Raw genomic sequence first — 57,749 nt, 5'->3', positions numbered from 1 at the left:
GGTCCCTGTGTGAGGAGCAGTCCCTGTACAGAGCTAGTCCCTGTGTTTGGCTGGTCCCTGTGTGTGGAGCAGTCCCTGTACAGAGCTAGTGCCTGTGTGGAGCAGTCCCTGTGTTTGGCTGGTCCCTGTGTGAGGAGCAATCCCTGTACAGAGCTTGTGCCTGTGTGGTCAGTCCCCGGCAGCAGTGTAATGTATATAGGACCCCTGTATGTAAGGCTCGGGGGCAGTATCGGCGCTCAGCTGACAGATCTGCCCCTCCTTAGTAACGCCCTCTCCACCCTAGCAACAGCTTCAGCAGCTGCCCGGAAGCGGCGCCGGATGTGCGCTCCCTCCTCCAGCAGGTAGAGGATCGCAGAGCCCGGTGTGACATCAGCACGGAGCGGCGGAGGAGAGGATGCGGCATTGTGCGGCCCGGGGAGCAGGTGCAGGTAGGAGGCCCGGCACGTCCTCCATGTTACTGCACAGCGCTATGGGGCGATGTGCGGCCTGGGACATGTAGCGGGCAGTGTGAGGACTTGCGGAGATGCCCCTAATACTAATGTATGAGGCGTAGTGTCACATAACATGACAGGTCGCACAGGCGGCTTGTGCAATGCCGGTCACATGATGCGACTTTCTAGCGATACCCGTTGGACAACTTTCTTTCCCACATGAAGTCATGTGACAGTAATAGGAGCAACCTCCGTCTATGTGCACAACTCTCTGGTCCTACGTGTCCCCATGGCCATAGTACTACAAGGATGTGTAGATGCCCATAGGTCTGGTCTACTCTACATAGTGTACTCCTACCTGTCACAATACCATAGTACTACAAGGCTATGTACATATCTCCAGCTCTGGTCTACTCTACATAGTGTACTCCTACCTGTCACCATGGCCATAGTACTACAAGGCTGTGTACATATCCATAGGTCTGGTCAACTCTACATTGTGTACTCCCATGTATGACCATGGGCATAGTACTACAAGGCTACACATATTACCTAAGGCTATGGTCTACACTGACATGATGCTACATTTACACACTACATAGTGTACTCCTAGGTGTGACCATGACTACTACTACAAGCTGTGCGGGACTCCACAGCTCTGGTTTACTCTACGTTGTATAGTCATAGGTGTCACCATGGCCATAGTACTACAAGGCTACACATCTCTCCAGCTGTGGTCTACACCTCCATGATGCTACATTTACACACTACATAGTGTACTCCTAGGTGTGACCACGGCTGTAGTACTAGAGGTCTGTGTACATCTCCCCAGCTCTGGTCTATTCTACTAAGTGTACTCCTAGTTGTCACCATGGACATAGTACTAGAGGTCTGTGTATATCTCAACATCTGCAAAGAGTTTGTATGTTCTCTCCGTGTTTGCCTGGGTTTCTTTTGGGTTCTCTGGTTTCCTCCCACACTCCAAAACATACTTGTAGGTTGATTAGTTTGTGAGCCCTACAGGGATAGGGACTGTTTTGGCAAGCTCAGTGCAGCACTATCAATCTGCAGCACAGAGCAATCTATGTGCGCATTATAAATAAAGACTTATCATTATTATAGTGTAGACCCATGTGTGACCATGGCCATACTACTCGAAGGGTACACATATCTCTCCAGCTCTGGTCTACACCTCCATGATACTACATTTAGGCCTCTTCCACACTTGCGAGTGTTATGTGCTGAACTCGCATCACACTCGCAGCGAGTGCTTCCTGGATCTTCCTGTCTGAACACTGCATACCGGAACTGAACCGACATGCTGAGTTCAGTTCCGGTTTGCAGCGTTCGGGCCGGGCAATCCGGGCAGCACTGGCTGCGAGTGTGATGCGAGTTCAGCACATAACACTCGCAAGTGTGGAAGGGGCCTTACACACTACATAGTGTATGTAGTGTTACGATGCTTGACACATAGGGGCAGATTTACTCACCCGGTCCATACGCGATCCAGTGGCGCGTTCTCTGCGGTGGATTCGGGTCTTCCAGTGATTCACTAAGGCAGTTCCTCCGACGTCCACCAGGTGTCGCTGCTGCGTTGAAGTCTGACGAGGTCCGCTGGAGTTCACGATCCATTGCCGGGTGAAGGTAAGCGAGTGTCCAGCGACACTTTTTTTAAAAAATCCGGCGGTTTCTCCGAATTCATTTGGCCACGCCCCCGATTTCCGTCGCGTGCAAGTCGATTGACTTTTTTATTTGTTTTCTTTAGCTTAGCTTTTTGTCGTTTTGTACTCGTTTCCTCCTTTATGTAAAGTACAGCATTTTGTTCCTTAGGTGTCACTCCTCACTACTATTGTTTCATATGACCATGTTTTTTTTTTAAACCAGAAAACATTTATTTGCACACAAAATCACAGATCAAAACAATTCCTGTGATACATATGCAATATATACAGTATAAGGGTACATTCACACGCGGTACATCCGCCGAAAGATAGAGTTTATAGTATATAGAGTATATATTTTATTGATTTTTGCATTTTGATGTTATTTTTGTATTTTATCACAGTTTGCTGCAAAGTTGCATAAAGGTGGTTGTCTATTGATTTAAGTTATTTTTTTGGTATGCTCTGTTTTCTGGGGGAAAAAACATATTTTGACAGGATAGGCACTTTTTATTTTGTGTGTTTATATATTTTTTAACACATCTTTGGATTACAACCAAATATTGCATGGTTTTTGTTTTGGTGTTTTTGGTAGTGAATTCTTATTGATGTTATGTATTGTTTTATGCAAATTCATGTGCGGAACAGCATCCGATCAGCCAACAAATTATTGGTAACTCATTTTTTGCCATTTTTTATGCATAAAATTGTACCCTTTGAATCAAAATTGCATGAAGGAGCCTAAATCTATAACCTCAGTAACACAATTTTGAAAATGCACAATGCTTTCAGAAAATATATGGTATTTGTAAAAGTCAAAAATGTAAAAATTGCTTTATCCTTTGATGCAACAAAATTTTCAGAAAACGCCTGGCAGCAGAGGTAACCAACCAATTTTTGCAGATAATTGAAATGAGCTTCACAGATATATTATTGTGTTGTCCCTTAAACAACGGTAAAATAAAAAATACCATATATACCTTTTACCATATATACTTGTGTATAAGTGCTTATTAAAAAAAAAAACTTTCATACTCTCCTTCCAGCGACCTGTAATGGAGTTATCATCTCAGAATTTGGACTTCTATTAGTGTAGTAATCACAATTCTTTAATCGAAAACAATATGTAGCCACAAAAAAAACAAAAAAAAAAACAATGTGCATTTATCTCTTGAAAAGTTGAATACAATTTCTCTACTAAGCTGTAGAAGCTGCCATCCCACATGCTACAGACTTAGTGCTGACCGCACCCTAGTACTAAAATTTGTAATTGCTTGGATTAAATTGTTCAATGCTGTCAATTTGATACACTTTGGGGTTACAAAATGCATCTAGTTGGAAACCCCTTAGCCTTTTAATGATGCAGGACTATTTTCAGTATGTCCAGAGCTGCCCGTTCTTTTACTGACTACAAGATGCATTTTATTATATGTTATAGTCCGTATATAAAATGAAGAATCCTGGTGGTGGTGGGTGGGTGCAGCTGTGGGAATGTTGAGGGTATTGCTGCAGAAGCCATTCCCCTATATTATCCTTCAGGATCCTAGCACTTATCCTATGAATGATGTAGTTGATGTCTGCAGATCAGAGAGCGCTCATATGATCTGAAGCATGTGCCCAGATCATGAGGCTGGATTACAGCTTTCATTCACTTGAAAGAAATGATCAAATTTCTCATACAGCAGAGAGGAGCCCACTACTAGCTACCTGCATGGTATGTACGGTGCTACACATTTGTGTTGTAACCTGTAAGTGATGGGATAAATAGTGTTAGGAAGTTGTGTATACCCCCTATACTGATCTCCCCTGTCGGGATAATTTGTCTACTGCTCCAGCTGGATTGGACAGATAATTCCTCCACATGACTCTACAGACAGTTTTATTTTGCACATTTTCTATTTAGTAGTGTGTTTTATTTAGGCATCTGTTAATTTTATACATCTCTTTTGCCAATCTGCCTAGAGACTTGACTAACATTTCCCCCCTTCCCCATTGACTGCAATGTGAAGCTGCTGTTTCTTGTTTTCTGCATGTGGGTTTGTTTATCCCAAGTAGAATCAGTTTGGATTCTGCTAAAATGTCAGTCAAAATTTGTGTTGGAGAACCTTAGAGATTTTGTCACCATATTTTACTAAACTAACAATACCTCAGGTAGGGGATGAGATATCATTTTTGGCAATCCCTGTTTTATAGTAAAAATCGCCTGTTTTAAAACCTTCCATGAGCTCTGTAGTACCGTATATACCAAAGTATAAACCGAGCTACCTAATTTTATCACCAAAAATTGGGAAAACATATTGACTGGAGTATAAGCCTAGGGTGGGAAAAGAAGCTGCTATTCTCTAACAAAATGTTTACAGCAGCCCCTCCAATTAATAAAATGTCCAGCAGGGTACCCCCCCTTAAAAGAAAAATGTCCAGTGGAGTGCCCACCCTAAAAAGATAGGTAGTACTTCCCACAGAACATCTTCGGGTTCCCGGCACATCTATGCGTTCTGCCCTCACAAACAAACTATACGTCATCAGCTGGTGACTGTGCCTCATCATGGTTTCTGTGCCGGCAGATCGCATAGACGTGTATCTGCCGGCCCGGCCGGGAACCTGCAGAGGTGCTGCGGGAAGCAGAGGACACCAGGGACGTCAGTGCCAGTGGGTGAATACTAACTTTATTTCCTGGTGAAGATCGTCGTTCCCCGTGACACCATCGGGGGCCGCAATCGGTCGCCATGACAGACTCGGGTCTTCCAAAGACCCAGGGCTGTCTCGCTTTAACCCATTGATTACAATGTGCAATTAGCACATTGCAATGAATGAGAAGGAAAATACCCATATACTGCCATACTGTACAAAAGGCAGTATATGGTAGGATCGATCAGACAACCTAGGGTTAATGTACCCTAAGGGGTCTGAAAAATAGTAAAAATTTTAAAAAAAATAAAAAAAATGATATTAACCCCTTACCGACATGTGACGTAATAGTACGTCACATGTCGGCTCCCGGTACATGGAGAGGGCTCGCGGGCCGAGCCCTCTCCATAGCCGGTAAGTCTTTGCTGCATATTGCAGCAAAGGCTTACCGGTAACACCCGCGATCGGTGCTGGCACCGATCGCGGGTGTATTACCGCTAATCACCGCCGGCAAAGGTGCCGGCGGCTTCAAAAAGACGGCGGCGCGCATGCGCCGCCATCTTTCCGTGGATCGTCGCTCCCCGTGACGTCATCGGGGAGCGGCGATCCGTCGCCATGGTAACTTCGGGTCTCACGAAGACCCGAAGCTACTTCGGGTTAACCCATTCATTACCATGTGCTGTCAGCACATGGTAATGTATGAGTAGTAAAATCCCCATATATTGCCATACTGTAGTATGGCGGTATATGATAGGATCGATCAGACAACCTAGGGTTAAAGTACCCTAGGGAGTCTGAAAAATAGTAAAAATTAAAATTAAAAAAAAGTTAAAATAAAAAAATTATAAATTTATAATTTAAAATTTTTTTTTAAATTCTATAAAAAGTGATCAAAAGGTCGTACAGTCCTAAAAATGATAACATTGTAAACGTCATCAAAATCCGCAAAAAAATGACACCACCCACAGCTCCATACACCAAAGTATGAAAAAGTTATTAGCCCCAGAAGATGGCAAAATTCCCCAAAAAAATTTTGTACAGGAGGTTTTAATTTTTTTAAATGTATGAAAACATTATAAAACCTATACAAATTTGGTATCCCCGTAATCGTACCGACCCAAAGAATAAAGTAGACATGTCATTTGGGGTGCACAGTGAAATCCGTAAAATCCAAGCCCACAAGAATACGGCACAAATGCGTTTTTTTATCAATTTCACTGCATTTGGAATTTTTTTCCTGGTACATGGCATGAAATATTAAATACCACCATTTTGAAGTGTAATTTGTTACGCAGAAAATAAGCCATCACACAGCTCTGTACATGGAAAAATAAAAAAGTTTCAGATTTTTGAATGTGGGGAGTGAAAAATGAAAACGCAAAATCGAAAAAGGGCCGCGGCGGGAAGGAGTTAAAAAAAAAATTCTAATTATCCGCCTTTCAAAGAGCTGATATAAATATAAATAAACAGTAAAAATCATAAAGATATTGGGTATAGCCGCCTCTGGAAATGCCCAATCTATCAAAATATAATAACGTTTTTTCACTGCATTTAACCCCTTAATGGAAATTAGCGCCCAAAATTGAAAATGGCACTTTCTTGCCATTTTGAAAAATATAAAAAGTGATCAAAAATCTTAAAAATGGTAGCATTGAAAACGTCATCAAAAGTCGCAAAAAAATGACACCACACACAGCTCTGTACACCGATGTATGAAAAAGTTATTAGCGCCAGAAGAAAAATTTTGTATAGGGGGTTTTAATTCTTGTAAATGTCTGAAAACATTATAAAACCTATACAAATTTGGTATCCCCTTAATCGTACTGACCCAAAGAATAAAGTAGACGTCGCATTTAGGGGGCACAATGAAATCCGTAAAATCCAACCCCAAAAGAAAAGGGAACACGTGTTTTTTCACCAATTTTGCTGCATTTGGAATTTTTTTCCCTCACTATATTTTTCCCTCAAATACCATCACTATGAAGTGCAATTTGTTACACAGAAAACAAGCCATCACACAGCTCTGTACATGGTAAAAAGAAAAAAGTTATGGATTTTTGAAGGCGGGGAATGAAAAATGAAAATGCAAAAATGAAAAAGGGCCTCCGGTTAAACAGCTGATGGAGAGGTAAAATTGATGGCCTTTTTTATTGTGAAAGGGGAAAACTCCTTTCAATTCTATACAACACACACACATCTCACTTGGTTACAGTAGCTCTAAAATCTAAGTTATGTACAGGTGGTCCCCTACTTAAGAACACCTGACTTACATACGACCCCTAGTTACAAACGGACCTCTGGATATTGGTAATTTATTTTACTTTAGCCCTAGGCTACAATAAACAACTATAACAGTTATCAAAGGTGTCTGTAATTAAGATTTATTGTTAATCCTGGTTCTTATGACAACCCAACATTTTTAAAATCCAATTGTCACAGAGACCAAAAAAAAATTTGACTGTAACTGTAATTTGACAATAATAAAGTATACAGTTCCGACTTAAGAACAAACCTACAGAACCTATCTTGTATGTAACCCAGGGACTGCCTGTACTTCTTTAGGCTTTACCATTCCAATATATTACGGTAATTCTTATTTTCCTAAAAATATTTGTTCAACAAATAATCGGAATACACTTATGAATTGTAGTGGTTGGCTAGGAACCAGAAGAAATGGCTAAATTGGACTTCTTACATTGAATATATGTTTTCTCCTACCCCCTTGACCTGGTAAAAGGATCTAATACTGAGCAGTATATATTTTCCAGCGTTAAGTCTTGTAGCTTACACCATTAATGCTGCTAATATTTCAAGGAGGAAAGGACACCAGCGTGTACTGCCCAGAACATTGGTGACAGCAAGTTGGCTCTGTGTACTAGAACAAAGCTTGCTATTGAATTCTATGTAGCCATCGCTCTTTGAGGTGTGTATCATGGAGGTGGCTCCTGACTTTCTTTCAGGACAAAATATGGATACATTGGGAATGATCTGATATAAGCGCTTGTTGATTTTCAGATTAAAAACTATTCTCCAACTTTATAGGGCTGTAAATTTATTGGAAATTTTTATGGGGAATTTATGTATAACAAATGGTAAAATCTTTGGTTAAAATTATGACTCGATGCCACTGTTCCATTTACACTACAAACTTTTTTTCTATGGCACATAGATGAGTTTCCCTAATTTTTCTGGGTCTGTAATATAATGCACGTTTTTTATCCACAGTTCTACAATGTGTAAAAACAATAATTGATTGCCTGCTCACATGTGCAGTAAGCTAATAATTCTTTTTGCCTCCACGCAGGTTGTAAGGGGCTAAATGGAGTCTGAACAGTTGTTTCAGAGAAGTTACTACCGCAACAGCTACAACAGTATTACCAGTGCAAGCAGCGACGAGGAGCTCCTTGATGGAGCTGGGGGGATGATGGACTTCCATACCCTGGAAGATGACCATTTACTGGATGGTGATGGCTCTTTGGGTGAGTGTGTTCAAAGAGAAGACCATAATATTGGCCATATACTTGTTGTATATGCTGTTTGCAGTGGAGAGGGAATGCCCATTAAAGGACTTGTTTAAAGAACGCCTGTCATCAGGTCTGTGTCACTTATCCTGTCACCTCTACCTGTTGGAGCAGCTCACAAGGATCCCATCCCAGCCTTTATCTAGTTATTTCATACATTAATCATTATAAAATCATCTATTCTTTATTATGTAAATTTTTTCAAAAGTCATCAATGGAAATCAAATTTATTAATCAATGGAGGCCTGGATTTGGAGTCACGCACAAAATTAAAGAAGCAAAACACACTACAGGCTGATCCAACTTTTATGTAATGTCCATAAAACAGGACAAAATGATACTCTGTATTGTGTGTAGCCTCCACATGCCTGTATGATCTCCCTATAATACCTTAGTATGCTCCTGATGAGGTTGAAAACCTGGACTAAAGCATCTGTCAACTCCTGGACAGTCTGTGGTGCAACATGACGTCAGTGGATGGAGCGAGACTTGATGTCCCAGATGTGCTCAATCAGATTCAAGTTTTGGGAACCAGCGGGCCAGTCCATGGCTTCAAAGCCTTCATCTTTAAGGAACTGCTGACACACTCCAGCTACATAAGATCTAGCTTTGTACTACATTAGGAGGAACCCAAGGACATCCGCACCAGCATATGGTCTCACAAGGGGTCTGAGGATCTCTTCTCGGTACATAATAGCAGTTGGAATTCCTCTGGTGAGCACATGGAGGGTTGTGCGGCCCTCTAGAGAAATGCCACCCCACACCATTACTAACTGAGGGTTGTTGACCTCCAATGGTCTCCTCAATGTCTCCAGGTGTACTGGCCTGTCTCCTGGTAGCGCCTCCAGCCTCTGGACACTACGCTGACAGACACTGCAAACTTTCTGGCCACAGCTCACATTGGAGTGCCATCCTGGATGAGTTGCACTACCCGAGCCACTTGTGTGGGTTGCGGAGGCATCTTAGGGAGGTCATACAGGCTCGTGGAGGCCACATACAATACACGGCCTCATTTTGTCTTGTTTTACTGACATTACATCAAAGTTGGATCAGTCTGTCGTGTTTTTTTCCACATTATTTTTGTGTGACTTCAAAATCCATTGGTTAATACATTTGATTTCCACTGCTTTTTTGTGATTTTTGTTATCAGCTCATTCAACTTTGTACAGAACAATACAGAGCAAATATTTCATTCATTCTGATCTAGGATGTGTCATGTGAATGTTCCTTTTATTTTTTTGAGCAGTGTATTATATACTATAACTCTATTCTTCTAGAGTGTTAACCTAAAGGTAGGCAGAAAACCCCCATCAGAATAACTTCTAAAATCAACATCTCAATCTTAGAATCTAGTCCGCATAACGATAATATTGTATAATATGTTTACACCCCTTGTATGCCAGCGGACATGCATTTTAGGTGCACTGGTCAAAAAAACTGTCTGAAACCTTTTGATAAATATGGTACAATTGAATTCTGTTGTAAACAGATTGATAAAGAATCTAATCTTTCAGGCTGCATCAGACTAGTGGTTCTGTGAGCTACAGAACCAGAGCTACGGGCTGCAAATAAAAATCCAGTTGCTGTCTGTTTGTTTAACTGCCTATATCAACAGTTCTCTAGCTCAGTGATTTTCAACCTTTTTTGAGCCGCGGCACACTTTTTAAACTTAGAAAATCCTGAGGCACACCACCAACCAAAATAGCACAAAATGACACTAAAACAGTCATAAAAGGCCTCCCTTTACTAATAAAAAGGCCCTAGCGGCCTCCCTTTACTAATAAAAAGCCCCTGGCGGCCTCCCTTTACTAATAAAAAGCCCCTAGCTGCCTCCCTTTACTAATAAAAAGCCCCTAGATGCCTCCCTTTACTAATAAAAAGGCCCTAGCTGCCTCCCTTTACTAATAAAATGCCCCTAGATGCCTCCCTTTACTAATAAAAAGCCCCTAGCTGCCTCCCTTTACTAATAAAAAGGCCCTAGCTGCCCCCCTTTACTAATAAAAAGGCCCTAGCTGCCCCCCTTTACTAATAAAAAGGCCCTAGCTGCCTCCCTTTACTAATAAAAAGCCCCTAGCTGCCTCCCTTTACTAATAAAAAGCCCCTAGATGCCTCCCTTTACTAATAAAAAGGCCCTAGCTGCCTCCCTTTACTAATAAAAAGCCCCTGGCGGCCTCCCTTTACTAATAAAAAGCCCCTAGCTGCCTCCCTTTACTAATAAAAAGCCCCTAGATTCCTCCCTTTACTAATAAAAAGCCCTTAGATGCCTCCCTTACTAATAAAAAGCCCCTAGCTGCCTCCCTTTACTAATAAAAAGCCACTAGCTGCCTCCCTTTACTAATAAAAAGCCCCTAGCTGCCTCCCTTTACTAATAAAAAGCCCCTAGCTGCCTCCCTTTACTAATAAAAAGGCCCTAGCAGCCTCCCTTTACTAATAAAAAGCCCCTAGCTGCCCCCCTTTACTAATAAAAAGGCCCTAGCGGTCTCCCTTTACTAATAAAAAGCCCCTAGCTGCCCCCCTTTACTAATAAAAAGGCCCTAGCTGCCTCCCTTTACTAATAAAAAGGCCCTAGCTGCCTCCCTTTACTAATAAAAAGGCCCTAGCTGCCTCCCTTTACTAATAAAAAGGCCCTAGCTGCCTCCCTTTACTAATAAAAAGCCCCTAGCAGCCTCCCTTTACTAATAAAAAGCCCCTAGCAGCCTCCCTTTACTAATAAAAAGGCCCTAGCTGCCTCCCTTTACTAATAAAAAGGCCCTAGCTGCCTCCCTTTACTAATAAAAAGGCCCTAGCTGCCTCCCTTTACTAATAAAAAGGCCCTAGCTGCCTCCCTTTACTAATAAAAAGCCCCTAGCTGCCTCCCTTTCGTAATAAAAAGGCCCTAGCAGCCTCCCTTTACTAATAAAAAGCCCCTAGCTGCCTCCCTTTACTAATAAAAAGCCCCTAGCAGCCTCCCTTTACTAATAAAAAGCCCCTAGCTGCCCCCCTTTACTAATTAAAAGACCCTAGCGGTCTCCCTTTACAAATTAAGAGCCCGTGGCGGCCTCCCTTTACAAATTAAGAGCCCGTAGCGGCCTCTCTTTACTAGTTAAAAGGCCCTAGAGGCCCCCCTTTACTAATTAAAAGGCCCTAGAGCCCCCCCTTTACTAATTAAAAGGCCCTAGAGCCCCCCCTTTACTAATTAAAAGGCCCTAGAGACCCCCCTTTGCTAATAAAAAGGCCCTAGCGGCCCCCCTTTACTAATTAAAAGGCCCTAGAGCCCCCCCTTTACTAATTAAAAGGCCCTAGAGACCCCCCTTTGCTAATAAAAAGGCCCTAGCGGCCCCCCTTTACTAATTAAAAGGCCCTAGAGGCCTCCCTTAAAGGGAACCTACCACCACAAATCTACCTATAAAGGTAGATTGGGTGGTAGGTGGATCATTGGGACGTGAGGATAGCCCTTTTAAGGGCTAATCCTCACGTCCCTGCACTTTTTTGAGAACTTTAATTTGATATTTATTCAAATGTACTTATGTGGCTACCGGGGCGTGGAGTAGCCGCTTATGAGATTACACGAGGCGGCTACTCCACGCCCCGGTAGCCACTTTACTCCTCCTACTCACCCATCTTCGGCGCGCAGCTCCGCGTAGCTGCGCGCCCTCGTCCGGCGAGCCTGCCGTCTGCGCATGCGCAGAAGAGCAGGCCCGCGCCTGTTTCGGAGTTGTGACCGCGCAGGCGCGGGCCTGCTCTTCTGCGCATGCGCAGACGGCAGGCTCGCCGGACGAGGGCGCGCAGCTACGCGGAGCTGCGCGCCGAAGATGGGTGAGTAGGAGGAGTAAAGTGGCTACCGGGGCGTGGAGTAGCCGCCTCGTGTAATCTCATAAGCGGCTACTCCACGCCCCGGTAGCCACATAAGTACATTTGAATAAATATCAAATTAAAGTTCTCAAAAAAGTGCAGGGACGTGAGGATTAGCCCTTAAAAGGGCTATCCTCACGTCCCAATGATCCACCTACCACCCAATCTACCTTTATAGGTAGATTTGTGGTGGTAGGTGCCCTTTAACAAATAAAAAGCCCCAGCCTACCTTTACTAATAAAAACAAAGACCCTAGCTGCCTTCCCTATACAAATAATAACCCTATATACTTACCCTTGATGTCTTCTTCCGCGTACCTTCACTCCTAATGGCGATCCGCTCACCTTCTGTAGCTCCTGCACCGCGCGCCTCTGGTCACGTGACTTACGCGACCTGATGTCAGGTCGCGTCAGTCACGTGACATGGGCCGCGCGGTGCAGGAGCTACAGAAGATGGGCGGATCGCCGACGCGGGGCTTGGAGGTAAGTATGGGGCATAAATAAGGGGGCGCGGCGGCAGCTCGATATCGGGGCAGCTTAGTTCGGGGAACTTTCCCCCGCGGCACACTCAACCTTGTGTCGCGGCACACTAGTGTGCCGCGGCACACAGGTTGAAAATCACTGCTCTAGCTCACTGAACCTCAAGCCTGAGAGCTGCTATAGAATCCAAGATACTTGTGCTTGATGTGACTCCCCCTGCAGCCTCTAAACTTGACTCATCTCTGGCAAATGTCCTTTACTTTGTCAGACAATGTTCTTCTATACTCATTTTCACATGACTTAGGAGTGTGAATTCACATGAAAGAGAGAATTATACAAAGGACAAAACTGTTCTTACTCATGGCAACCAATCAGAGCTCAGCTTTCATTTTCTTACAGCAGTTTATTAAATGAATGCTGAGCTCGGATTGGTTGCCATAAGCAATTAGAACTGTTTTGCTGTTAGACACTTTTGACAGATCAGGTATTTTCTTGTGGCAACATATGATAATCTGTGCCATATACTGAGAATCTGGAAAAAAAATTCTGATGTGGTGGAATTGGCAAATAAAAAAACTAATTTGCACCATATTCTGATGGGCTTTATTTTTATAGCTATTTGTATGGGTTTATTCTTTGGATCTATATGATCGCAGAGATACCAAATTTATATACAGGCGGTCCCCTACTTAAGGACACCCGACTTACAGACAGACCCCTCTGACCTCTGGTGAAGCTCTCTGGATGCTTTACTATAGTCCCAGATTTCAATAATCAGCTGGAAGGTGTCTGTAATGAAGCTTTATTGGTAATCCGTGGTCCCATTACAGCAACAAATGTTTAAACTCCAATTGTCACTGGGGCAAAAACATTTTTTGTCTGGATCTACAATTATAAAATATACAGTTTCGACTTACATATAAATTCAACTTAAGAACAAACCTCCGGACCCTATCTTGTACGTAACCCAGGGACTGCCTGTAGTTTGGTTGTCTTAATACCTTTAAAAAAAATTGATCTGTAAAGCTACTGACAAAAAATAGTTTTAGCACGGCAGGAGAGAGCCTTTGACAACAATTCCAATGATACCTCTATAATGCTGCTGGCTCCTTCCTAGCCTTAGATACTGCCTGGTATATCAATCAGCCGTTCTTATAAAATCATTTTCAGCTATTTCTGAAGTGGCAGCTAATGGCATTCATATGAATCAGGACGGCATGTTTATAATTGGCTGACCTGAAGCATTAAGTTCCTGTTTTCTTGCACTCCTGTCCTACTGCTCCTCCCAATGTCCCTCCTGTAATCTCTAGCTTTTCTATATGGTTTCCCATGGTTACCAGCAAGCATGGCAAAAGGAGATCAACCTGGTGGGACAAGGTAGAACCTCTGCTAGCAGCTAAACAGCAGATAGCTAATTAGAATAAATTAGAGAATTGCTTATTTTTTGCTTACTGCAGAGTTTATAGTTGTTATATCTTGCATCACCATATTCTGACACCCGTAATTTTTCATAATCAGGTGCTGTGTGAGGTGTCATTGATTTTGGGATGGGGTGAATTTTAAAAACTGTAACACCTTTTAATCACTTTTTATTAAAAGTTGGATTGGAGGCTGAAGTGGCAATTTGGACATTTAGGTGCTATTTTCATTTTACATGGTTCATCACTGGAAATAATTGTTTTTATATTTTAATTGAACATTTTTTGATGCGCCAATCTATGATATGTTTATGATCTTGTTTATATGTTGAAGGGACAGGCGATTTGAATATTTATTTATTGTTTAAAAACCTTTTATTTTTTCATTTTTTTTTTTACTGTTATTTTAGCCACTGAGGGTACTTTACCCCTAGGGGGTCTGGTCACTTCTGCAATGTACTGCAATACAACTCTTTTGACTTACACTGTAGATGTACTTCCTCTATATTACAGTCCGTCACAGACAGATATCCTAAAGAAGCTATAGGAGCCTTTAACCAGTTCCCAGCTGTCATTGCACTGATTGGTCCTCTTCGATAATGTCATCGGAGGGGGGTCAACGATCGATGGTGCCCAGGATTAAAGCTGTTTGGTGCCACAGACGAGTTCAACTGCAGCACCGACGAGTACCAACAACAATTGGTGCCAGTACCAACTGTGGCAGCCAGTGCTAGATGTCAGCATTTAATAGAGTTGACACCCGCAGTGTATGGAGAGGGCTGTGTCTGTGGGCCCTCTTTATACACCTCTTTACAACAAATGGACATACACTCACCGGCCACTTTATTAGGTACACCGGTCCAACTGCTCGTTAACACTTAATTTCTAATCAGCCAATCACATGGCGGCAACTCAGTGCATTTAGGCATGCAGACATGGTCAAGACAATCTCCTGCAGTTCAAACCGAGCATCAGTATGGGGAAGAAAGGTGATTTGAGTGCCTTTTGAACGTGGCATGGTTGTTGGTGCCAGAAGGGCTGGTCTGAGTATTTCAGAAACTGCTGATCTACTGGGATTTTCACGCACAACCATCTCTAGGGTTTACAGACAATGGTCCAAAAAATAAAAAACATCCAGTGAGCGGCAGTTCTGTGGGCGGAAATGCCTTGTTGATGCCAGAGGTCAGAGGAGAATGGGCAGACTGGTTCGAGCTGATAGAAAGGCAACAGTGACTCAAATCGCCACCCGTTACAACCAAGGTAGGCAGAAGAGCATCTCTGAACGCACAGTACGTCGAACTTTGAGGCAGATGGGCTACAGCAGCAGAAGATCACACCAGGTAAGAACAGGAAACTGAGGCTACAATTTGCACAAGCTCATCGAAATTGGACAGTAGAAGATTAGAAAAACGTTGCTTCGTCTGATGAGTCTCGATTTCTGCTGCGACATTCGGATGGTAGAGTCAGAATTTGGCGTCAACAACATGAAAGCATGGATCCATCCTGCCTTGTATCAACGGTTCAGGCTGGTGGTGTCATGGTGTAGGGAATATTTTCTTGGCACTCTTTGGTACCAATTGAGCATGGTTGCAACGCCACAGCCTACCTGAGTATTGTTGCTGACCATGTCCATCCCTTTATGACCACAATGTACCCAACATCTGATGGCTACTTTCAGCAGGATAATGCGCCATGTCATAAAGCTGGAATCATCTCAGACTGGTTTCTTGAACATGACAATGAGGTCACTGTACTCAAATGGCCTCCACAGTCACCAGATCTCAATCCAATAGAGCATCTTTGGGATGTGGTGGAACGGGAGATTCGCATCATGGATGTGCAGCCGACAAATCTGCGGCAACTGTGTGATGCCATCATGTCAATATGGACCAAAATCTCTGAGGAATGCTTCCAGCACCTTGTTGAATCTATGCCACGAAGAATTGAGGCAGTTCTGAAGGCAAAAGGGGGTCCAACCCGTTACTAGCATGGTGTACCAAATAAAGTGGCCGGTGAGTGTATATCATTAACCCCTTAAGGACGCAGGGTATTTTCGCTCATTTCTCGCTCTCCATCTTCAAAAATCCATACGTTTTTCACTTTTCCGTGTACAGAGCTGTGTGAGGGCTTATTTCGTGCGTAACAAATTTTATTATTCCCTGCCATGTAGTGGGAAGCCGGAAAAAAAAATCCAAATGTGGAAATTTTTTTTTAAAAAACGTGTGTGCGTCATGTTCTTGTGGGCTCAGTTTTTACGACTTTCACTCTGCGCTCCTTTACTCTTTGGTTGGTACGATCGCGGTGATACCAAATTTATACAGGTTTTATTGTGTTTTAATACATTTTTAAAAAATAAACGAATGTGTACGAAAGAGAAAAACATTTCTGACACTAATAACTTTTTCATACTTTGTTCGGAGCTGTGTGAGGTGTCAATTTTTGCAAAATGAGCCGACGTTTTCATTGCTACCATTTTGAGGACTGCTCGACATTTTGATCATTTTTTATTACATTTTTTATGTCATGTAAATAGGTGTAAAAGTCGCATTTCGGACATTTGGGCGCCATTTCCCATCTCAGAAGTCTCCTCCGGGCGTAACAGGTTTTATATTTTGATAGCTCGGGCATTTTGGGACGTGGCGATACCTAACGTGTCTGTGATGTTTACTGTTTATTATGTTTTATATCAGTTCTAGGGAAAGAGGGGTGATTTGAACTTTTAATATTTTATTAAAGGGGGAGCGACGATCCCATGTGCCGGTGGCAAACAACAGGTTGACACCCGTGGTCGGTGCATGCACCGACCGCGGGTTTTAGCGATGGGTCTTTGCTGCGATATGCAGTAAAGCCCATCTCTGTATGAAGAGGGCTCAGTCTGTGAGCCCTCTTCATACACCCTTCATAGCTCCGCTGCGGATATATCCGTCATGGAGCGTGAAGGGGTTAGTGTTAATTACAATACGAATGCCTGAGGGTGATGACACACGTGGCGTTTTGAACGCGTTTTTGGCCCGTTTTTAAGGAGTCCGTAAAAAATATGTTTTTGGAAAATGCATACGTTTGTGACAGGTTTGACCAATTATCTGTGTTAAAAACGCATGCGTTTTCAAAAACCCACTGCTTAAAAACGGCCCAAAACGCGTTCAAAACATTCAAAAATGTGGTTCTATGGAAACGATGCAAGACAGCGCCCCCGTACCCTACGTGTGACTCCACCCTGAAGAACCTAGCTCAGCATTAGTGTTGCATTTTGCAGCGCAACTGAATTGCTGTGGGGAAGAGCTTAGCCTGCTTGACGCGCGCTGTGTGAACGCAGCCTACAGCAGACTTCTAGCTAAAATTTATACTAGTAATGTTGTCTCCTCGGGCAGATTTGTTCTGGGCTGTAGTTTTAGAATGATCTTTTTGTCTTCTACCAGAAGAGGGCAGTTTTGACATTCACTTGTGTTGCCTTATCCTGGACTTTTCTTTAACCCCTTCAGGACGTAGCCGTTTATACCTCAAGGCTCAGCCACATTTTTTTTATTCTGACTTGTGTCGCTTTATATGGTTATAACTTTTAAACATTTTTCCTTATCAAAGCGATTTTAAGATAAATGAGTAAATTTTGGCTGATAAGTTTTTTGTGTTTATTTTAAAAAAATTGATGATAATTTTTTTTTTTTTTGGAAAAATTTAGGCATTTTAAAAATTTGCAATTAGCTTGTTTTCAGGCCTAGATCAACCCATTTTCGAATCTGCACCCCTTAAACTGTCAGAAACAGCTTTTAGGAAGATCATTAACCCCTTGACATTTTCAGATGTTTTCTTCTGGGTCCTTCAATTTCCTCCCACACTCCAAAAACATACTGGCAAGTTGATTAGATTGTGAGGGGACAGTGATTTAATTGGCAAGCTCTGTGCAGCGCTGCAGGTGAAATTTAGAATGGTCCGATTTTGTCGGTAATGTTCCCATTTAGCCCTAAAATTTACATTTTTATAAAAGATAAAAAGAGAAAACCCATCTTAAAATTTGTTATGCAATTTTTCCCCACATGTGGATGTTACTTGTAGGGGCACTCAGCAAGGCACAGAAGGGAAGGAGGGCCATGCATTAGCCATAGAATTAAGTGGTTTTTAGTTTGTTCATGGTGCACTTTTTTGCACTATAACATTGGGGTGGCTATGCCATATTGTTTAAAAAAAAATTAACTTTTTTGTGGGGGGTTGTAGAAAAAAAAAAGCTGTAATAGATTTTTTACATTTATTTTGGTGTTCACCATATACCCTAAGTAATATGTTAAATTTATTCAGCAGGTCACTTCGATTATCGTGAAACCAAATTTCTAGGTTTTTGCTTACATTTACCTATTTTGCTGGCTGTATACTACTGTAGGCTGGCTGGCTGTATACTACTGTAGGCTGGCTGGCTGTATACTACATAGGGGCTGGCTGGCTGTATTCTACATAGGGGCTGGCTGTATACTACATAGGGGCTGGCTGGCTGTATACTACATAGGGGCTGGCTGTATACTACATAGGGGCTGGCTGGCTGTATACTACTGGGGGCTTACTGGCTATATACTGGGGGGGCTGTGACCAATGCATTTCCCACCCTCGGCTTATACTCAAGTCATTCGTTTTTCCCAGTTTTTTGTGGTAAAATTGGGGGTCTCGGCTTATACACTGGTTGGCTTATACTTGAGTATATACAGTATTTAATTTTTTTGGGCTATATAGCTGAATGAGAGCTTGTTTTTTGCAGGACATGTTGTTCTTTATAACTGTACCATTTTTGTGTGGGACAATATTGGTAAAAGTCATAATTTTTGGTGGGTATTTCTTTTCCAGTGTTCATTGTGTGGGTATAATAATGATTTAGTTTTATTGTATGGGTCATTACGGAAGGGACGCCGTATATACTCGTGTATAAGCCGAGTTTTTCAGCACAAAAAATGTGCTTAAAAACATCCCCTCGGCTTATACACGAGTCATACAGTCATACACGAGTCATAAAAAATATTTTAAAAATAATAAACTTATATACTCACCCTCCGGTGACCCCGACCTGCAGCGCTGCTCCCCCAATGTCTGCGCGGGTCCTCTTCTGGCTTCGGCACCCGTCTTCTGTCTTTACTAACTTCGTGCCGGGCGCCGCCATGTTTTTCCTCCAGGTGGCGCCCAGGGGCGTCATACAAGGCGCCGTCCAGGGGAGAACAATGGCGGCGCCCGGCACGAAGTTAGTGAAGACAGAAGACGGGCGCCGAAGCCAGAAGAGGACCCGCGTGGACATCGGGGGAGGGGCGCTGCAGGTCGGGGAGTATATAAGTTTTATTATTTTCTTTTAATGCTGGGCTGGCTGTATATTACTGGGGGCTGTGCTGTATACTACTGGGGGCTGTGCTGTATACTACTGGGGGCTGTGCTGTATACTACTGGGGGCTGTGCTGTATACTACTGGGGGCAGGCTGTATACTACTGGGGGCTGTGCTGTATACTACTGGGGGCTGTGCTGTATACTACTGGGGGCTGTGCTGTATACTACTGGGGGCAGGCTGTATACATACTGGGGGGGTCTGTGACTAATGCATTTCCCACCCTTGGCTTATACTCGAGTCAATAGGTTTTCCCAGTTTTTGATGGTAAAATTAGGGGTCTTGGCTTATACTCGGGTTGGCTTATACTTGAGTATATTCTGTAAATATGTGGGATTTGTATTTTCACTGTTTTTTTTCACTGATTTGTTTCATCTAGGATGACTTGTTTCCCCCATATACTGAATTTCCCCATTTTTGGGATATATATGTGCATTAATTTGTATGGAATTTCAATAAAGGATATATATTTTTTCTAAGTATTTTGCAGCTCTTTTTTTCGGTATTGAAACTTTAAAGGGAACCTGTTGCCACCTTTTCTGACACCCTTCTTTTAGCTAAAATTGTTTCCCTTACATCCCCATAAATAAACTTTATCTTATAATCCCTGGCATTAGAGGGGGCATGTACTGCTCGGCCACCCCCGCCCATCTACACCTTGCCATTTCCTGTGTCTTTTTTCAGCATATCATGTGACCAGGGTGATGTAATCTAAGGTTCTTTACCCAGTTACATTTCCAACATCTACCCGATGTATGTATCTGATCACATGGAAGTATCAGATGATTGCTTGTTCATGTCCCATGGTGGAAACAGTAAAAAAGTGAAAAAAGGGGCCTGAAAAGGGGGCCAATGAGGAAACTAAAATCCTGGCAGCTGCAGGGCGCTCCTTCCCTTCTGTGCCTCACTGTGCGCCCCTAAAACAAGTAACAGCCACATGTGGGGGCCTCTGTACTCTGGAGAAATTGCATAATAAACTATAAGGTGGGTTTTCCTTTTTATCTTTTGTGAAAAATGATGACCGGTTCCCTTTTAGAGCAACTGTACATTTTATAACTAGAGATGAGCAGACCTGAAGTGTAGGTTTGGCGTTTTGGCATGTTTATCTCGACCAGGACATATTGCCAGATTATCTGCCTAACAACTATCCTTGGCTAGGGGCACAGTGACTAGGACTCCAAGTCATTATGAAAATAGGGTCCTGTATACTCCATTTTTTGGCAGGTCACTCATTCATCCCTGTTGGACTCCGTCTTGACCTGAAACTCCAATTCTAATGGAACATTTCCCAGTTTAAAGGACACCTGTCATCAGGTCTGTGTCACTAGTCCTGTCATCACTACCTGTTGGAGCAGCTCACAAGGATCCCATCCCAGCCTTTATCTAGTTATTTCATACATTAATTATTGTAAAATCATCTATTTTTTATCCTGTAAATGAGGCTGGTCACATGGTCAGGGGCAGTGATGTCACCCCTGTTCCCCCTCCCCTCTCCTCCCCCTGCTCATGTCTGTGTGTAATGTATAGTAAAGTATTGCTAGTGTGAGTGCTGCATCTGCTGACATGCTGCATCCTCCTAATATACAGGTGAGAGACACAGACATCAGCTACACATGAATCTGACATGTTCTGCTGTAACATGGCTGCCTGGAGCTGCTGTATCTCTCCTATACACACACACATGCACACACAGGCTGCAGGGGGCGTGGCCACCAGCACCAGGAAGTACATCATTATACAGCCTCACATCATTATACAGGCTGTCAGTCAAGCACTGGGGGTGTGGCTGTGCCTCCCACTCATGAATAGAGTGGACAGCTTGAATATGCTAATGCTTCATTGGACATTTCACAGGTCATTTGCATACAGCTTTAGGACCTCATTGCTTAGGTTTAGTTTAGGGGGGTTATTTTGCCTGACGGGTTCTCTTTAAAAGGAATCCACCACCTTCCCAAGCATTATAATCTGCTGCCAGCATGTTGTGGAGAAAATCACTATATATTTTTTTTTTGTGTATTATGTAATTTCTGAGAAATTGCCATGTCATAGTCATTATAGCCTATGAGTGATGGATGTATTTTCCAATGCTTTCCATTATACCTTATCTATGGGTAACCTTGACTCACTGATGAAAGACAGAAATATGATGTGGCTCTTAGGGCTAAAACATATGACCGTGGTCAGTCCTTCAATCATGAACCTTTAGTGGCCAGATTTGAAGGAAATCTACCATCAAAATGAAACATGAAAACCAGGGACACTTACTCGTTTATCCAGGCACTGTCACTGGTAATCTTCTTATATTTGTTATCCATGGTCTCCCTCTTTCTAAAATTAACTTTTTAAAATTCTGTTAATGAGCCAGAAGGACTCTGGGGGGGGGGGGGGGGGGGCATAACTCCCCTGAAAATAATAGTACTTGAGATCTGAAGTTGTCAGTCAATGACCTCTACATCTTTAAAGGGGTTTTCCTAAAGAAAATTTTCAAATTTCAACCCCTTTTTAACCCCTTAATTCACAATTTTACTTTTTTTTTTTTTTTTTGCTGTTTCATCTCCTATCACTCCCCAGGCTGGTCAGTGTAAAATCCCAGAGTGTGGGTGGGAACTCCCTAAGCAGGCACATTATGATCCATCTAGTTCTGTGAGATATAGTCTGGTTAGATTATCAGGGTACAGGTTTATATACACTTTCATTTACCTTCTGAACATTGTACTAGTATCTGATACATAGAGAGATGAGAGAGATCAGATATCATGAGCTGCCTATTACACAAAATGACAGTCGGCTCTCCTACATCTTTGCTATTGCACAACACACTAGATCTGCTGTGCCTCCCCAGATAAATAACTTGTCTGTAGCTTGTAGTTCTCCTCAGGCCCCTTCCACACTTGCGTTGCAGATCACGTCAGAGTTTGATCAGGGTGCGATCAGGGTTTGGTCAGTGAAAAACTGACATTTTTCATCAGAGTTAAATCAGTTTTCACTCAGAGTTTGTTCAGTGTCTCAGTTTTTCACGTGCATTTTCAATGCAATTTCAATGCGTTTTCATGCGCAGATAATGCGTGTGAAAGGACTCAGGACTGAGCTCTATCTTTTCTATGGCAATTGATGCATGAAAAACGCATTGCACTTGCATTGACCTTGCAAGTGTCTCAGAGTGCAATGCGTTTTTGATGCGTCTCCACCTTGTATGGTGCGTTTTTCACGCCCGTGACTTGCAAAAGTAGAGCATGCTGATATTTAAACTCGCGTTCAAAAATATGCGCGTGAAAAAAATGCACGTCTGAAAATACCCATTGATTACAATAGGCCAGAGTGCAATGCAAGTTCTGCACATCAAAATCATGCGCAGAAAACGTGCGTGAAAAATGCAAGTGTGAAAGGGGCCTCAGGGTGCTGCTGGCAGGAAGTCAGTGTATGTGTCAGTGTGAGCTCCGTCCTGGACTGCAGTGGACAAGGCTAAAGTCCAGGGAGCAGAGAGAGAGAAATTTGGCTCCACTGCCGTCACACAGAAATCCAAGATGGCTGCTCCAACCCCTTGTCAGAAGTTATAGGGTCGTTACTAGTTGCAACTGAAATTGTGTGCAGCAGGACTCAGAGACAGGTTGGACTTATATCTGTGAAATGCTGTATTTTTGTTAATAATGTTGAATCAGAGAACGTGAAATTTGTTATCCTGAGTAAATTTAAGAAACTTTGTGAGAATGTCCCTTTAAAGCCGCGTCTTTAAGAGTGCAATGCTGCCTGGAGACTCCTTGTGTCACACTCTGACCCAGGTAGGGTGAGTCATACTGCCACCACGTTTGTGATACGAAGGCGAAGTACTGTAGATGGTGAAGGAGTGAGGAACCTTAAATTTGATGCTAAATCTGCAGTGATGGTTTGTGGCTGGAAGAAGCTGACTTGCCAGCCAGTTTTGGTTATGGTAACATATGTATTTTGTAATCTCTGTAGCAGTACTGTATTTATGTAGCAAGTTTGGTTCTGGTGCTGTATCTATGTAGTAATATTGTTTTTTGTATTGTCCCCTTGTAATACTTTATGTTGTAGCTTCTTTGTAGCATGTTTTGTAATGTTAGATATTTTGCACTAAATATTAGATCAGACTATTTGGGAGGCCAAATTTCTTTACAGTCCAGGGTCCATGGTAATATTGAACTTATGTATGCGATGTGGTGTAGTAGAGGATGAGAAACAATTGTGTGTGTGTGGAGGAGGGGGAGGTTGCTTTGTGTGGTGGCACAGAAATTGCCCCCCTACAATTCCCCTAATTCCCAGTTTCTGGACTCCCGCAGTATAGGTAATATTTAGGGTGGTCCCAAGCAGCTTAGTGTGTACAGTATATGTGTAGGAGAGGCTGCAGTGTGCACTGGGTTAGCTTCACTTTCTGGATCATTATATGTACAGGTTGGGAGTAGTGTAAGAGCGGTTATATATCCTGTGTAGGGGGCAGTGTACATTACATGTATAGGGGCTGTGCTATATCCTGTGTACAGTGTAGAGGGCAGTGTACATTACATGTATAGGGGCTGTGCTGTATCCTGTGTACAGTGTAAGGGGCAGTGTACATTACATGTATAGGGGCTTTTCTTATATCCTGTACATTACATGTATAGGGGCTGTGCTATATCCTATGTAGGGGGCAGTGTACATGACATGTATAGGGGCAGTGTACATGACATGTATAGGGGCAGTGTACATGACATGTATAGGGGCTGTGCTATATCCTGTGTACATTACATGTATAGGGGCTGTGCTATATCCTGTGTAGGGGCAGTGTACATTACATGTATAGGGGCTGTGCTATATCCTGTGTATAGTGCAGGGGGCAGTGTACATGATATGTATAGGGGCTGTGCTATATCCTGTGTATAGTGCAGGGGCCAGTGTACATGACATGTATAGGGGCTGTGCAATATACTGTGTACATTACATGTATAGGGGCTGTGCTATATCCTGTGTAGGGGGCAGTGTACATGACATGTATAGGGGCTGTGCTATATCCTGTGTATAGTGCAGGGGGCAGTGTACATGACATGTATAGGGGCTGTGCAATATACTGTGTACATTACATGTATAGGGGCTGTGCTATATCCTGTGTATAGTGTAAGGGGCAGTGTACATTACATGTATAGGGGCTTTTCTTATATCCTGTACATTACATGTATAGGGGCTGGGCTATATCCTATGTAGGGGGCAGTGTACATGACATGTATAGGGGCAGTGTACATGACATGTATAGGGGCTGTGCTGTATCCTGTGTACAGTGTAAGGGGCAGTGTACATTACATGTATAGGGGCTTTTCTTATATCCTGTACATTACATGTATAGGGGCTGTGCTATATCCTATGTAGGGGGCAGTGTACATGACATGTATAGGGGCAGTGTACATGACATGTATAGGGGCAGTGTACATGACATGTATAGGGGCTGTGCTATATCCTGTGTACATTACATGTAAAGGGGCTGTGCTATATCCTGTGTAGGGGGCAGTGTACATGACATGTATAGGGGCTGTGCTATATCCTGTGTATAGTGCAGGGGGCAGTGTACATGATATGTATAGGGGCTGTGCTATATCCTGTGTATAGTGCAGGGGGCAGTGTACATGACATGTATAGGGGCTGTGCAATATACTGTGTACATTACATGTATAGGGGCTGTGCTATATCCTGTGTAGGGGGCAGTGTACATGACATGTATAGGGGCTGTGCTATATCCTGTGCAGGGGGCAGTGTACATGACATGTATAGGGGCTGTGCAATATACTGTGTACATTACATGTATAGGGGCTGTGCTATATCCTGTGTATAGTGCAGGGAGCAGTGTACATGACATGTATAGGGGCTGTGCAATATACTGTGTACATTACATGTATAGGGGCTGTGCTATATCCTGTGTAGGGGGCAGTGTACATGACATGTATAGGGGCTGTGCTATATCCTGTGTAGGGGGCAGTGTACATGACATGTATAGGGGCTGTGCTATATCCTGTGTATAGTGCAGGGGGCAGTGTACATGATATGTATAGGGGCTGTGCTATATCCTGTGTATAGTGCAGGGGGCAGTGTACATGACATGTATAGGGGCTGTGCAATATACTGTGTACATTACATGTATAGGGGCTGTGCTATATCCTGTGTATAGTGCAGGGGGCAGTGTACATGACATGTATAGGGGCTGTGCAATATACTGTGTACATTACATGTATAGGGGCTGTGCTATATCCTGTGTAGGGGGCAGTGTACATGACATGTATAGGGGCTGTGCTATATCCTGTGTATAGTGCAGGGGGCAGTGTACATGACATGTATAGGGGCTGTGCAATATACTGTGTACATTACATGTATAGGGGCTGTGCTATATCCTGTGTATAGTGCAGGGGGCAGTGTACATGACATGTATAGGGGCTGTGCAATATACTGTGTACATTACATGTATAGGGGCTGTGCTATATCCTGTGTAGGGGGCAGTGTACATGACATGTATAGGGGCTGTGCTACATCCTGTGTAGGGGGCAGTGTACATGACATGTATAAGGGCTGTGCTTTATCCTGTGTACATTACATGTATAGGGGCTGTGCTATATCCTGTGTAGGGGGCAGTGTACATGACATGTATAGGGGCTGTGCTATATCCTGTGTATAGTGCAGGGGGCAGTGTACATGACATGTATAGGGGCTGTGCAATATACTGTGTACATTACATGTATAGGGGCTGTGCTATATCCTGTGTATAGTGCAGGGGGCAGTGTACATGACATGTATAGGGGCTGTGCAATATACTGTGTACATTACATGTATAGGGGCTGTGCTATATCCTGTGTAGGGGGCAGTGTACATGACATGTATAGGGGCTGTGCTACATCCTGTGTAGGGGGCAGTGTACATGACATGTATAAGGGCTGTGCTTTATCCTGTGTACATTACATGTATAGGGGCTGTGCTATATCCTGTGCATAGTGCCGGGGGCAGTGTACATGACATGTATAAGGGCTGTGCTTTATCCTGTGTACATTACATGTATAGGGGCTGTGCTATATCCTGTGCATAGTGCAGGGGGCAGTGTACATGACATGTATAAGGGCTGTGCTTTATCCTGTGTACATTACATGTATAGGGGCTGTGCTATATCCTGTGCGCACTGATTCGCTTCTCCCTCAGCCATTCTGTAGCCGCCGGGAGCGGTGATCACGTGGTGACGTCACCGTCAGTCACTGCAAGGAGGCAGCACAGGAGAGAACATGGCAGCTTCCTCCTGATCCTGCCGCTGTGACAGGCTGAGCTCGGTGCCGCCGTGTCCTCCATGGAGACCCCTAGCGATCCCTACCTGCCCTATGATGGAGGAGGAGGAGACAGTATTCCTCTGCGGGAGCTACATAAACGAGGTAGGGCTGTGTGGAGTACGTGCGCCTCGTCATTGTGTAGGATCTGTGTGGTAGTAACGTAGGCGGCCGCTGTGTGTAATGTGTGCGCCCTGTGACTGCCGGCCTTGCAGGGAGGACTCCATTTTCCTCCCCTGTCATGTACTACTTGCACCATATGTCGTACGCAATGTGCTGAGGAAGGTCTCCTTATGGGAGCGGCCGCGCCATAGGACATAACGCAGGTGTACACTGCGCATTGGAAGCAATGCTAGTAGGTGACCGTGCTGTGTAGCTGGGCATTGATTGGTCGATCCCGGCTCAGTGTGGGGGGATCGGCCAATCATCTGCCGCGGTACGGTATCCGCACGCATTCCTTCAGTAACAGACGTACAGGTGTGTACTACACTACTGGGGGCAATGAGAGGCCGCTTCCTGCTACATAACACGCAGTTCAGTCTTCTTCTATGGACTATAGATAATCGGATAATGTAATGTACAAGCTGGAGTCCTCATGCGTTGCATTTACATTTAGCTGAAGGTCATTTCAATTTCATTTGTTCTTCATTACCTTGCAGGGGCCGAAGCTTTACTTTTCTATTCGTATAGTGGTATAAAAATAGATTTTTTTTTTTTTTTGGTGGAATTATTTTATTTTAAATGTGTCTTCCCATAAAGAGCTTGTCCTGTGAGCCATGCCAGAGGTCCCATAGATGTCTATGTGGCACGAGTGGAAGTAGAATGAAAAGAACCCACATTTATAGGGGCCACCTTGCTGATCAGTGGGAAACCCCCGATGGGATTCCCATGGTTGTACCCCAGATGAATAGAGCAACCTTTTGGGTATTGCCCCTGCTGCTTTATTTATCTCCTTGGCACTGCTGGATATGGCCAAGTGCCATACTCATCTGTTTCGTCAGTTCTGTAGATGGTGAATGGAGCAGCAGCATACATGGGTGACCCACTGCTCCATTCTTTGAGGGTGCAATTAGAAAGTTACAATCGCCATTGCAACATACAAGCACTAAATGACAGACTTATCAGTCTGTTGGCTGCTACAAGGGCAGATTTCTGTACCACAATTATTCAAAAAGATGCTGAGTCACTCCATTCCCCTCCTGGTGTAAGTCCATTTATTTTAGTTCTGTCTGTAGACGGATATCACATTCTGTACTTGTAAATCCTTCAAAATATCCCAACTAAAAGGCCTGCAGAAAATGGTAATGGCGGAGCTAATTATATATTCTAAGTTTGAGAATGTAATAAGAGCTGGAATGTGCTAATCTCTTCTTGCTGCCATAATCTGAATAATACATGTTATGTTAAATCTGACCCCTTAAAAGGGGTTTGCTTAGAAATCTTGAAATGCAATGTAAAGAGTTCTCAGTATTCATTCTGTATACTCCTTATCTTTGAGAAGAAGGCAAAGATTGGATGTAGTGAATTTAGCAGGTACAAGTGTGGTCAGGGTCCACCAGGTTAGACGCTGATAAATTGAGTCATGTTATACTATGATGTAATGAATTGTACCTCCTATTATTTGGTCAATGGACTCAGTCTCGTCAACTGCTTTACAAGTAGGGCTGAGTGGCTTTGGCTCATATAAAAATCTTTTTGCTTTTAAGGAAAAAAAAAAAGCCAGATTCTCAATATTATAGTACATTGTTTATTTTTTTTTATTCTGTCGTTGTAAATAAAGTTAGAAAAAGCCCAACTTATTAAATTATACCGCGCTGATCTAGAATAAGGCAAAAACTCTGTCGCCCCCAAACCCATTCATTCCTTGTTCCCAATGTAATAACAATTTATATAGCGCCTACAGATTACGCAGCGCTGCACAAAGCAAGACAAATTGCCCTTTTAGGCCCCTTTTTTAATCGTTTTTTAACCTTTTTTTAAAAGGTTTGTCCCTAGGTTTAAAGTTAACCCTTAGCACAATTATCTTTGGTATTCCCATAGGGGAGAGGGGAGTGGTAAGGCACTCATCTGATTTGTGGCTGTTCGGTGCTGAACTTATTGGTAGGAACAACCCAAAGCTGTAAAAATAACTCCACAAACTTCTGTGCTGTAAATTAAACCCAGTCAGTAATGAACTATTTTTTATTTTTTTTGTTATTTTTTTACTTAATTTTCTGTCATTTGTGATGTGTCTGACCTGAAGTACTGGTTCAGAAGGTTCTTCAGGCTCTACATGTCAAAATAAGCTGAATCCTGGAAATAATTTAAAGGGAACCTTTTATTAACTTTGGTACCACTAAACCACCAGTTATATGAGCCACGTCGCTGCCTGTCACATACTGTTTGTATATAGATGCTGCCAGTGCACTCCCGACCACAGCCGCACCGCCTGAAGCTAATGCTGTGGCAGGTGCGCCGCTGTGAGCCTGATGGCACTGCTAAGACATATCGGTAATTTGTTGGCCCCAAATCTGGTCACATGTTTTACTTTAAAACGAGAATGAGAATATTTATCCACCGAAATAATGCAGCATCGCTAAGGCCGGCTGCACACAAATGTTCTCAGTCTGTGGACCTGGTTGTTGTTCAGTCCGTGTGTAGTAAGAAGACTCACATGCTGAGGCCAGTCGTTAACCCATCAGATTCTTTGGTCGCATGTGATGGTACTGTGAGGCTCTCAAAGTTGGTCTTCCACTACACCCTGCCTGAAGCAGGGTGTAAAAGTAATGAAGTAAATTTGACTTTGTACAAGCAAATTTTGTACTTGGTGACAGGTCCCCTTTAGCTGTAAATATATTTGTGGTATTATTCTTTTAATATCCTAAACTGCTTTAGGAAAATGACAGTGCCTGTGTAAACAATTTCTTTGGGAACAAGGCCACATTTTCTTTGAAGAAGGAAGTCATATCTAGAGAAACACAGCTCTGATAAAATTAGCCTCTCACCCACCCCCTTACTCATAACGGCAAATACACCTGAGGCTTCATGCACACGACCTTGTGCTTCACCCGGGCCGAAGGCCTGGCAAAGGAGGCGTGAGATCACTTGTATCTGATCTGCAGTGTGTGTAGTCCTCCTGATCAGCATTGTGGAAACATTTTATGACTCCTAATAGCAGTGATCATTCTCAACTGTAGGAAAGTAGATGAAATGTCTCAAAACCACAAACTTTAGCTCTATATTCACCCTATTCAGATAGCTTTGCATGACAAATATGCGTAATGTATGTGCGAGTAGTTCTGTGTGTTAAACATTAAACAAGTGTAGGTGTGTAATTTGTACACATATTTTATAGGGACCTTCTATATATAAATATGTGAATGCGGTGTCAGAACTTTGCTCTACTTCTTATTATTGGTAATGATTAATGTTGAGCATTTACCATGTGGAAATGGGGTAAAGAGCAAAGATTCCTATTTGAAGCCGATAAACTTGTCAGCGACGTGCTCTGTCCACATTGTAAAAGGCTTACTTCCTTTCCTGTTATTTCAGCAGCAGGATTTATTTTCTTCTATTTAAAAGGAACCCACACCAGGGAAACTGCTTATAAACCAGCAAAAACACTTTTTTGTAGTTTCTGCACATGTTCAATGCTACCTTTATCCTGAAAAATATAGTTATATCTGTGGACAGTAACCTGTCAGGGGGGTGTGGTTTGGGGAACAGCAGTCAAGCATTTATCCACTCTCCTGGCCGCCTCATCGGGTAACTCCTGCCACCAGCCCTGCCTCCTTGTTATCGGTCTCCTCCCCTTCCTCCCGAGGTCTTGTCTCAAAACTCGTGCATGCGCAGTGTGCGTTTCCCCCTACGGGTTCAGGCAGCGGTTTCCCTGGTGACGGGTTTAACCATTGTTGGAAATATTTACTGCTTGTTTATTTGGACTTTTATTTTTTGATTCCTATGTATATTTTGTTAGGTCTCTGTTTCAGGGGTGCTTTTTTGCCATCATCCTTTAGTTTCCGTATCTGTTTGCTCATACACTGAATAGAAGTTTTTGTATTGGTTCCCCTCTTCTTCTTTTTTTAGGCCCCTTTCACACTTGCGCTTTTCACATGCATGTACTGCACTTTTATTGGACTCACAGAACTTGCAATGCACTCTGACCCATTGACAAAACCCTTTTTGCATTTTTTCCCATTAAAATCTCAGCATGCTCTACTTTTGCAAGTCACACGCATGAAAAACGCACCATACAAGTGCCACATGTTTTTTTCGCTGATCATTTTGCTTAAAAAAGATAGACCACACATTGAAAAACATGTATTGAAAACCACAAAAAAGCGTGTGAGTAACTGGACAATGAATAAACTCTGACTGAAAACTGATTGAACTCTGATGAAAAAGTTTTTCCCTGACTAAACCCTGATCGCACTCTGAAAGGGTCCTAACTTAAAAGGATTTTTCCATGAATTTGTATTGATGGCCTGCCCTCTGTGTAGACTCTACACCAGTTGATCTGTGTAGGGACAACCTCCATGGACCACACTGATTAGCAGTTTGGCGCTGCATCAACAAAAATGTATGGCGTCGTTAAAAGTGAATGTGAAGCACTTGTAGTTACAGCTTCCAGCCACTACGTGGAGCCAGCATCTTTCAAAAGCAGGTTGTTAGTCACTCACAAGTCCATAGTAATTCCTGGAAAATCCCTTGAATCTATTGACACCTTCAGTTCTGCAGTTTATGTCTATATTGGTTACTAAATCTCTATAAAGTCTTGCATAAGTTAAACTGGCACACATGACCATGCTTGGCCCATGTGCTGGCCAGATTTCATGACCGAGCATAGTGCCATGGAGCGGACTCTGTTAATAGTGGATACATATGATATAAAGCAATCCCTGTCTGCAGGTGGAACAACTGCACTGTAATGTTATCATGATGACAGTTCAGTGCTACCGTTCCGCTGGCCATCAGGGACACCTTCCATCATATTTCACTATGATGAAAGGAGTCGTATTGCCGGAACGGTGTTCTGTCTGTCACATCCTTAGTGCAGTGTAGTGCAGGAAACCAAGTGCAGTGTATGGGAGACTTCATAACAGCTAGTCTCCACACACCAACGTGAGGGGAACAGCCAGTGAACATCTGCTTATTTTCTGACAAGGCAATTTTAAAATCCCCTATTTCAAAAGGAGCCACAGGACTGATAGGGTGAATGCACATTCAGAAAGTGTGATGTGTTGCAGTTTCTTAATGCAAAGCAAATGAATATTTCTGCAACTAACTAGCCTTTTGCTGTGTACGGATAGACTCGCTGTAAGGCTGCTAGGTTTGTTTAGCATTAAGGAAAAGTGACTTGTTTGCTCAGATTTTAAGAAACAAACATTTTTTTTTTTACTTTTTAACTATTTCCACCATGAGACATGAACAAGTAATCATCTGATTGCTTGTTCATGATCATACTCTGCAATACTGATGTATTGCAGAGTATTAGCACTGTCAGCCTATGCACATGCGATCGTGGGGGGAAAGACCCCACAAAGGCAAGTTAAATGCTGTGGTCGTGCTGACCGTGGCATTTAGCGGATTAAACACTCGCGGTCGGAGCTTACTCCGACCGCGGTTGTTACCCGCTGACATCCCGTGACCCCCGATGCCGGCTCGGCTCTTCTGCAGAGCCGAACCGTCATAGTCTCCGCGCTGCAGCTCTACTGCGCTGAGCGCTATTCGCAGGACCCAGCTCTGTAGAGTTACGGCGCGGAGCGCAAAAGGGGTTAAAGCTACACTTCTACTTTTCGTAATTGCCTTTTTTAGCCTTCCCTCAATCTTTTTAGTAGTCATATATTTAGTTACAGCATAATAAAATATTGTATATTTCTTACTAGGCACACACTATACAATGACCAACGGAGGAGGCATCAGCAGCTCAACGCACTTGCTGGACTTGTTGGATGAGCCTATTCCAGGGGTGGGCACCTATGATGATTTCCATACAATTGACTGGGTACGGGAAAAGTGTAAAGATCGGGAACGCCACAGACGGGTAAGGTGCTAGAAATATTGACATGTATATCCTTTTGAAAATTCTGACTTTCAGAGACCTAAATAATAGTAAAATTCTGTAAGTAATGTCATTATAAAAACGATGCCACTCAATGTGTGAAAAAACACTTTTAAGAAGTTGGTTAGCCAAAAATGGAGGTGCGATTAAGAAAATGTAATTTTTTTGGGACAAATCATTTAATTTTGACTATTTTCACAGTGGATAAATGACAAAAAGCTCCACAAAGTTTGAAATCCAACTTTTCCTGGGTGTGTCGATACCCTATATGTCTTGGTAAACGGCTGTGTGTGCACACGACAGGTCGTAGAATTGAAGGAGCGCCATTCACAGCAGATTTACATTGGAACATTGTACAAAATGTAAAATTTCTACTCTTTCTTGGTGGAAAATATTCAATTTTTGTTTACGATTTTTCCCTTTTCTTTTTTTGGAAGTTTACTGTACCATAAATTTATTTTTATTCTATGGGTCACCACCAGTGTGACAATACATTATTTATAAAGTTTTTTTTTTTTTACCCAATTTTACTGAATAAAAACAAATTTAGACAAAATATTTGGTTCAGCATCAGTCTTTTCAGGCATAACTTATTTTTATTTTCCGGTTGACAGCGCTGGTTAAGGATTTATTTTTTACGAGAAGAGTTGTTCTTTTCAGCAGTCTTGGAGCATGTAGCTTTTTAGAGCACGTAACATTTTATTGAAGGGTATTAATTTTTTTTTTTTACACTTGAACCCATTTTTATTGTTGAAACATGACTGATTTGTTTTTCTATCCTCCATTAGATTAACAGTAAGAAAAAGGAATCCGCTTGGGAGTTATCAAAAAGTCTTTATGATGCTTGGTCGGGATGGCTGGTGGTAACACTAACTGGTTTGGCTTCAGGTAATGTTCATCTGTGACCTGGATATTTGCACAGAGATGCCCGTGTGTTTATTTGGACTAATACATTTTCTCACATGGCTGATGTGTACCACAGGTGCCCTGGCAGGCTTGATAGACATTGCTGCGGATTGGATGGCAGATTTGAAGGAAGGAATTTGCATGACTGCATTTTGGTTTAACCATGAACAGTGCTGCTGGGATTCTGATGAAGCCACATTTGAAGAAAGAGACAAGTGTCCTCAATGGAATACATGGGCAGATCTCATAATAGGTCAGGCAGAAGTAAGTTGGCATTTTTCCTTCCATAATACGAAGCTGTGGCCTGATTTACATGCAGGATGTTAATTCACCTTATTGCATACAACATTTTATTCACAACTGGTGATGCTGTTCCTATCTTTCATTTTGCAGGGTCCTGGATCATATATTATGAACTACATAATGTACATCTTCTGGGCTCTGAGTTTTGCCTTTTTGGCGGTCAGTCTAGTCAAAGTGTTTGCTCCATATGCTTGTGGCTCAGGAATTCCAGAGGTGTGTATAGGTCTGGCCAAATTTTTAACCATGTAAGGCCAGAGAGAGGTGGGGGCATTTTTGCAGTACTAGAAGGGCCCATAAAGAAGCCCTTTCCCCAACCTAACATATGCTATTTAAAAAATTAATGTTGTGTAATTTTAATATTAGGGGGGGGGGAGGGATAGTGTGAACAATTTTTCTTAAAGGAATTCTGCTTCAGTTTTAAGACACAAACACAACCCTTGCTGTAATATGCTATGTACATTATTTTTAAACATCAAGCTGAAGTGAAGTGGTTAATCATCACTGCTTAGAGCTGTGTAAATACACACAGCGAGAATATATGTATACTCATATTCGGTTCCACAGGCTCTCACTACACAGTCTGGAATACAGATCTCCAAGAGGGAGCTCTGGAGCCTGATATTATACAAAGTAAGCAGATTCGATAAAATATATTACAAAAATATTCACAACACTCCCCCATACAAATATAAAAAATGATCTCAAATGACGATTATGCGTTAAATCTTAGTTAGATCATTTTTTTTGTACCGTTGTAAACAAAAAAATCTGTCCTTTCTCCACCCGTAACCATTGGTAACCTGTGCCCTTTGAACTATTTTGTTATGTTCTCGTTAAATTCCTACCATGAGAAGGCCTCCTTGTAAAAGCACTTTTAGTCAGTGAATTCTGTGGCTGCATTTTGCCTTCCTGTGAGGGTATATACCCAGTCACAAACAACATTTAGAATCATAAAGGTCCTCCATGAATTGATGATTATGACTATTGATCCAAGTCATATTATTATATGATGAAAAATGCAGTTATGGCTCACATCTGGCTTGTGTTCAAAAAGTGCATTAAGACAAACTGAAGTAGTGTCTCTACCCACATAGTAATACGATTTGTAGACCTATGTAATTTTCATAGTAATATGACTGGCGGTTCAGCAGCACAAATAGAATTTTCCCATTGAGAAATGCTGAACTTTGACCCCATTTGGCCAAAAACGCCTGATGAATATGTATGTCATATCTGGGTATAACACCGTACCAGAAATATCATTTTTTACAGTGCCAGGATTTCAGGATGTTCTATGTTGCCTTTATCACTATGTTCATGTATAGTTTTGAAACACACTAATATGTGTATTTTGTGTTTTCATTTTATTTTTTTATTTTTGCTTATGTTCTAAAATCTCCTATTAAACATTGCACTCATTAATATTATTTTTACAGATCAAAACCATTTTAAGTGGTTTCATTATCAGAGGTTATTTGGGAAAGTGGACTTTAATGATCAAAACGGTCACACTGGTACTTGCCGTGGCTTCAGGTCTGAGCTTAGGGAAGGAAGGACCCTTGGTACATGTAGCTTGTTGCTGTGGAAATATATTTTCCTACCTCTTTCCCAAGTACAGCACAAATGAAGCAAAAAAACGAGAGGTGAGTGATCTATTATATACTTTGTTGTTTAGCAGAAACCTTACACTTTCTCCACAGGGATTTTAATCTTGTTTGTTTACCCTGCCAATGTTTAAGGGAAATCAACCACTAAAAAAACACAAAAAAAACCCCTAGAAATACTCACCTCCGCTCCTCTTCATCTTGATCCTGGTGCTGTCTATCGCTAATCTTGACACGCTAGGCTCACCTAGAAAACAAACTTGGCATAAATTATCAGCGGAGACGATGTCATGCGCTCCAGGCTGCTAATTATGCGAGGAGACGTAACTTGGTCTCCTTCCTCTCCCAAGTGTGGGAGAGTGCATAATTAGCAGCTGCTAATAAGTTTCTTTTCTAAGGTGATCCCAGCGTGTCAAGACTAGCAACGGACAGTGCCGGGAATGTGTTTTTCTTGTGTTTTTTTTCAGTAGTTGATTCCTTTAAGTGGATAGGGTAACTATACATATCTCAAGCTGCTAGTGTTACGCTGCCATTTTTATGATGGGACGATGGATTTTTTTTAATGGTTTCTCTCGTAGGTCCTTTCGGCAGCATCTGCAGCTGGTGTCTCTGTAGCTTTTGGAGCCCCTATTGGTGGAGTCCTTTTTAGTCTGGAAGAGGTGAGAGTCTTCAGGTTATCTTTGTTTTTCTTGTCCATCAGATATATACAACTCTTTAAAGTGAACCTGTCACCATCCCTCAACCCACTAAACCACTAGATATTTGTAATAGTATTTTGTTTGGTTATTTACAACAGCCTCATATAACCTCATAGAAATATTTATCACTCCTGTATAATGTCACAAAAATATTTTTGGGAGTTTAGAAGAATATAACTGTTGTGTGAAGAACGCATTTTCACATAACTGCTTGTCTTTATACCCCCAGGTCAGTTACTACTTTCCCTTGAAGACCCTGTGGAGATCTTTCTTTGCCGCTTTAGTGGCCGCTTTTATTTTAAGGTCAATTAACCCATTTGGAAACAGTCGTCTTGTGCTTTTTTATGTGGAATATCATACTCCTTGGTACCTCTTTGAACTCATCCCTTTCATTCTGCTTGGTGTGTTTGGAGGACTGTGGGGAGCCTTTTTCATCCGTGCAAATATCGCCTGGTGCCGACGACGCAAGACCACAAAATTTGGGAAGTACCCAGTACTAGAGGTTATTGTAGTTGCCGCTATCACAGCAATCATTGCATTTCCAAATCCATATACACGTTTCAACACCAGTCAGCTGATCAAAGAACTGTTCACAGACTGCGGTCCTCTCGAATCCTCCTCCCTGTGTGACTACAAAAATGACATGAACGCTAGCATTGTGGACGATATCCCGGACCGGCCTGCTGGTAATGGGGTGTACTCTGCCATCTGGCAGCTGTGCTTGGCACTGGTGTTTAAGATCGTTATGACTGTGTTTACATTTGGCATCAAGGTAATTAATTTCTTATAGCAAGTTATTAATTGACTGTTATTTCCTATGTGATGTGACTAGCTGATGGAAAGACTAATTTCTAAGTTATGGATTTCTTTGTTCATCTGCTTTTTTTTATTTTTCTGTTTGATACTTTTTCATAAAAGGAGCAATTTTCTAGCAAATCATGCTGCATCTTTGGCTTAAATTAACTTTTGCAAGATACTGACCAAATCGCTGACCTTTGAATCAGGGCTAATGCTCGACGTTTTCTTACAAAACTATATACATCCAATCTATTAAACTCTTCCTGTGAAGTGTAGCTGAGTATAGTTAATGTAAAAAATCAAGTTGTTTTATTACACAAGAAAGATTACTAAAATATTTATAAAAATATTTATGCATATAAAACCTATATAACATAAAAATATCAGTACATTACATTTCGTGCATCACCATCCTAAATTGTATCCTATGTAGCAACTCGTAGGCTTAAATTGGCTCAGTTTTTAACACAAATGCTTGCTTCAATGTCCAGCGTGTGTGGTCTGTATTAAACCTTTATATAGTGCCAAAAAGTTTTATAGAACCTATAGATTTTTTAACTGTTTACTTGAATTGTGGCATATATCTCCAAACCTGTTAGGCTCCTTTCACACACACGTATGCTTACCCGGATGCATCCCAGGCAAGCATACAGCAGTGACCTGGAGAGGAGCTCTCCATAGTGAAGCCCGCCCATAAGCATGTGTGTGTGCACACCACGCCACCGGGAACGTATATCCGACCGCAAACTTGTGTCCCCACATTCATAGTGGTCCATTTTAATATTAATGGCTAAATCAACATCAAAGTTCCTGGTGATGACAAAAGATAGTCCTCTAAAAATAATTCACTAAAATTAAAGTGCACCAAACTGAGTCCATCGAATAGAAGTAAAAACTACACTTCAGCATCCCAGAGTAAATTATTGCAATAACTGGTATATGCACTGCTATATGGAGATAGCAGATGCACTGCAACTCACGGATGTAGAGAATATGATAAATTTTACTTATGCTTTAATAATACACTTTTATCAAGCAAACATTTCTTAAGTTTCCTTATCAATGCTCTGACATGGAATATTTGTGCTCTGCATATACAGGAGTGTGGAGAACTCTTAGCTTCTGTTCTTCCATCACTTCTATGGGGCTTATTGTAGAAAACTAGTTTACATTTGTAATAAGTCTGTAAGCGCTAGTTGCCATAAATTTGTACCCCTCTTCCTTTTTTGCAGCTCCTGAGTTCACTGCTACAGCTCCAATCCCCTCTGTCTACTTGCCACCTAATAGCTGTTGGGAAGGCAGAGAAGACTGGTGCTGTAGCGATTTGTCCCAGTACATAACTCTAATAATAATTAAAAAATCTAAAAATATTCTATAGCTCAGTCATTCCATAACGCCTTTACAGATCCTGTGGGAAATATACTAACAAAATAAGAAATTATAGAACATTAACATGGCCTCATGGGACAATATGAATAAGGGCCCTGCACACAAGAGCTTACAGTTCATACTATATCACTCTTATTAGTAATCATATTCCCTACCTACACGGTATAAGTTATAAAATGTCGTTTTAATAACGTTGATTTACATGTGATCTTCTCACTTTAATCTCTGATACAAAAGCCAAGTTTCATTGAAGGTTATAAAGAGGTTTCAATTGTACAATATGAACTGCTTATTCAAGTGGAAGTTTGTTTTCAGCTTGAATAACCAGTTGCACAAGACTAAACTTTTAACAAAATTGCGTTACAGCAGTCTGTGTATTATACTTTATGTAAATATGTTCTTGTCTTCTCACTTTTTCTTCCTGCAGTTTACATAAATTGGCTTTCTCGCCTCACACAGACGATAGATGAAAAGCTGATTAAGTTTCTAATGACTTAACCCGTCACTGGATAGTCTCTGCTTATAGAGCTGAATTATTAAGTGAAATATTCTCTAATTGTCTAAAGCCTTGAACTACCATTCATTTCCATTGACACAATTGTGAATTGTGGTCACCATGAATTGAATATAGGCCTTTTATTCTCACTTCACTCAGTAGGTTTATCTATTTGCAGGTGCCCTCAGGATTGTTTATCCCAAGCATGGCTATTGGGGCAATAGCAGGAAGAATTGTGGGCATTGCTGTGGAACAGTTGGCATACTACCACCACGACTGGTTTATATTTAAGCAGTGGTGTGAAGTGGGAGCAGACTGCATCACCCCAGGACTGTATGCCATGGTTGGGGCAGCAGCATGTTTGGGTAAGTGTGTACTGCCTAGAGCAGGAAGTAAGAGCAGTAACTGTGCCACATTAAAAAATCTATGAGCAATTAAAAGAAGGAATGTATTAAAAGACGATATGTATAAAGAACCCAAATGTTAACATATAATTTATAGTCAGTATATAATTGCATTTATAATAATGTTTCTGTTTTGTTTATGTTCCATATGGTGATCATTTTCAGTGTTGGTCAATGGAACAAAGCATCATAGGATCTAAGTAATGTAGTTGTCAATAACAACTAGTCCAATAATTGCGAACTTGTAGCCGCGTGAAAGCAGTGGAGTTGGTCAGAACATGGACCTACTCCACTGGAAGGTGACCTAAACACATGTTCCATCCTATTGGGGGAATTCATTACACCGTGCCTGAGAGACAAGGCTTATAACAAACCCCATTTAGCCCCTTTTTTGGTTTTTCTGCCCTGTCACGCCCAAAGTGGATAACGGGGTGGCAGAGTTGTGAACGCATATTTACCATGGTGTCAACCAAATCCCTGGTGGAGATTAATTCCAGCGCTGTTAATTAATTAGGTTATAAATGCCACAAGGTCACCCCCCTAACTCTGATGATTTTCGAGATTTCATCTTTAAACCCTGTCCCTTTTTTTGTGATTCACCCTCTCCACTCTTCTTAGAATACAGCAGGGTTGTAAAAATATCCTAAACTTCTACTGTGGTGTTTCTTTACTATTCTACACATCTGTAAAGGATTAAGGGGGTTTGCCCAGGAAAGACAGTTCTCAAACTTTAACCCTCCTTAAGTTACAATTTTACTCAGTTTTATTGCTGTTTTAGCTCTGTGATGGTCCGTGTAAAATTCCACAGTGTGGGCTCTAAGCAGCCACTTCATGATTCCTCTGTGCTGACAATCTGCTTAGATTATAAGGGTACAGGGTTTATCTAACTTTACTTTCATTTAGCTTTTAAAGAGTGTACTTGTATCTGACACATAGTAAAAGAGAGATGAGACAGGATCAGAGATGAGGAGGTGGATATATAAAACACAATGACACTTTCCACTCTGCTAACTCGCCTATAACAGTCAGCTATGCTATGCCTCTCTCCCCTGGATAAAGACCTTATCTGTCTGTAGCTTGTAGAGTAAGTCTCTGCACACTGCTGCCTGAGCCATTCTTGTTATGTGTGTGTGTGTGGGGGGGGGGGGTTGGGGTCAGGAGACAGAGAGCACTGCAGTGTGCAGACAGAAGAAGCTATTCATGAAGAAGAATCTTCATGCCATTTTCAGATTTGCAGTCGGATCCCGGGGAGACAGATTAGGTTTATATCTGTGAAATGCTGTATTTTTGTTGATAACAGTGGATTAGCGAATGTGTTATTTTGTTATCCTGAGTATATTTAAGAATCTTCATGGGAATATCCCTTTAAGAAGAGAATATATCTGCTTCAGTGTTCATTTTGTTAAGCCAAGTTCTAATCCTTATTAGTGTAATCCCTGCTGTATATACACCGAGACCTCCCCCTAGACACTTTTTAAAGTTAGATTTGCTTTGTGTGAACATATACAAGCTCTCCCTGTTCTGTTGGACTGAAACCTTTGTTTTGCAATGATTGGTTTAGAAAAGAGACGTTTGAGCAGTGCCAATAGTGGGACCTGGGCTTTAATTCACATCGATGGCCAATTTCTGGGAAGAATTGTCTTAAAGACAATATACAAGCAGTCCCCGGGTTGCATACAAGATAGGGTCTGTAGGTTTGTTCTTAAGTTGAATTTGTATGTAAATCAGAACTGTACACTTTATCATTGTAATCCCAGCCAGAACTTTTTTGGTCTCTGTGGCAATTGGATTTTAAAAATGTTGAGTTGTCATAAGAACCAGGATTAACACTAAAGCTTAATTACAGACGCCTGTGATAACTGTTACAGCTGTTTATTGTAGCCTAGGACTAAAGTACAATAAATTACCAATATCCAGAGTTCCGTTTGTAACTAGGGGTCGTATGTAAGTTGAGTGTTCTTAAGTAGGGGACCGCCAGTATATTAATATATTTTTTTTGTTTATGTTAACTAAATTTCCTTTTCTGCATAACCGTAAACAAGACTATTGACAGATGACACTGCACTGCTTGGATATGGGTAAAAGATAATGAATATAATGTGTTCTGCTTTTCTGTCTTTGGTTTTAGGTGGTGTCACCAGGATGACTGTGTCGCTTGTGGTTATTGTATTTGAGCTAACAGGAGGCCTAGAATACATTGTGCCCTTGATGGCGGCTGTGATGACCAGTAAGTGGGTAGGAGATGCTTTCGGACGTGAAGGCATCTATGAATCACACATACGGCTCAATGGATATCCATTTTTGGATGCAAAAGAGGAATTCACGCACACAACCCTGGCTCGTGATGTGATGAGGCCAAGGAGAAATGACCCTCCGCTGGCAGTACTTACCCAAGACAACATGACTGTTGATGACATTGAAAGCTTGATCAATGAAACTAGCTACAATGGTTTTCCTGTCATCATGTCTAAAGAATCACAGCGACTTGTTGGGTTTGCTTTAAGAAGAGATTTAACGCTAGCAATAGGTTGGTATAATTTGCTTCGAATTTTATTCTGAGATTTATATGTACGCACCCCCTAATGCAGTGATGGCGAACCTATGGCACTGGTGCCAGAGGCGGCACTCGGAGCCCTCTCTGTGGGCACCCAGGCCATCACCCCAGCATGAGGTTCACCAGACAGGACTCAAATAATCTTCCTACGGAATCTTCCCACAACGATAGGCGAATTTGCCCTCCTCCTTTCAACTGCGTTGGTGTCTTTAGGAGGCTGAATGACTGAAAGTTGTCAATGAACAAGGAGAAATAAATTACTGCTTAAATTGCTGTGCTGGCACTTTGCAATAAATAAGTGGCTTTTGGTTGAAGTTTGGGCACTCAGGCTCTAAAAGGTTCGCCATCACTGCCCTAATGGATGTTTATATTTATTTTTTCAAAACTCCTGTGAAATTAAGCAGAGTTATATTTGCGTGACTTGAGTCAGGTCAGAATCAAGAATGGATTAACCAGGGGCACTTACTCATTGATCCAGGCACCATGACTGTGGGACTCTTTTTATACTTGTTATCTGTCATCCCAAGCCACCTTCCTTTTAAAAATCAACTTTTAGAATTATGCTAATGAGCCTAAGGGCTACCCTAACCCCTCTTTGATCTGGCTTTGCAGGCTGCCAAAATGTATAACCCTGCCCAGCCCCCCTTCCCCCCTGGTTCCTCATTACTTCCTATTGTAAGATCACAGGGCAACTAGGGTAGCCTCTTAGGCTCATTAGCCTAATCTTAAAAGTTAATTTAAATGGAGGCCATGTATAGCAAAAATAAGAAGATTGCCACAGTATCTGGATCAATGGGTAAGTGTCCTTTGGTTTATCCATGCTTAATTTTGATAGTAGATTTTCTTTAAAGGGGAAATTGGCCATATTGCTCTGCATGCCACATAAGTAAAGGCTATCTGTGTATTATGTAGTAGTTATCCTAGGGCAAGATGTTTTATTAGGAATTTTCTCTTTTTTTGCTTTTTAGAAAATGCAAGAAAGAAGCAGGAGGGTATTGTTGGAAGCTCCCGCGTCTGCTTCGCTCAGCACACTCCATCACTCCCTGCAGAAAGCCCTCGACCACTGAAACTGCGCAGCATCTTAGACATGAGTCCATTTACTGTGACTGACCACACACCAATGGAGATAGTAGTGGATATATTCCGCAAGCTGGGCCTCAGGCAGTGCCTTGTCACACACAATGGGTGAGTGGCTGAGCGTTATAATCATAGGTTTCATTATACTGAGGGGTAACGAGCAGGAATGCAGACAACAGTAATGTGGAACAAATATAAGATCATCATGTCTGCATTCCCTATTATGTAACATTTCTGGATCATCTGTTACGTATAACGCTGTGTGACATTCCTCTGTTATTCCCACTACACCACAACATAGAGTTATAATAAAAGATGCTCCAGAACTCTTCTCTCCTGGGGTATACTAATATTTACTGAAACACCCATCCTGTTTATAAAATAAAATTCATGTTTTATTATTTATCTAAAAAACATAATTTCTGCAAGCAAACAAATTTCTTGACCATAATGAAGAATTTTAATATTAACAACTTCATGCTCTGCGCCGTACATGTATGGCGCAGAGGTGTGGAGGCTAGATGAAGAAGGCTCACGGGCTGAGCCCTCTTCTCACAGAGGTGGTGTTTGCTGCATATTGAAGCTAATACCCACAATCAGTGCTAGCACCGATCGACGGTATTAACCCTTCCGTTGCCGCTGGTGTCATTTAAAAGACGGCGATGCGTGAGCACCACCATCTTTGTTGCGATCACAGCTCCCCCGAATGTCATTGGGGCCGCCGCGATTGGTTGCCATGACAAGCCTTGGGTCTTCGCCAGACTAGAGTCTGCATGGTTTCAGTAGATTCATTACAATGAGCCAGTGGCAGTAGTACAGTAGGAATTGCAGTTTATTGGTAGAACGATCACACCTTCTAGAGTTAAAGTACCCTAGAGGGTCTAAAAAATAGTAAAAAAAAAAAAACAAAATCAAATCACCCCCTTTCACTAGAACTGATGTAAAACGTAACAAATAGTAAAAATCACAAACACGTTAGATATCAGTCTCAAAATGCCCAATCTATCAAAATATAAAAACTGTTATTGCCAGCAGTAACCCCATAACGGAAAACGGCGCCCAAATGTCCGTAACGGGACTTTTACACAATTTTGCATCACACAAAAAATTTAATAAAAAGTGATAAAAAGGTTGCACCGCTCTGTAAACCTTAGTATGAAAAAGTTATTTGCGTCAGAAAACGCCGGCACTTATTTTGTTACCCTACACATGCGTTTAATTCATGTAAATGTAGTAAAACACAATAAAACCTGTATAAATTTGGTATCAAACCAAAGAATAAAGCAGAGTTGTTATTTGGAGCGCACAGTGAAAGTTGGAATCCACAAGAAAGTGATGCAAATGTCACCACGTTTGGAATTTTTTGTCAGCTTCCCAATACACGGGAGTTAGAGATAAATGAGCAAAAAAAACCCCTACGTCTTTAAACGGTTAAAGAGGTTGTTTTCCTAGTGACACCTCTTTTCTGTTAAAATGAACTATCTGATGTGCAGGGACGGCTCCCTCCATCTCTATGGGAGTGCCATTCTTCATGTCCCACGGGGAAAATGGTGACCTCATGTGGATAGGGACAAGTGTCAAGGGGAAGTAATTCTATAAGGCATAACATTCATGTGATGAAGCTACAATTAAATAAAATCCTTTGTAAAATATTTTTATATTGAAACAAAGTTTGTGTTTCCTTTGGTAAAGTAAGTATAAAATCACATTCTATTCAACGGATTAGAACGGTTATTGATGCTTGTGGAGTAGAAGCCTCAAAGGGCCTATTCCATGGGGGGGAGGGGGGGTTCACATTCAGCAGATATGTTGGCAGAGGTTTCTGTGAATAAAAATCTGGTGGGAAGTACATGGAATTTTTCCTGAATCGGATGCTTACAGAAGCTTCTGCAACAACATTTGCTGCCTGTGAATCCTTCCTTGGGCTACATGCTCACTCCAATTTAGGAGCTTTGGTTAATAAGGGCTCCTAAAGAGCAGTGTGCACGCAGCCTTAGTGATGACGTGTATAGTCATGTAATGCTTGAGCAGATGTCTGTGTTGCTTTGGCACTAGGCTCTGTTGTGCTCCCACTGTGGGCTGTTACTAATAGCTTGTTGTCTCTGCGTCATTGCATGTTTTTACGGGCACCTTATTTATGTATTATGTGTCCATGCACCGACATAAAGAGCCTTTATTAATACCAATATTTCCTCTTCTTGTGTCCTGCCTACAAATCATAGAGGCTTTGCAGCATCTGGCTTTTCATGTTAACCACTTCATAAGAGTCTTCACATTATTCAGGCTCAGATTCTTTTTTTATTTTTATCCCTTTTTTTTTTCTTTACAGCAGTAGTCAGTAAACTTGTTAATTCCAGGATCAAAATCATGTCCTGTAGATTGCTTACCCCCCATTCTGCTAATCAGGGTGGATATTGGACCCCTTGGACATTTAATTCATTAATGGGAAACCCCTTTACTTTGATGGATAAACTGCTAAGATTTTTTATTTCATTTTTTTTTTTTTTTTTTTTTTTTTTTTGCTTCAAATCCATTGATGTTGTACACATTACAATGACGTCTTTAGCAATTTTATCTTTTCTTTCCACATTTTTTTTTCCATCAAAATGTTTGTATACATTTTTCCAGCAATGACTTTTTAATTTAAAATTTAAAGAAAAAATGCCATCCAGTGTTAAATCTGCTGCAGTGTTCAATGAAATCTGCTTTGAATCTCTCATTTTCATAATGACCTATAATACACATTCTATGTGTTCAGTTTACGGCAGACCCCGGGCCTGCACATAACATATCTATGTTACCAATGTCAACCCTACTCTTTCTTTTTTCCTGTTTGATAATTATTCTGGATATTATGTGTCAGTGCTAGCTATCATTGCCATGCTACTGCTATATTAACAGGTTGTCCATTTATTGCAAGACCTTCTCTAATTTCACAGTGTCCAATAGATGCAGGATGTACTATTTATTCTGGCTTTACATGCCATATATACCAGACTGATCTTTACTTGTATTGCTGCCCATGCCACCTGAGCAGTTACTTTGTGTGTTGTATTTCTTATAAGTGAAATCTCTGACCCGGCCACTAGTTGTGTGTCAGCCATCCCACCCCATAACATTGCCATTATTTTCTGTTGCTTCATTCTTTTTGTTTTCTCCATTTGTAGTTCAAACTCAGTTATTAGCATAACATGATCTGTTGCAGGACTGTCTTGGGAATCATCACAAAGAAGAACATATTAGAACATCTCGAGCATCTAAAGCAGCACGTGGAACCCCTGGTGATTAGTCAAAGCGCCTGTAACTTGTAGTCACTTAGAAGGCAGGAAGCATGAAATTTGTCATCTGTTCCCACACCTCACCAGGTCAACTATAGAGCACATTGCTCCCGCTGATAGCAGCCGCTGCACTGCTGACTACTGTCTAGGGCAAGAGTCATCCTGCAGGCAGTAGAAACTTCTGCTCAGCATTTCCTATCTAGTATGACACTAGCAAAGCAACTTAGTAAGCACCAGCTCTTTCCTGCAGACGCTATCATGCTCAGCACTTCCCTCTGAAACTTCTATAAAAATTTGGATAATTTTGCATATTATGTGAGAGGTTGAGGTAGGGTGCCTGATGTGATGTTTTTGTACGATTAGGTTTTCTTGTATTGGGCCTTTAAGAGCCCACAGACTGGAGCCAGAAGTTTTACCTTCTAGTATAGTGCCTTTTATGTTAAGTACATGTACTATTGTACTGTACATGTTAAATACATATACTAAGGTTCCTGTTGTGTTAGGCTAGTTTCAATATTCCAGTTGCATGTGTTAATAAAAGCAATTTACACATGTATATGTATTTTGTGTGTGTGAAGTCCTATATTAATTCAGCTACATGTACGTATATACAACGTAGGAATTGCAATTGTTCCATGCAGTATGATACAAACAAATAAAAGCTTTGGATTTAATCTATGCTCCTTAAAGGGGTTTGCCCCTCAAAGAAAATTCTCAAATTTCAATTCCTTGATGATGTTTACACAATAAAGATAATTTTTAATCCCACACTTTACAAATTTACTCAGTTTTGGGTGGGACTCCCTAAGACAGTTCTCAAACTTTAACCCCCCTTAAGTTACAATTTTACTCAATTTTATTTCTGTTTTAGCTCTGTGATGGTCCGTGTAAAATTCCACAGTGTGGGCTCTATGCAGCCACTTCATGATCCTTCTAGTGTTGTGAGATGCTGAGTGCTGACAAGGTTTATATACACTTTAATTTAGCTTCTGACACATAGAAAGAGAGATGCGACAAATCAGAGATGAGAAGCACATTACACACAATTACATTCTCAGCTCTGCTGCTACATCTCAGGCACAGCAACATACTGTCAGATCTTCTGTGCCTCCCCTGGATATAGATCATATCTGCGTGTAGCTTTCCTCTACTCACTGCTCACTACTGCTGTTTGCCTGCAGGAAGTCAGTGTGTGTGAGTTTTGTCCTGGAATGCAAGGGTGGGGGCTAGAGGCAGAGAGCAGCTCAATGCAGCGTCAGACAGGAGAACAATGCGTCTCCCTGCCCCAAAAGTCAGAAGATTAATGGTCAGACCCTGGAACAACCAAAATTGTGTACACCAAGATCTAAGTGAATAGGCTCTTCTGATGTCCATCACCATGAGCAACTCCAATATCTCCCACCTCCCTAAAGCAACCATTTTCACAGATAAAAGCTGCAGCTGCACCCCCTTCCCCCTGTCTTCTGTTTACTGTGTTACTGCAGATGGATATTTTGGGGCCTGGGGAGGTTTCTGAACATTTCCAAAAAGCCTACAGGCAGTGACACTGATAACAATAGATAGACTTTAATGGTGTTTAACAGATTCCATTGTCAGGTGTCTACCATACATTACCACATATGCAGAGAATCATGAGACTAATGTAATTGCTATGAAATCTGCTTCCCATCAGTAGGATTGTGGCATCCTTTCTAATAAGAGACCTATTTATACAAGACTGCTTACTTTTAGGGGATTTTTCATAACCAGTGTAATATATTGTAATAAGGGCCTCTCTGTAATGTGCACAGTTGTACAGAATTGTACCTGCCTCCCTCCTTCTAAATGTATTGCTCTCTGGGATATGTAGTGTCTTTGGGATTGATGGGGAAATGGATTTTGTTCTCCTGTTTCTAAAGTATGAACCTTGTCTTTTTATTGATAAAGATGGCATGAAGTAGCCTGTAGTCCGCATGAAGTAGCCTGTAGTCCGCATGAAGTAGAGCTGTTTTTAAAAAATGGTCAGGTTTTTGTAGGGCTTACAATACTTCTTGTTTTTATCTTGGGAAATAAATTTATTTTTAAAAATCAGTTTAGATGCATTTTACTACAAATAAAATATCTTCAGAAATGTGAGGGTGAAGCCTATCTTATCTGCTGTATCCAAGGGATTTTTTTAGGATGGTCACACTTGGGACCTATCCTCCAGATCAGCCATCCATGGATTCTTATAGTGCCTGTTTAATTAGATTGCGTGTGTATTTATATTTCTGCTGATGGAATCGGATAGGCCAATCAATTGAAAAAGTTTAGAGCATTACTTGTCCAGTTGCCTACACTCCAGTATAGCTTGTGATAATGTCCAGAAATAGGAGAAGGTCACTTCTGACCAGACTATACTGAGTAGTTTCCTATTAGGTGGCAGCCCTTACGAACACGTAGAGACTAGAGAATTACTGCCACTGTGAGTACATGTGTGTGAGTGTGTACAATATGTATTTACATCCTAATCATCTGCATCAAGGAGAGAATTTCCCGGCTGATGGATGGGACTACAAGAGTTCTAAAGGTATACGACCCCTTGTCTGTGTTGATTCCCAGTATTTCATAGGTTTGCTTTGTTAAGCTGATTACATTAGAGTTGTCATTAGCATTGCCATCCCTCTCCTCATGTGACCTTTGTGCTGATTCCTTGGGTTATATGTAATAGTTGTACAGTGAAACAATACATGAAGAAAGCTAGTCCAGAGACTCATGTAGCAGAGCTTTGCCGTAGATTTCCCTATCTTAATGCACTGTCCTGTTGCTGGTTGCTTTGACTATGTTGCTGCTCCCAATCATTCATTTCACACTGACCAGCTGTCGTGTGCCCCCGCTTTTTTCGGTTTGATTTTAATACAGAAGAATTTCATGCATCCTTTCACAAGTGGTTTTACTAACCAGATTAAGAAGGGCATCTGCTCAATGTATTCCGCCGCGTGATGTTATCCTGGTAGAGGTTTATTATTAAGGGTTATTTTTCCTTTCCCAATTGTAGGACATGTCTATCATAGATCCTTTTAAGAACAGCAGTCCTGATGGGCCTGGTAACTAACTCAATGGGGGAGATTTAATAAAGACTCCACAGTCTATGTGGATAAATAATTCTGGATGATTTATCTGGAGAAGTTTAAGACCGTGGAGTTGTACTTTAGACCAGCAATTATTTCATCTATATTACCGGCGTCAGGGCTAGGCCACATCCCCTTTTGGTCAAGTCTGAAAACTGCCTAAAAATGGTCTAAAACAACCAATAGATGTGGTGCTCTGTATTTCAGGTGAAAATTACTCCAGTGTAAACAGATAAATCTCCCCCAATGTACTTTGAGACTACCACATATTCACAGTGGCATCTGTGCTTAATATATTCTTCTATATGACCATTGACCCATAAGGGAAGATGTGAGGATACTGTACCAGGATAACAGTCACGTTACTCACCCATTTAATGTTCTCTATCTGTAGATTGTCATTGGTAATATTTTTGTCATCTGCACATTTGGGAAAGGAATGAACTATGATCTCTGAGCTGTTTATAACCTGAGAAGAGACTATTTGATGCATATAATATTATTTACTGTCACCCATATGGATTGTGCGGTCCTGCAAGGCGATAAAAAGCTCAAGTTCAAGATTATTACAAGAGTATTTTAAAGAAACCTAACAATATTAACAATGAAAACTCCAATCATCCTTTAATCTGCCTTTCATTCAGAAATTATTTGCTGCTGAAATAGCCTAATGCATTTTATCAGCAAAGCTGTGGGCAAAAATGAGAAATTGGTGGAGGTCTTATGTCACTTGTGAATATGGAAACTGTGCCCGTACCTTCTCTTTCCTGCTTCTCTGTGGTTAAACTAGCATCCTCCTGAACCCGAATCTGCTTACCCTCTAGTAATTGTGTCTGTTTCTTTCTTCCCAGACGCCTCCTTGGCATTATCACAAAAAAAGATATCCTACGCCACATGGCCCAAATGGCAAACCACGATCCCGAGTTAATAATGTTCAATTGAACTCCATTTATGAAGAAGAGGAGACTGAGGAGGAGGTCAGCTTACTGAAGGACTCTCTGCCATGATGGAGGAGCTGTATGGAAAACTGGAAAACCTGATAAAGATGTTCTATTGTGGAACATTTTGCCTCCCTTGTTGTACAATATGAGAGGCGCAGATCTTGTTGGCGGTGCAGGGCTGTGTAAGGAAGTGGCACACAGGGCAGGTCTATTACTGGAGTCTACTCCATTATATTGGGCTTGTGGAAAATGGGAAATTACCCAGAATTCGAGCCATTCTTCAAGACTTGCTGTTCTTTTTATTATTATTGGGGTCTAGAAGGTGTTCAACTGATATCACTTCACTTTTGTACATTCCAGGACCGGTTTAGTTTCTTATGTCTCCTGTTTCTGACAGTCCTCTGTTATACTCCACGAGGAGACTCCTACGGCAGCAACGTCTCATATTGAGACATTTGACTGCGTCAAATTCAGAAATCAAAAGTGCCATATAGCGCTTAGCTTGGTACAGAAGTGCTGACACGTGCAGGGATAGACATCTCTTCAGCTGAACAGCTTACAAAAGTGGACGTGTGTATTATTTTATGCTGCGTTGTATGGCGTGAAGTGATTTATGCAGTTTTATTTTTGTATGCTGGACCCGTCTCTCATCCACTAATGTTTTGAAGTGTTACTGCCATTGTTAGATCCTGCGGTGGATAGAGCCACTTTGATAATGAGCTGTGAAGACTATTTCCTTTTTTGTCGTGGAGCCTTTGCACGGTATGACGCTTTATAAAAATTGTGGAATACCTACCCAAGTCTCCTCTTACCTTCTGACAACTGTACATGATAGTAGAAATATGATGTTACAGTGCAAATGTTCTGTATCTGTATTTATATTCTGCTTGATGTTCTATCAGTTCTGACCGTTTCAGGCAAATAGAGGGGGAAAATGTGACACCTAATTGCACTAATTGCACATCTATTATCTGTGTGGTCAATTCCCTTCCCTATAAATCTGCTAGACACTGGATGCTCATTGTATATGATCTGTTTAATGTGAATACAACAAGCCTACCCCCTCTCTAACGTTTAGACATCTTTTGCCCTTATTTCATCTCCTTCATTTTGATCAGTATGCATGAACCATATTTTAAGCACAGCCATATCAACCACCTGGTAATGCTGAGGCCTAAAAGTGGTAACACTACTCTAAATAAGCAATAAGATACTAAATTGGTAATCCTCATTAGAGATGGCTGCTGTGAAATGAGGCTTCATCACAGGTTTTCACATATAGTGCTTGGTCGAATCACTGAAACAGACCCACCACATGGTAATGGCTTCTAGCTGACTCGGTTACCATCAGTAGCCAAAATATAAATAATTGGTGAAGGGCATAGATTTTCTGAAGAGCCTTGCTTCTGTAGGTGAGAAAGACTGATCATCTAATCCATAAAGGGAGGTGTACAGACTCTTGCCTGATGGCAGATGAAGGATTGGGCATGTTGGACTTCAGCATGCCCCATCTATTGTTCTTTTTAGTTGGAAACAAGCCACTACTGAACCACTGTTTATTGACTTATTGATGCTCACCATGGAGAACACGTGTAAGCACACTAGAGAAGGCCAGCATATGGAGGAGCAAGTAATTGGCACCAGCTTTCATATGTTTATGGTTGCCTTCAGAATTTTAGATGGTATTCCTTTTTGAGCCACAATTTAGTCTCGATGATTGTGTAAAACATGATGGAAGTAGCACGGATGCAGTTATAGAGGAAGTTACTGGTTGGGCATATTCTGATATGATTACATAACCTACATTACAAATCAACTGGAAAGACTACAGAGGTGTTATGTATTGTGGAAAATCCAAATAAACTTACTGGGGAAACTGTACTGGCTCGTCCTGTCTTTTGTGCCCTTCTGATATGTTTCTCTGATAACAAAATTGTTTGGGATGGGGGCAGGGGGGCACACGTAGCTGGATGAGCAACAGGAAAGCACAACATGGTGCAGTAATCGACAAAAATGAGAAGAAAAAAGTGTAAGCTCTAGGAGTATAGATCATTTACCAGTGTTGCAAAGCTTAACGTAAAGGAAAAAAAAAGTTGAGTCCCATAGTGGACTTGCAGTAAAAAATGGCGAAATCACCTAAAAATAGAAAAACATTTTTATTCAACCGCCATGTTGAAAAATTACGTCATGATCACAAAGCAAAACGGGTAACATATTTAATACATTTCGGGTCTAAGCATAGTGGCCCTTATTTATCCCTTATCTGTACGAACATGAATTCTGAGCTAATATATTTGCTGTGCTATGATACCGGCTTCTCATGTGGATGTATGTGGAAAAAAGTACCAATTTTCCCAAAGACCAACAGAATCACATGACATATACAGTGTGTACTGAAAGTATTCTGACCCCTTAAAATGTTTCACTTTGTTTTATTGCAGCCAACTGGTAAGATCAAAAAAGTAATTTTTTTTTTTTTATAATTTATGGACACTCTGAACTCCATATTGACTGAAAACCCCCCAGAAATGTAGTTATTTTTGCTAATTTATTAAACAAGAAAAACTGAAATATCACATGGTCATAAGTATTCGGACCTTTTGCTGTGACACCAACTCGCATGGTGTCTATTTCTTTCCTAGAGATAGTTCTACTACTTTATTGAAATCCGGTTGTGTTTAATTAAACTGATTGGACTTGGTTAGGAAAGGAACAACCCTGTTTATACACTCACCGGCCACTTTATTAGGTACACCTGTCCAACTGCTCGTTAACACTTAATTTCTAATCAGCCGATCACATGGCGGCAACTCAGTGCATTTAGGCATGTAGACATGGTCAAGACAATCTCCTGCAGTTCAAACTGAGCATCAGTATGGGGAAGAAAGGTGATTTGAGTGCCTTTGAACGTGGCATGGTTGTTGGTGCCAGAAGGGCTGGTCTGAGTATTTCAGAAACTGCTGATCTACTGGGATTTCTCTAGGGTTTAGAGAGAATGGTCCGAAAAAGAAAAAACATCCAGTGAGCTGCAGTTCTGTGGGCGGAAATGCCTTGTTGATGCCAGGTTGAGGTCAGAGGAGAATGGGCAGACTGGTTTGAGCTGATAGAAAGGCAACAGTGATTCAAATCACCACCCGTTACAACCAAGGTAGGCAGAAGAGCATCTCTGAATGCACAGTACATCGAACTTTGAGGCAGATGGGCTACAGCAGCAGAAGACCACACCGGGTGCCACTCCTTTCAGCTAAGAACAGGAAACTGAGACTACAATTTGCACAAGCTCATCGAAATTGGACAGTAGAAGATTGGAAAAACGTTGCCTGGTCTGAGGAGTCTCGATTTCTGCTGCGACATTCGGATGGTAGCGTCAGAATTTGGCGTCAACAACATGAAAGCATGGATCCATCCTGCCTTATATCAACGGTTCAGGCCGGTGGTGGTGGTGTCATGGTGTGGGGAATATTTTCTTGGCACTCTTTGGGCCCCTTGGTACCAATTGAGCATCGTTGCAATGCCACAGCCTACCTGAGTATTGTTGCTGACCATGTCCATCCCTTTATGACCACAATGTACCCAACATCTGATGGCTACTTTCAGCAGGATAATGCGCCATGTCATAAAGCTGGAATCATCTCAGACTGGTTTCTTGAACATGACAATGAGGTCACTGTACTCAAATGGCCTCCACAGTCACCAGAACTCAATCCAATAGAGCATCTTTGGGATGTGGTGGAACGGGAGATTCGCATCATGGATGTGCAGCCGACAAATCTGCGGCAACTGTGTGATGCCATCATGTCAATATGGACCAAAATCTCTGAGGAGCTTCCAGCACCTTGTTGTATCTATGCCACAAAGAATTGAGGCAGTTCTGAAGGCAAAAGGGAGTCCAACCCGTTACTAGCATGGTGTACCTAATAAAGTGGCCGGTGAGTGTATAAGACCTCACAGTGCAGGTCAGAGCACATGACAATCGAGGTATAAGAATAACCCCAAGGTCATGGTCACACACGTTTTTGGTTGCGTTTTCATTGTGTTTTGAAACACATTACAATGGCCAGTGGCTCATTGTACTGAATCATATGAAAAAACTCCATATACTCCAATACAGTTGTATTGCAGTATATGGTAGGAACGATCTGACTATCTTATGTTAATGTACCCTAGCTAGTCTAACAAATAGTGAAAAAAAAAAAAGTTTAAAAAAAGTTCAAATCACCCACCTTTCCCTAGAACTGATATAAAATATAAACAGTAAAAGTCTCAAACACATTAGGCATCGCCGCATCCCAAAATGCCCAATGTATCAAAATATAAAAACTGTTATAACCGGCGGTGACCTCCGATACAGTAAATGGCGCCCAAATGTCCGAAATGCAACTTTTACACCTTTTTACATGACATTAAAAAATGTAATGAAAAGTGATCAAAATGTCGCACTGTCCTCAAAATGGTATCAATGTGTCAGCTCATTTCACAAAAAAATGACCCCTCCCCCAGCTCTGTGCCCCAAAGTATGAAAAGATATTAGTGTCAAAAGATGGCAAATTATTTTTTTCCTTTTTCATGCACATTCGTTTAATTTTTGAAAATGTATTAAAGCGCAATAAAACCTGTATAAATTTGGTATCACCTCGATCATACCGAACCAGAGAATAAAGTAGAGGTGTTATTTGGGGCGCAAAGTGAAAGTCGTAAAAACTGAGCCCACAAGAACGTGACGCACATGCTTCCCAGTACACGGCATGGAATAATAAATAACATTACGGGAAAGTAATATTTGTTACGCAGAAAATAAGCACCCACATAGCTCTGTACACGGAAAAATGATAAAGTTATAGATTTTTGAAGGTGGAGAGCAAGAAATGAGCAAAAAAAAAACCTGCGTCCTTAAGGGGTTAAGAACTTGTTTGAGAAAGTACCTCCTCCTGCATTCACACTTGTGCATACATTGCATTTTGAAACAGTATAACAGCTGAGGGGGGGGGGGGGGGCTACCTAGGCACATTACTATTAACATTTGTACAATGCTTAGGCTTGTTCACATTGGCATTGTTTTTCACATCCGTGGTTCAGCGATTTCCATGGATACCGCACACGTTTTTAATGAGAGTTTTCACATTGGCTTATTTTTTCACTGATTGTTTGTCCATGAAGAAACCAAAACTGATGAGACTGAAAAACCAGATACGATGTTTTCAAAGCAATGAAAACTTTTTTTTTTGCAGCCTCAGAGATAAAATGGAAGCATCACAGAGACAAAATGTTTTGGTTTTTTTTTGGTGCTTTTGAAAAATCAAAAATGAATACAAGATATCTAATGCACCAGATGCTGGGGCTGCAGGAGAAGAAGAGTTGTGAACATGTTCAGATTATCATTGGAGCTCCAGCTTCAAGTCGCGTAATTCTTCCTATCCAAGGAGCCTTGGAGGGAAGGGCAGAAAGATGACGATTACTCTTACCGGTAATGAGATCTTTCCATAGCCTCATAACAGCACTTGACAGAATGGTTATTCCCGGCAGTGAACCTCATAACGGAAATTAGCGCCCAAATGTCCAATATGCCACTTTAAAGCCATTTTAAATCACTAAAAAATTTTTTATAAAAAGTGATCAAAATATCGTATGGTCCTCAAAACGTCAGCTTATCTTACACAGCTCCATACACAAGTATGAAAATGATTTTAGCGTCAGAAGTAGGCGAAATGAAAACTTTTTTTGTACAAACAATAAAAGTAGAGCATTTGGAGCGCCCAGTGATAGTCGTAAAAACTGAGCCCGCAAGAAAGTGACGCAAATGCGTTTTCACCAATTATACCACATTTGGAATTTTTTTCCCCCCTCACCAGTACACAACATGAAATAATAAATAACGTCACTGAGACATACAATTTGTTACCCAGACAATAAGCCCTCACACAGCTCAGTGAAATATGAAAGTTATATATCTCTGAAGGCACATCATCCATAGTTGTCTTCCGACATGCTTTTGGAGTTAAAACGTGTGCAAGTATGTTTAGTCAGTACCAAACTACACTACCCTTTATAAATGGTGCAGGCACAAGCCCATGCTACTTGTGACTAGAGTGCTTAAAAATGCAGGACACGCCTCTAATTCAAAATTTACAGTAGTGTCCACTCCTGTATATAACCCCTCACATGGCTTGTATCCTCTCCTGTATATTACCCCTCACATGGCTTGTATCCTCTCCTGTATATAACCCCTCACATGGCTTGTATCCACTCCTGTATATAACCCCCTCACATGGCTTGTATCCTATCCTGTATATTATCCCTCACATGGCTTGTGTCCTCTCCTGTATATAACCCATCACATGGCTTGTATCCTCTCCTGTATATTACCCCTCACATGGCTTGTATCCTCTCCTGTATATAACCCCTCACATGGCTTGTATCCACTCCTGTATATAACCCCCTCACATGGCTTGTATCCTATCCTGTATATTATCCCTCACATGGCTTGTGTCCACTCCTGTATATAACCCCTCACATGGCTTGTATCCTCTCCTGTATATTACCCCTCACATGGCTTGTATCCTCTCCTGTATATTACCCCTCACATGGCTTGTATCCTCTCCTGTATATAACCCCTCACATGGCTTGTATCCACTCCTGTATATAACCCCCTCACATGGCTTGTATCCTATCCTGTATATTATCCCTCACATGGCTTGTGTCCTCTCCTGTATATAACCCATCACATGGCTTGTGTCCTCTCCTGCATATAACCTCCTCACATGGCTTGTATCCTCCCCTGTATATAACCCCCTCACATGGCTTGTGTCCACTCCTGTAGATTACCCCTCACAAGGCTTGTATCCTCTCCTGTATATAACCCCCTCACATGGCTTGTATCCACTCCTGTATATAACCCCCTCACATGGCTTGTATCCTATCCTGTATATTAACCCTCACATGGCTTGTGTCCTCTCCTGTATATAACCTCCTCACATGGCTTGTATCCTCCCCTGTATATAACCCCCTCACATGGCTTGTGTCCACTCCTGTAGATTACCCCTCACAAGGCTTGTATCCTCTCCTGTATATAACCCCCTCACATGGCTTGTGTCCACTCCTGTATATAACCCCCTCACATGGCTTGTGTCCACTCCTGTATATAACCCCCTCACATGGCTTGTGTCCACTCCTGTATATTACCCCTCACATGGCTTGTGTCCTCTCCTGTATATAACCCCCTCACATGGCTTATTGTGTCCTCTCCTGCATATAACCCCCTCACATGGCTTGTGTCCACTCCTGTATATAACCCCTCACATGGCTTGTGTCCACTCCTGTATATAACCCCCTCACATGGCTTGTGTCCACTCCTGTATATAACCCCCTCACATGGCTTGTGTCCTCTCCTGTATATAACCCCCTCACATGGCTTGTGTCCACTCCTGTATATAACCCCCTCACATGGCTTGTATCCTCTCTTGTATATAACCCCCTCACATGGCTTGTATCCACTCCTGTAGATTACCCCTCACAAGGCTTGTATCCTCTCCTGTATATAACCCCCTCACATGGCTTGTATCCTAT

The 57,749-nt window shown here is 41.7% G+C and overlaps 1 protein-coding gene across 4 annotated transcripts; it reads left to right on the top strand.

The window, feature by feature from the left end:
* The first annotated feature begins 270 nt into the window (after nucleotides 1-270).
* CLCN3 (chloride voltage-gated channel 3) lies at nucleotides 271-52,067 on the top strand. Of its 4 annotated transcripts, XM_072119916.1 has the most exons (14): nucleotides 271-428; nucleotides 8,025-8,199; nucleotides 32,474-32,631; nucleotides 33,438-33,537; nucleotides 33,632-33,819; nucleotides 33,949-34,071; nucleotides 35,295-35,501; nucleotides 36,041-36,121; nucleotides 36,390-36,932; nucleotides 39,022-39,208; nucleotides 41,376-41,774; nucleotides 42,770-42,986; nucleotides 46,084-46,159; nucleotides 50,097-52,067. In XM_072119916.1, the coding sequence occupies exons 2-14, from the start codon at nucleotides 8,040-8,042 to the stop codon at nucleotides 50,250-50,252; spliced, it is 2,595 nt and encodes an 864-aa protein (XP_071976017.1). In that variant the 5' UTR covers nucleotides 271-428; nucleotides 8,025-8,039; the 3' UTR covers nucleotides 50,253-52,067. The 4 variants fall into 4 exon arrangements, with proteins under 4 accessions (XP_071976017.1, XP_071976033.1, XP_071976026.1 ...); XM_072119932.1 differs by lacking the exon at nucleotides 46,084-46,159; XM_072119925.1 differs by lacking the exons at nucleotides 271-428; nucleotides 8,025-8,199 and adding an exon at nucleotides 26,492-26,714.
* The last annotated feature ends 5,682 nt before the right edge of the window (nucleotides 52,068-57,749 follow it).

This window comes from Engystomops pustulosus, chromosome 1 (genome assembly GCF_040894005.1).
Source record: "Engystomops pustulosus chromosome 1, aEngPut4.maternal, whole genome shotgun sequence".
Lineage (NCBI taxonomy): Eukaryota > Metazoa > Chordata > Amphibia > Anura > Leptodactylidae > Engystomops > Engystomops pustulosus.
Note: the sequence above shows the minus strand (reverse complement) of the source record. Positions and strands in the feature narration are given on the sequence as shown.

What these genes read in the sequence shown, in the direction of transcription:
- CLCN3 (XM_072119916.1), top strand. Translation starts at nt 8,040, where the DNA reads ATGGAGTCTGAACAGTTGTTTCAGAGAAGTTACTACCGCAACAGCTAC. An exon ending in TGGGGCAGCAGCATGTTTGG is followed by an intron (nt 39,209 to 41,375) that starts GTAAGTGTGTAC and finishes CTTTGGTTTTAG; the next exon opens with GTGGTGTCACCAGGATGACT. An exon ending in AGATTTAACGCTAGCAATAG is followed by an intron (nt 41,775 to 42,769) that starts GTTGGTATAATT and finishes TTTGCTTTTTAG; the next exon opens with AAAATGCAAGAAAGAAGCAG.